Source organism: Miscanthus floridulus, chromosome 1 (genome assembly GCF_019320115.1).
Source record: "Miscanthus floridulus cultivar M001 chromosome 1, ASM1932011v1, whole genome shotgun sequence".
In the NCBI taxonomy this organism is placed as follows: Eukaryota; Viridiplantae; Streptophyta; class Magnoliopsida; order Poales; family Poaceae; genus Miscanthus; species Miscanthus floridulus.
In genome coordinates, this window is record NC_089580.1 from 125947079 (window position 1) to 126019167 (window position 72089).

At 44.2% G+C, this 72089-nt stretch overlaps 3 protein-coding genes, 1 long non-coding RNA gene and 1 other non-coding gene across 9 annotated transcripts; 4 read left to right on the forward strand and 1 right to left on the reverse strand.

Moving 5' to 3' along the window:
• The first annotated feature begins 12723 nt into the window (after positions 1 to 12723).
• Positions 12724 to 12830, forward strand: LOC136511570 (small nucleolar RNA R71). Its single transcript, XR_010772762.1, has one exon. It is a non-coding gene; the product is annotated as a small nucleolar RNA R71 (small nucleolar RNA).
• Positions 12831 to 29000: 16170 nt separating this feature from the next.
• LOC136540445 (expansin-B3-like) lies at positions 29001 to 30700 on the forward strand. The gene is made up of 4 exons (XM_066532456.1): positions 29001 to 29238; positions 29379 to 29488; positions 29596 to 29780; positions 30112 to 30700. Exons 1-4 carry the CDS (start codon positions 29061 to 29063, stop codon positions 30431 to 30433), a joined length of 795 nt encoding a protein of 264 aa, XP_066388553.1. The 5' UTR covers positions 29001 to 29060; the 3' UTR covers positions 30434 to 30700.
• Positions 30701 to 33668: 2968 nt separating this feature from the next.
• Positions 33669 to 37427, reverse strand: LOC136540478 (uncharacterized). Of its 4 annotated transcripts, none has more exons than XR_010779964.1 (5): positions 37289 to 37427; positions 37068 to 37196; positions 36046 to 36171; positions 34547 to 35968; positions 33669 to 34372 (listed from the first exon to the last, which is right to left on the reverse strand). It is a non-coding gene; the product is annotated as an uncharacterized lncRNA (long non-coding RNA). The 4 variants fall into 4 exon arrangements; XR_010779966.1 differs by having other exon boundaries at positions 37274 to 37399; XR_010779963.1 differs by lacking the exon at positions 37289 to 37427 and having other exon boundaries at positions 34547 to 34664; positions 35817 to 35968; positions 37068 to 37195.
• LOC136540456 (uncharacterized) lies at positions 37425 to 39131 on the forward strand. 2 transcript variants are annotated; one of them, XR_010779957.1, is made up of 3 exons: positions 37425 to 38252; positions 38350 to 38914; positions 39031 to 39131. XR_010779957.1 is itself a non-coding variant. In XM_066532469.1 (2 exons), exons 1-2 carry the CDS (start codon positions 37425 to 37427, stop codon positions 38210 to 38212), a joined length of 708 nt encoding a protein of 235 aa, XP_066388566.1. The 2 variants fall into 2 exon arrangements, 1 of the variants encoding a protein (XP_066388566.1); XM_066532469.1 differs by lacking the exons at positions 38350 to 38914; positions 39031 to 39131 and having other exon boundaries at positions 37425 to 37804; positions 37885 to 38212.
• Positions 38734 to 39146, forward strand: LOC136462802 (expansin-B3-like). The gene is made up of 2 exons (XM_066461851.1): positions 38734 to 38914; positions 39031 to 39146. Exons 1-2 carry the CDS (start codon positions 38734 to 38736, stop codon positions 39144 to 39146), a joined length of 297 nt encoding a protein of 98 aa, XP_066317948.1.
• Positions 39147 to 72089: the final 32943 nt, after the last annotated feature.

Here is a 72089-nt window from a genome sequence, read left to right on the forward strand (position 1 = left end):
TTCTCATCTTCCTCAAAGAAACAAGTTCACTTCCAAGAAGGGGAGCATTGTTGGTGGCTACCTATGTCTGCTAGACCATCTATTTCTGCATTGTCTTTGGTTAGTTCTAATCTTTTGCATGATAGTGTTGACATATATCGTGTGCATTCGGATCATGGAGTTTACATGCTTGCTGAAATTTCTTGGAAACATGGTCACGTTCCTTCTCACACTTATTTCAGTTCCCTTTGTCTTCGCAACCCCGTTCTCCTTTATGTTGTGCAGGATCAGTTTCAAGCACAATCGACGTCGATGATAGCTTTTTGTCAAGAAGGGGAGGATGATGAGGACATGACACCCATGCATATGACCATATGTGGCATATGGTATGGAGGGGTAGGAGGCCAACAAGGGTGTCCAAGTCAATAAGGAGGCCCGAGGCTAATTCGGTTCGAGTCCCCGAGGTGGAGGCCCAAAGCAACTCAAGTTCGAGTCTGTCTTGGCCTCTAGGACCAGTCTGCCTTAAATAGGTCACCCAGGACGCATCCAGACTCTGTTTTCGACGATCCACATATGGTTGGAAACCTAATTTGATAAGGAAGCCAATACAAGTGCTCTCACAACAAAAGGTCATCAGAATCAACGGGAATCGTCGAAACAATTTAGCATTCAAAATCTGCCAAAGTGCCGCGACACCGTCTTTTGGTCCGTTGGACCGTGTATCATATTTGGGCCATTAGGGGGCGTGTCTAGGGTAGGCGATGACCCTAAGACCTTTATAATCATACACTACCTCCATCATTAGGTTTTGGGTTTTGCTTAGATTAATATGTCAAGAACAGTTTTGTCGTTCATCGGTTTGTGAGACTCCAACTTCATGAGATTAATCATTCATCTACAATTTGGTTGCTTTCTTTCTTGTTCTTGCTTGTGATCTTCATTGCGTAGGCAGGGATTAGCCTTCTTGGCGAGGTCAACTAGATCCATGTCTTGGTTGATAACCAGAGGAGTTGTGGTGCTAAGATTGCAGGGTTCGATCTTTCGATTTGAAGCTGGATCGGTGTGTCATTCTCCGCCACAACGATAGTTACCTCTACCTAATGGAAGTTCAGGATCCCTGTCCCTGTTATAGTGCTACCCTCCGACCTCGACCATGGCACCCCAAGAGTGAAGGCTTTCGACCGTGACCGAGCCATGAAGGCTTAGCAAGATGCAGTCGACCTGCTCGAAGAGGCCTACGAGACGACCATCATCTGTTTCGCTCGCTACCAACAAACCCTATGCAGGTGTAAGGAAAATGGACCCTTGGCCCATTTACTTTGGATTTTGGTGTTTGATGACCAACACAACCAAATTGGACTAATAAATTTGCAAGTGATTGTTTTGTAGTTCAATAGGATGCAAGACGTGACTTGGACAAAGACGATGTGATGATTCAATGATCAACAACATAAGCAAGACCCTAAGAGCACAAGGGAAGACCCAAGATATCAAGCAAAGTCCAAGCACGAAGATAGGAACCAAGCCGTACGCAAGATCACGAAGAAACGAGCTCACTAAGGTGACCGGACGCTGGATCAGACGCTAGAGGAAAGTGACTGGATGCTCTGATCAAGAGGCTCGACAACAGACATGACCGGATGCTGGTGGCTGATCGACCGAACATAGGATAGCAGAGTCCGGTCGAGTACAAAGAGGTTCTAGAGCGGCGAAAATGCGACCGGACGCGTCCGGTGGCATGTGACTGGATGCTGGTAGCGTTCAATCAGTGGATCGCGGCTCCAACGGTCAAGACGACTAGACACGTCTAGTCAGGACGTGATCAGCGTCCGGTCAGTAGTAGAAAAGTGGCCCCGCCCGGTTCTGATCCCTTGACTTCAGCGAGCGCAACAGGTACCTCAAGGGACCGCCTGGTTCCATCCCCTCGACTTCGGCGAGCGCAATGGGTACCTCAAGGGCATCGCACCCATAGATACTCAATAGAGCAACATGGAGCTCCTGACCTTCTCATGTAGTCGAGGCAGCTCCTAGGCAGGGATGCAACTACCAAGGTATGGCCACCATGGCTGGAAGAGATCTCATCAAACTTTATGAACTAGCCAACCTGAGCAGCTGTAGGAGCGAAACCCTCCACCGGCACACTCCTAAGCAACTTCCCCTCCAACAAGGCTAGCCCGGTGAAGATCCATCCCATAGAAGGCCTCGCAGACAAATCCAACACGCTACTCCCTTCGGTGGAAGTCATCCCTTCTCAGGCAAAGATGGCCAGCACTACCCCAAGCAGCCTCCAGCTCAACATCATGCTCCGGATTCATGAAAGGATCAGTAAGTCCTCCCCTCGCTCAACCCCTCTCTCACTTAAGAACCACCGCGACATACAGACACTCTTAGTGAAGAGGAAGAAGGAGGAGAGACAATAGTTGAAGAACAGGCAAAGGACTGCGATGGAGAGGCCTCTCCCTCCCCCAATTTAAAGAAGAAATGCCACAACCAAAGAGGGGCAAAAGATCAGAGTGAAAAACTCTCTCCCTTCCCTCATTCAATGTGGAAGGGAAATAATGGGACACACCCTGACCGATGGGACGCACGCTAACCGATAGAATAACGCCTGGTCAGACGGAACGCTGCCTGGTGAGACGAGACGTGGCCTGGGTATGGACCACCACTAAAACACGACTGGGCATGAAAACCAAAGCATCACCACATGTAGGCAGCTCTCCGCTTCCCTAGGCAGGACTTGAAAAAAAACCTAAACAAAGGGATCTCCACTAGGAGAGACCATTGGGCTTCCTAAGTTGATCAAACGGCTCAGAAAGACACACCGAGGGATAGGTAAGGAGCAAAGGGACACCCCATGTAGGCCATGATGACTCTATCATGAATGACGAGCATGGGTCCTGGTCGGACATTTCTAACTAGAGCTCTTCAAATCCCATCACTCGAGTCATCAAGGTAACACTATCGAGCCCCTCTATTTTTTTATAAATCATTTCATACATCCATACGTGCATTCATTCCATACGCCCGTGCCCCTAGGATGATTCAGGCCCTGAACCGCCCGGGGGCTTGGGAACTAAGCATCCACATACAGCGAAATGCATCACAATGCTCCATGTTGCATCACAAAGCGGTAGTTGCCTCATTCAACATGAGCAACGATAGAGCCAAGGGAGAAAAATGCAGATGAGCCCCATGCGGCCCTCGCCCAGTCTGGCAGACAGGGTCATCTCAACCTTCTCGTTCAATCCTAAGCCTCTTCCAAGCCCACAGAATCTCTATCGAGGGGAGGCCATTAGGCCACCCAGGTCGGTCTCCGGAATGACCCAGGCATCTACCAGGTTGTAGGTAAAGGAGCAGTGGAATGTCACAAGAGGGCTATGTCAACTCCATCATGAACGACGGACCCAGATTCTACTTGATCATACCTATTAGTGAACTCACCGAGAGCGTCACTCGAGCCCAAGCGATCGGGACAAGCGACAAAACTTAACCCCTCTGGTTGTGAGGAACCAAGGATGGGGTAACGCACATGACTCACACTGACCCCTACTAAAGCCCAACGGGGCTCTGGGGCTCAAGACATAAAATGCTTGGGTCTGTGACCCCAAACTCGCTCCATCCGACTACGCTTTGATTGCACTCCAAACACCTGGGTCTGCGACCCTGAACTCGCCCCATCCGGCTATGCTTAGACTACACTCCAAACACCTGGGTCTACGACCCCAAACTCACCCCATCCAACTACACTCCGACTGCACTACAAACACCTGGGTCTGTGACCCCGAGCTCGCATCATCAGGATCGATGAGCTTTGGCTCGCCCGATCCCTAAACTAACTAAACTAACCACCTTAGCTGCATAGGCAGCACCAAGGATAGGATCCACGACTCTGACTCACTAAATCCCATGGTGCGCACCAACACTAGGACCTACGAGCCCCGTCTCATCCGATCCCTTGACTAAACTACCTCACCTGATCCCACGGCGCGCATCGACGCTAGGATCAGCAAGCTCCGTCTCACCCGATCCCTAAAAAAACTAGATGCCATGGCTAAAAAGCAGGCACACACACCCACTAACAAACACCCACTAACGATTCTGCCCAAATCGCCTGGGGGCTCAGGGGCTACACCCATGGGTGCGCTCGCGCGCACCCGCTGACAAAACAAAAACTTCCCCCGCTGACAAAACAAAAACCTCCCCCGCTGGCAAACATGAAAAACTCCCTAGACGGTTCTCCCTGAACCACCTAGGGGCTTAGGGGCTACACTCGCTGTCAAGGTAAAAATCTCCCAGACGATTCTGCCTAATCACCCAGAGGCTCGGGGGCTCCTGTCAGGTTCATAAACCTGGGGCACCTCATAGACTGACTTCCCCGCAAAGGCTTGGCCCAAGCAGATAGCGCGCAACTCATTGGCCAACCCAAGAGTCTAAACAATAGGCCAGAAGGGCGATCCAATCACCGACCGAAAGGTTTGGCCGAGGAGGAACGGCACCTGCTTTTCTAACTCCGACCACCTCTCCGACCAGAGCGCCCGTTTTGGTCTCCAGCCCACCTCTGGATGACCTCTCCAACCGGAAGGCCTAGCAAAGCACTACCTCTAACTCCGACCCTACATCTCTGACCAGGGTATGTAAAGACCCTACTCACTGCTCTTATCTGACTGTGCAACCAGAGCCAACTAGGATGAACTGACTGAGGATGCCCGCTCAAAAAAGACCAAGGAACGGACGAAGAAAGCAAGGCAAGGCGCACAAGTCAAACCATGACACCAGAGACCATACCCTGTACACCTGCAGGAACAGTACTCTATAACCTCCCTAACACAAATAGTGTTGTAGGCGCCGACATTTTTCTCTACAGTATTGTGGGCGCCACTAACTCCCATACGGTAAGGCCCCCACATGCCTCTAGGCATCGACAGTGTTGTGGGCGTCGGGATTTACTATACCAAGTGAACATGGTGAAACTCCTCACATGCCTCTAGGCATCAACAGTATATGCAGGTACCAACATCTGCCATACCCAAAGAAAGACGATGTAACCTCCCATGTGCATCTAACATCCAACAGTGCTATGGGCGCCTACCATCATCTTATACCCACCGGCATGGGCAACAAGACTTAGAAGCATACAAACTCTCTCCCTCTCACTTGTAAGGCCATTCCCTTCGTCTATAAAAGGGGATGTGCTCTCTCCCAACACTCAAGTGATTCCAGATTCATTAGATCGACCAAGTTCACTAGTTCACAACCATAGAATAGCCAGGTTTGGACCTCAAGCACACGCTTGACCACTTAGCTCATAGCGGAGCTCCTGTCGCTCTCGGCCCTTCCGACCAGACCTCTTGTACACCCCATCTTTCTCCTTGTCGTTTGTAACCCCACTATAAACTTTGAGCACCTAGGCTTAGGAATAAAGTTACCAACCAACTCAAACTAGACATAGGGCACGTTGCCTGAACCAGTATAAACCCTATGTCATTAAGTGCTAGGCCACCTTTGATCACAACGTACGGCAAAAATACAAATATTTACTTGTTGGTCACTTTCTGCACCGACACTTGGTCTAGTACAAAAGGCTCACGACCTTGGAAGGCAATAGCCAACCAAGGGAGGCCACAAGGGCCATTGCACTACACGGTCCAGCTTCCCATCCTGACTATTGTGAGGAATCTTCCTATCTGACAGATGCCCTAAACCTAACACACAGGCAAAGCCATAGGATGCCCGGCCCTACCATGGCTCCTCCTTCATGCCCTACAAGGTTGTGGTGGCCACTCCCAGCAAGGGGTCATGCCTAGGGCATGCATCCACATCCTTGGCGCAAGATGAATGCCAATAGGAAGAGAAATCTAATTAAGGCACAACAACAATGTCAAAGACTGGGATGCAAAACCCTAGGATCTCACCAAAACACCATATCTCCTTGTACTCCCCCTGTCCCTCTAGTATATAAGGCTGGGCAGGGGCTCCTGTAGAGGGGATCAAACCCTCGATTGAGCAACCGATCAATCAACTTGAGAAACCCTAGATCACTAGCTTAGCGCTCTCTTACCACATCTCTCTCTCTACCATTGTAAGAACTCAACTGAGCATTCTAACACGAAGAAACCAGTGCTGGACATAGAGTTTTGACACCTGAACCAAGATAGATCCTTTATGTCTTGAGTGCTAAACCACCAAAGTCACACGCATAGAGCTACCGTTCAGATCAATAATTACTACCGTAGAATCGAACCCACGATAGTTGGCCACACCATTCACACTACTAATAAGTAGTCGTGCACCATTTGGGTGGGGTGGTATGGGAAAAACCCGATCAGCTAGACCCTAACCTTGACTTAGGGTCTATTTGGTTCAACTGTGAGCTTGAGAAAAGCTGATATGAGCTATGTGTTATGAAAAAGTTATAAGTTATTTGGTTACAATAATTATGAAAACTTTCTCCTCTCTTTATCTCATTTGAAAGAGTTGTAAAACATCTCTCTATTCCTACCCAATTGAAAAGCAGAAAGCTAAAAGCCAAAAGTAGGGTTCAAGGTGCTACAAAAATTGTACTACACAAAATTAGTTGCTTCTGAAAAAAGCCACTTCTTGTTCTACCTGTTTGGTTGGTGTTTAGCTTTTTAGCGATAGAAGCACTTTCTAGAAGCTGAACCAACAATATCCTTAAGTGCCTTCGGATTTTTGGTGAAGTTCGTCGGCAAATCAAAACCAGTCTAACACTATCCTGTTTCCATCCATAACAGGAGAAAACAAGCAAAGTTATCATATTATGAGCAATGGCTACTACACATGCATATTATCATGAACATGTCCTTTTAGATTCTTTTAACCAGTGCCTTCCCTGGATTTGTGTTATAACCAGAAATGCTTGTTGGCGTTTCTTAGCATCACCACTAGGATTTGTGTTTCCCAGCAGTAGCACCAGAAATGCCATGACGATATTTCTGAACACATGCAGAACTATTCTACAAGCGCATGGATATATCGTTGTAGCATTTCACCCGAAAGTATTCAGGTATCGTTCATTTATATTTTCCCAAAGGAAGACATGGTGTAAAGGTATCTAGTAGGGACTTGGTCAAAATAACATGACTATGTAACAGACCAAAGTTCATAACAGGGGTAAACCAGGATAAATATTGAATAGTGTGACACACACACTCAAGCCAATCTCAAGGATAAAGATAAAAGAAAGAATAAAGAATAAAAGAATAAACCTAGACTGGAGCAGGCTTATCTTATATAGCTATGCTAAGCAGATAGTCATACAAATACATGAGTTTCTAAGGTTAGAGATTCTAAGTTAAGATAGCTTTGGTCACTATAAACTTACTTTGGGCATCGTCTTATACTTGGTCTACCAAGTACCTCTGGCTTCCAGCTCTACGTCTAACCCAAACGTGGGGGATTACAAGGGATGCACATGGCTGTCACCACGTGCCGCCTACCTCTCAACCGTGGGGAACGAGGCAAATGAAGGTAATATATAGCTTAGACACCATGTCTACGCTATCAGTTACTACTCTAGCTTGGCCTAGAACATCCGTCTTTATCAGGAGTTCTCTACTTGAGCATCCGCCACGGGGACAGACGACGAACCCGCAAGAATATAACGACAAAGACTAACTTAAAGAAGAACTCATCACCTAAATTTAGGTCTTGGTCTGAACATGTATGTTGTATCAAAGATTAAGCATAAAGTTTCATATGCTAAATGAATAACATAAGAACTTTGCTCTAATTCTATAACATAACTATATTTATAAGATAAGAACAAGAACAAGAACATAGAAGAACTCTTTATATTGATCATACCAAGATTCCTTCTAGATGTCCAAGCTATTCACAAGAGTCTTGCCTAGCTCCAAACACTACAAAAAATAGTAAAAAGATACAAGTGGAGGGAGAGAGGCTCTTGAGTTGTGGTGTGTCTCGAGAATGGGAGCCTTCCCCCTCCTTTTATAGCCTCAAGAGGCCAGTTTAGGGACTATATTTGGAAGGAACCCACATGCAACCACCATGGAGGGATCACCAGAGGATGACATGTGGTAGCTAGAGGCAAGAGGCGTGGAGGAGGGTGTGGTCATACCCTTGGTGCACCCGCACCCAAGTGGCACCTCCCCGCAACCGTCCTTTGCATGTCGGTTTGTTCTTGGGCTAGGGTCACATCTACGTCGGTGCTTGGCCTAGATTTGCAAGGTAGGTGGGCTTCTCTCCTTGTTTCTCTTCTACGCTTTGTCGGAAAGCGTATTTTTATCATTGTAGGGGACCATGACGCCTAAGAGGGGGGCGTGAATTAGGCAACTTAAAATTTCAATTCTAAACTATGGCCTCTTTTTCTATCCTTAGCAAAACCTATGCAAAAGATAAACTATCTAAATGTGCAACTATGGTTTTGCTAGTATGTTGCTATCTCTACCGCAAAAGGAGTAATGCAAACAACATAAATGCAAAAGCTAAAGAGTAAGGTAGAGATATGCAAACTCCCGTCGATGACTCCGGTATTTTTACCGAGGTATCGAGAAGAGCGCAAGCTTCCCCCTAGTCCTCGTTGGAGCCCCTCGCAAGGAATCCCTCGCAAGGGCCAAGCTCCCGGTCGGGTAACTCCATGGATAGCCCCGGGCCTTCCCCATGCGCAAGTGGGTCTCCGGTGTGCCTTCCGGCAAGCCTCTCCCGGACTGCTCCCCGCCGTCTTCACTATCAAGCTTCTAGGCGAAACGCGGCAGGCCTTGTTCCGTTCGGTACACGATGGCGGCCACACCACAAACGCGGTTGGTGTGATCTTGCAAGACTACAAGCCCCTACGATGTACAACAATGGTGCGTGCAAGCACCGAGTGATAAGAGGTATGCTAACCTCACTAAACACTAGGTCTAAACCTAGAGCAAGCGCATAAGTGGTGGTCTAATCAACCTAAGCACTTTGTAAAGCACCTACACTAATCACCTAATGAATCACTAAGCACTATGCAAGTGGAGATCACTAAAATGGTGTACTAGCACCCTTGGTATGTTTCCTCAGCTCCACTCTTCTCAAATGGCTAGTTCGACGGTCTATTTATAAGCCCCACTGAGAAAGTAGCCGTTGGGGACAAAATCTCGCTTTTCTGCTACTGACCGAACGCTGCTTTTGTCCTGACCGGACGTGTCTGGTCGTCCCGATCGTTAGAGCGTGCGATCAACTGATCGGACGGTGATGGCATCTGGTTACATGCCACCGGACGCATTCGGTCAAAACTTCGCTGCTCTAGAACCTCTGTACTCGATCGAACGCTGCAATTCCTGTGTCCGGTCGATTAGTCACCAGCGTCTGGTCAGTGATGAGTGCATTATTGGGATGATGAATAGTGCCATCGGTGCGTCCGATCACTTTCAGTCCTCAGCGGCCAGTCGCTGCTGCTGATGCCTGCTATTGCTGAGCCTCTTGATCAGAGCGTCAGGTCGCTATGCCACCAGCGTCCGGTCAGTGCTACGAAGCTCATTTCTTCGCGATCTTGCATCCAACTTGGTTCCTATCTTCGTGCTTGGAGTTCGCTTGATATCTTGGGTCTTCTCTTGTGCTTCTAGGGTCTTGCTTAAGGTGTTGATCGTGGGATCACCATGTCGCCTTCGTCCAAGTCACTTCTTGCACCCTATTGAACTACAAAACAATCACTTGCAAATTTATTAGTCCAATTTGGTTGTGTTGGTCATCAAACACCAAAATCCAAAGTAAATGGGCCTAGGGTCCATTTTCCTTACAGTCACCTTTTCCACCGTATTCGTGTATATGTCCTATAAAATAATAATCTTCCAATACAAGTGGAAATAGGTCAAAGTGATAACATATATGTGTAAGTCATGCTAGGTTTCCTCCTCTTTTGGATCTTAGTTGGTGGTAAAATGTTGTCGCTAAGGACTGCCAACAAAATCCCCAAGTTACCCCTTGCTCATCCCGATCAACAGCTAAGACATTGGTTGTTGATCAGGAGTTGCTTCAATGCCGATTACAATTCAAAAGTACCATGCTTATAACAAAGTATTCTTCCTTGATCTAAATAAGTTGGCATTTTATCCACCCTTTTTATCTTGATCCCTGTGGGGCTTATTGCTTTTCCAAGTCTTGGGTGGTTGCAAGATAGAACGGCTAGTCATTCATTCCTTGATTGACTTTCTTTTCAGGGGGTTTTAAGAGTTTTGTAAAATAAAAGTAAGTTCCTCGAATGATTCACTCGATCGCTCAAATGTGTATGTTCCTCACCAAAGGCTTGATATTGCCTTTCTATTCATCCTACCACTAAAGGATTTTTGGTGGAGTTTTAGGTAGGGATGAAAGAGAGGCATACTTGCATCACATAATATTGCTAAGTCAAAAACCGGACCTCAAGGAGATGCAAGTCATACACTTTGATCAAGAATGTGCAAGTGTGTGGTATTTTAGAAATCTTCCTAATTCTAAATATTTTTGTACTCCTTTGAACATGACTCTCTCTCTCTCTCTTTGATGGTTGCCTTTGAAAGCATGTGCTATCTTTCTCTTCTCTTTTCTTTTTCTTCATGCTTTTTAGCATGGGTTTTATTTTTTTTCTCATGCTCTTTGGCATGCATTTCTTTTTCTCACATGCTTTTTAGCATGGATACGTTCTTTCTTTTTTTAATATAGCCCATACTTTCTTTTGGCATATAAAATTTTTTTAGAGAGAGAGACTCATGACATGTGATTGGAGTATTTTATTTGGTGGACGAAAAAGCATGTTTTTGCATAATTCTTAGTGTAAGAGTTAGCATTTTATTTGTGGGTGTACGTGAATCTTGATCATGGGTGCATGACAAGAATCTCAACAAGGGTCACAACAATTTGACAATACTCAATGCAATAACAAGTAGCATATGACTAATATTTTGTATCTTTGAGTATTGTCGTATGGCCTTGGTAGGTATTCATAATCATTGAGGAACTTTTCATTTTAGCATTTTTAAATTGAAAACTCCGGAAGTCAAGTCTCTCTTAGAACAAAATCATAGCTAATTCCATTTATACCATATCATGTCTCACAACAACTTAGAAAAGGATCATGCATTTGCAACCCACAAGTTTCAAGTTTCAGGATGAGACATTTTTAGCCAACAAACTTAAATCTTGGGGAATTCTAAGTTATAAACTAGGCACATATGAATTATAAGACAGAATAACTATTCATAATTTCAACGAAGGAGAAACTAAACATTCTTACTACATATATGTGGAGTGGAATAAATATTATTTATTTATTTTATTTATTATTATTATTATTTTTAAGTAAAATAATGAAATTAATGTAAGATAAAAATGCGGAAAACAAGTTACCTCTATGGGGGTTCTCTCCCAAGCTAGCCCAAGGGCTATAGTCCTTCAGCTGCTTTTATTAAAAAGAGGTAAACTTGCGGGCAAATTTTATTTTAATATTATATATATATTATTTTATTTGTTCACCCAACTTTTTATAATTTTTTTTAGCAAAACTCAAACAAGGCTTAAAGGAAAAACTACAGTAAACTTCTAGCCTTGATTCATCTCCTTTGTAGATTGCTTCCATTGTTTATGAAAATAATTACCCATAGTTCATTAACCAATATTAAATACCATGTCTAATTTTGATTAAAGAAGGCCATTTTAACCTAAGCACCATGCTTAATTTAAAAAGCCTATGGATGTACCACATGTGCCCATGTGAATACACCCAAACCAGAGCAAAAGACATAAACGAGGTAAGCATGAATTTGTATATCTTCATGGAGACAAAAAATGAGTTAATGGAGTTGGTGAACAATTAACTTTCTCTTTTTTTCATATATGCCAGGTAACGAAAAGTGGTGAGAGTGCAAGATATACGTTACCTTATGGGGGCTCTCCCCCAAGCTAGCTCAAAGCCTATTTTTGGGGTTGCACCCCTATGCTTTTTGGCTTTTCCTGCATGGTTAGGACATGGCAGATCACGAGTAGACTTATCATCCCTCGCGATTACCGTATTGACATTTTCAAATGAAATCTCGGGTTGCCCCGAGATATTTTCAAAATGATATGCAGGAATTGTAGCAGTTATTTGAGCCAGTTGGATTTCAAACATTTTATTAAGGCTTAATTGATTTGTGAAAGAAGAGGTTAAGCTTTCTAAATTTGGATTAATGTTTTCCAAAATTTTATTGTTAGAGGCAAGATTTTTAATTAGCTTTTCATTTATTTGAGCTTTCCCTGACACAAGATCTATCAAGGAAGGTTGATTCGAAATATAATTGGAATTGAAGTTCAAATTACCTTGTTTGAATGGTGGACGTGATTGATTGTTCCACCTGTTATTAGCTCCTTGTGGACGAAACCCATTGTAGATGTAGGTGTCGTCCTCACGGGTTTCAGGGCAATCGTTCCCTGAATGTCCACTTTTACCACAAACTTCGCATGTCATATGCAAGTCCATGGCCTTGACAGTGCCGTATATTGCCTCCTTCTCATTGGCACACTCATCAAGCCTTTTTGTTAGGAGGTCCATTTTTGTGGCAAGCACATCCATCTACTTCACGGTATGCATGCCTTTTTGTTGTTCATCTTGGAGCCTCTCTTCACCCCACCATTGATTGGACACCATTTTCTCAATGAGAGTCATAGCTCCATTGATGGTGAGTGAGAGGAAGGCTTCTAGCTCTAGCAGCGGCATCAATGTGTCCTCTTGACATGGGGGTTAACCCATTGTAGAAGTTTTAGAGGACTAGCCAATTTTCCATCTCGTGGTGTGGGCAGGTAAGGATGTATTCTTGCAGCCTCTCCCATGCCTCGAGGATGGATTCCATAGTATTTTGCTGGAAACTTGAAATCCTCCTCCGCATGGCAATGGTTTTGCCCACGGGGAAGAATTTTGCGAGGAACGTTGTGGAACACTTGTTCCACATGCTAACAACTTCCTTGTCCTTGTAGAACCATTGTTTCACCTTCCCCACGAGGGAGAAAGGGAACAGACGGAGTCTGATGATGTCTGGTGCAACATCCTTGATGACAATGGTGTTGCACAACTCAATGAAGTGTTGAAGATGTGCATTTGCGTCTTCGCTAGGCAAACCACAGAAAGGGTTTGCCTGCACCATCGTGATCAACCTGGCCTTGAGTTCAAAGTCTTTGTTGCCCGTGTTGACAGCGGGCCCAATGGGCACGTTGGCAACCGCGGGGACGGAGTGCTCGCGGAGCGACTTTTGGGCCATAGCGGTAGTAGCGGATGGTGCGGGGGTAACTGGTTCATTTGTCGGTGGAGTGGCAGAGGAAGAAATGGTACGGGACTGCTTCTTCCTTAGGAGTGCCTATGGATTTTCGGTGAAGTTCGTCGGCAAATCGAAACCAGTCTAACACTATCCTGTTTTTATCCATAACAGGAGAAAACAAGCAAAGTTATCCTGTTATGAGCAATGGCTACTACACATGCATATTATCATGAACATGCCCTTTTAGATTCTTTTAACCAATGCCTTCACCGGCAATGGCGCCAGAAATGCTTGTTGACGTTTCTTAGCATCACCACAATGATTTGTGTTTCCCAGCAGTAGCACCAGAAACGCCGTGACGATATTTCTGAACACATACAGAACTATTCCGCAAGCGCACGGATATATCATTGTAGCATTTCACCCAGAAGTATTCGGGTATCGTTCATTTATATTTTCCCAAAGGAAGACATGGTGTAAAAGTATCTAGTAGGGACATGATCAAAATAACATGACTGTATAACAGACCAAAGTTCATAACAGAGGTAAGCAGATAGTCATACAAATACATGAGTTTCTAAGGTTAGAAATTTTAAGTTAAGATAGATTTGGTCACTATAAACTTACTTCGGACATCGGCTTATACTTGGTCTACCAAGTACCTCCGGCTTTCAGCTCTACGTCTAACCCGAGCGTGGGAGATTACAAGGGACGGACATGGCTGTCACCACGTGCCGCCTACCTCTCAACCGTAGGGAATGAGGCAAACAAAGGTAATATATAGCTTAGACACCATGTCTATGCTATCAGTTACTACTCTAGCTTGGCCAGGAACATCCGTCTTTATCAGGAGTCCTCTACTTGAGCATCTGCCATGGGGACGGACGACGAATCCGCAAGAATATAATGACCAAGACTAACTTAACGAAGAACTCATCACCTAAATTTAGGTCTTGGTCTGAACATGTATGTTGTATGAAAGATTAAGCATAAAGTTTCATATGCAAAATGAATAACATAAGAACTTTGCTCTAATTCTATAACATAACTATATTTATAAGATAAGAACAAGAACAAGAACAAGAACATAGAAGAACTCTTTATATTGATCATATCAAGATTCCTTCTAGATGTCCAAGCTATTCATAAGAGTCTTGCCTAGCTCCAAACACTACTAAAAATAGTAAAAAGATATAAGTGGAGGGAGAGAGGCTCTTGAGTTGTGGTGTGTCTTGAGAATGAGAGCCTTCCCCCTCCTTTTATAGCCAAGAGGTCGGTTTAGGGACTATATTTGGAAGGAACCCGCATGCAACCGCCATGGAGGGATCATCAGAGGATGACACGTGGCAACTTCTACGCTTTGTCGGAAAGCCTATTTTTGTCATATTTTCCACCGTATTCGTGTATGTCCTGTAAAATAATAATCTTCCAATACAAGTGGAAATAGGTTAAAGTGATAACATATATGTGTAAGTCATGCTTAGTTTCCTCCTGATCTTTTGGATCTTAGTTAGCGGTAAAATATTGTCGCTAAGGACCGCCAACATTTTAGAACGGAGGTAGTATTTAACAATCGTGCGGCTGTTTCAACGTAAAGGATGCTGATTCTATGACAAATACGATCGTTCATACTATATTTATGAGAGTCGGCCAGGTAGACCGTAGAAGCCCTAGTATGACTGAATCTCTTAAACTGACTTCTTCCCGTAATTACTGGCATAATATTCTCTCGAGCAGTTCAGTCACTTGCAATAACCGCACCAAATAAAGGAAAGCTAGTTGTGGGTAATTGACAAGATCTTTTTATCTGAATGGACATTTGAGGCATCAGCACGTAGGTTTGTTGATAAAAAAAAGAGGTCAAATAATTCTTCTCAAACTGCTAATCATCATTGCGCTTGGTGGACAACAATAACAGTGTGCTCTGTTCGTCCAGCAGTTCAGCTGTCCATAACATTTCTTTTCCGCTGCAAAAGGAGAAGCCAAGAGAAACGGATAGCCCCTCAGAAGTGAGAACTATACATTTCATTTTCGCCCGTCCAAGCAGTATCTCCGGACAGAGACGAAGTAACTGACGCATGATGAATCCCGGGCATGTGCGCGCGCGCGAGAAGGATAGGATGCCGACGGCTACGCAGCGCCCGCCACCCTGCATGTTAGCATGTGAGGTGCGGCCCACGGTGGTCCAAGGAAGCGGCGGGCAGGCACGCAAAATGCATCCAGCACGACTTGCATATGTCGACGTCGCACTAGCACCCGCCGTATTGGCCTGCGCGAATCATAACGACGACTTGCGTTGTTTGCGCGTTCTGAAAAACACTCGACTTGGTGTAGCACGAATGGTGCTGTTTTTCTGGCTTCTCTTGCCTGCTGCAGTGGACATACACGTACTCTAGGATAAATAAAAGCTAAAATGAGAGACCGCTCTAAGGTCCTATGAGCAATCAAGGCGGTTGAATTGGGTGTGTAATTTTAATCTTCAGTCATAATCACAAATCTATATCTACTCATGAGTGTTAATGCCACACAAATAAATCACATGCAAAAGCTATAAATACGATAAGTAAAGAGTTCAAATAAGAGAGGGCAAGATCTTAGAGACGCGATGATATGTCATGTAGTATTAGTTGCCAAGCCGCAACCCCTATCCATGTTGGAGCTATCGAAAGGTACGTTTCCATTCAATAATTTTCTGCTGGTCATGGTTGAAAGCATCAAAATGCCCAAGAGTGCGTCAAAAAGCCGAGCCGAGACGAGCCATGCATGATCCAGTTTGCGGACTCAAAGAAGCTGCAGCGGAGCTGCCTCTAGGTGTCCTCGTCTAATTTGTTTCTGGGACACGCGTTAATCATCCACGATATGTATGCATGCTAGTACGTGCTAATTAATGGAAACAGTTTCCATGCAATTTTCATCCGCAGGGTGGAGGAATGAAAAAAAAAAATTAGGTGAAGCCAGTATGCACTCGCGTCTTCGTGCATACAGGCTCTCGATTCGTGCCGCGTGGGCATCCAGAAAATCCCACGAACGCTGCTTGCTGGCTGCGAGCCTAGCAGTTGTGTGAGCCTGCGAGGAATCAGCCGAGCTAGCGCATCAGATTTGCAGGACCCACCCGCGCGTCCACCGTTCATGCTGCTTGCTGCGCACCGTGCGCCTGTGGAGCAAGCACTAGCAGACGATCGAGCCGTGGCCCAGCGGAGGATGTTTTCCATTGCGCACGCACAACTGCATGGGCAGAGTTTAAGCTGCGTAGGCTTCACGTTTACCTCAGCGTCTTCTGCAACATTATTACTCGCGATGTCTGGATGGAGGATGGATGGCAATTCGCAATGAGCAGAGTAATCCTGGCAAGGATGTGAAGCCGTATAAACATTCAAGCTTTCAAGTATATATATGCTGTAGTTGACTCACGCACATAGGGCCAACTGAAGGGTCAATTTGCTGCCTATTTTCCCGATGCCCGTTCTAAGATTCTTCATTCTTGCTAGTTTTGTTGTGTTTGGTGCTAAATAGAACTTCCGAACAACCTAAATGCGAAATGGGCCGTGCATGTGCCAACCTTTATTACTTCGAGAGCACCACTAGCCCAATGTCTACACAAAAATGCGGACACGCACACGAGGCGTATATACCAACAAAAAAAATGTGACAACATCACGTTCCGTCATATGACTGCACCAGATGCCAATTTGCACATGAGATTTGGGCGAGAAGATGCCAACCCGTACAAGGTAGCTGTTGAGTTTAATTGGATTTGACCTATTTTATATTCAATTAAATCAATATAAATCCTAATGTTTATAATAAATGTTATATGCTATAAATGTATAATTTTGTAGGGAAAAAATAATTGGAGGTCGACTCAACTTATATGAAATCTTGTGTTGCGCTAGTGCTATATCTATATTTATATCTCTATCTCTATCTCTATCTCTATATATCTATATCTGTATTTATATCTATATATCTCTATCTCTACCTCTATCTCTATCTCTATCTCTCTCTCTCTCTCTCTCTCTATATATATATATATATATATATATATATATATATATATATATGTATGTATGTATGTATGTATGTATGTATTTATATCTATATCTCTATCACTATCTCTATATATCTCTATCCTTGGGTGTAAGACCTCAAGTAAATTGTTGTAGCCACCAAGAAAAAAATATTCATTTCTCTTAACCACTAATATAATATAATGGACTCATTGTAGGCTAGTTAGTTAGACATTTCATTTTATAGCCACAGATGCTCCCTGTACATGTCTGTTGAATGAAATATAGTTTTTCTTGGTACATTAATCCAACAAAAGCTATAGGTTTGAGTTGTTATTAGAGAATGCATATTGGCACTTAGGTTGAGATGTCTAGTTAGTTTAAAGCTAACATGCAACATACTAATATCGGATGAAAAAAAGTTTATATCAAGGTCGTTGCAAAGCTGAATAGATCTACAACTTTGTAATTGATGATATTTTCATTTGAAATCATTTAGAGTCATCAGTACTATATATCCTTGGGGATCATCAGTGGCGGAGCTATGTGTGGAGGCCAAAGTGGGCCATGCCCCCCCCCCCTTGACAATTGCATTTTCTTGATGATGTCTATGTTTGTTTCTTAGAAAGCGATAAAGATTTAAATTGTTACACACTAAAGAAAACTTGACTACTATTGGCCCCTCCTTGAATCCTCTTCAAGCTCCGCCACTGGGGATCATCAACATATATCCTAGGTCCTTGGCGGTTATTGTAATTTACTTGGCGGTCATCAACACTCAAGAAAATATATATCCTTAGGGTTGTTATATTTCCTTGACACACTGGTAGAGAACCGAGCTTTACTCCCGGTGGGGAACCCCCTCTAGTCCTGGTTCCCCACCCGGGAGCAAGCATCCGGGACTAAAGAGGGGTCCTTTAGTCCCGGGTCAGGAACCGGGACTAAAGGAGGACCTTTAGTCCCGGTGGATAATACCAACCGGGACTAAAGGTGCCTCCTGACATGCCACGATGGCCGGCACCTTTAGTCCCGGTTGGTAATACGAACCGGGACTAAAGGTTTTTTTCTTTTTTCTTTTCTTTTCATTTTTTTGTTTTCTTTTCAAAATAGGTTTTTGAAGTCGTATTGTACGCTGCTAATTATACATTTATACGCACGTATAGTATGTTTCGGTTCAAGAACAATGAACGTATTAAATCACACAATTCAAGCATAGAAATATATATATGCATGCATGCATCATATATATATTTACATGCATGCATGCATATGTGTATTTTACATTATATTATTTCATGTGCATATATTACAAAAGATTGCATTACAGTTGTTGTGACATAACAAGTTTCCTCTCATCCTCTAGCTTGGCTTCAATGGCAGTGTTGGGTCGAAGTAGAACTCGCCCTTGGAATCGATGACATGCTCATTAAAAAATCCAGCTATAGACTCTTGAATTGCTTTGATTTGGTCTTGCTGTATGACCTTTTCCTCCAACCATCGAGTCTACAGGTTTGAATTAAAGGAAAATAAATTAATATATGTACATATATATATATATATATATAAAGACATAGTAACACAATCAATAATAATAATTAAATGGATATATAGTGTATTTTTAACGTACTTTGAGTCTCTCTGTAGGAGTTCTTTGGGAGAGCACCTTGATAAACTTGCAAACATAGTAACCACAGTAGTTGTTCCCCTGTTCCTGCCTCAGACACCACTTTACGAGAAAAAGATTTGTCATCCAATCTGGTGATCCGGTGAAAGCTATATGGTTAATTAATAAAGATGATGCGATTCAGGGGACTTACTTTCAAAGGGATTACATTCAGTGGTGCTTTGCATTTTTCCATGTGTTGCTTCTCAATAAAGGTTTTCCAAACACTGCCTAATAAAAAATTTGCCACGTCATCAGATATAATTAATCATCATGTTTGTGTGTATATATAGTTGCTAGAGATCCCGAAATTACCTCTGGATAATATCTATCATATCTTGGTAGTCTTGTTGTGATTTTCTCATCGAGTCATAGATTATCAAGTGACTTTCCACCAGATCGATGTCCATCAATATCCAGTGATTGCTGCATGTGTTTATAGGATATAACGCATAACACTCATTAATTAACTAGAATCAACATATGAGCCATTAAGGATGATCGACATGATTAACACTCACTTGAAGTTATAGGGAAAGAGTATATCCTTCTTGTGGCGTTGGTTCACTAAGAAGTTCATGAGGTTACTCTCTGACTCAGACTTCCAATTAGTCTTTGGAGTAATTGGGTCTTTGAATACTATATGAGGATCAACAAAACCAATTTCATTGCAGCCTTCCTTTCTGAGCTCTGTCATTGTAAATCTGCATATATATAGTACTTGTTAGGATAATTTATATGCATATACACACTTATGATGAGTTTAATAATAGATCGAAAGAATTATTACTTACAGGCAATAGCAGCTAATGATAACTTTGTCCAGAGAGGTCAGGTGGCATAGTTGATGAAATTCTGCAAAGTCAACATACATAACATCATCACCACAGAACCAATGTTCGTCTCTAATTCTGACACCAACGCAGAAGTCTCCACTGGTAGACGCCTGCATGTACCACTTGTTTAGCAGGTACATTTACGTCCCCAGATCAGATAAGGCTTGAGGGTTGTATAGACTCTGGCCTAGTACAAATTTTTTCTTCCAAATATCAACCTCCGCCGCACTCTCAATGTTTCCATCACCAAACATCTGGTAAAGGTCGAGACCAGTCTCATCAAGAAATTCACCAAGGTGATCCAAATCGACATCCGGAGGTATGTTTGCCTGATGCATTAATCCTAAATTCGAACCATATTCATTACCAACAACTAGCGGGGGGATTGATTGGTGCGCTTGTTGTTCGAGTTGGGCAACTCCTTTCCCTGCCCGCTTCTTTTTCTGTGCCGCCTCAATTGACTTGGTGAGAGTGCGGTCATAGTTCGATAACGTTGATTTGAACAGCTTACGAGATTCCCGCTGTTGTTGCTGGTAAGAAGTCACCTTTTTTCTTAGAATATCTGGAGCTACGAAGAAGTATGGTTTCTTCGGGTTTCTCCTTGCTTCTTGATTCATTTTAAGTTTGTCATAGAATCTAGACATGTCTTTTTTATATGCATCAGTTCCTTCCTCCTTCTCTTCAGATATTATTTTGGGAATAGCCCTTGGTTTCACGGTGGCTTTCTTTGCAGGCGGGGACTGGTTCTTCATTTGAGGGGCTGGCCTCTTGCTAGGCTTCTTGGTTGGCGGGGGCGGGGGAGGTGTTGGAGACCTCCTTGGAGGTGTTGGCAGCGGCGTTGGAGACCTCCTTGGAGGTGGCGGCTGTGGCATTGGAGACCTCCTTGGAGATGGTGTGGATGCAGCCTCGTCTTCCAACACAATGTCATCATACAGAGCACTATGATGATCTGGCGATTGAACAATTGGATTTAGGTTGGGGGAGGATCTGCTACAAAAAAAGGAATGACATATTATTATGAGCAGATTGTTAATTATTTAAGCCAATACAAATTAATGATGTAGTATTTTCATCTGCACGTACCTATGGTGAGGTAGTTCAGGAGGAGGTGGAGCCGACATCCCTGGAATGATGATGTAGCGCTTGCGCCATAGAATGAATGTCTTCTCCGCTTCTCCTAGAGTCTTCTCGCCATCACCTCCAGGAATGTCAAGAGGCAAATCACTAAAACCTTTTTCAGCTTTATCTACCGAGATGGTAGCATATCCTTCTTGAATTATATTCCCATGAATCCTTGGTGTCTTGGTTCGGTCGATAGGATTAACAAGACCGATAGCCACCTTGATTGTGGAATTCTCCTTCGGAATGTGTAGCTCACACGTTGTACAAGGTTCAGTGATGTCATCCACAGGGAAGCGCAGTCCTGTGTCCCCTTGATTTGGTATCTCTGTGGAAGCGCTGCTGCTTTTCAACTGAATAGATTGGCTAATGTTGATTCCTGGCTCTGATGCCTGCTTGCTTGCACTCACTGCTATTTGCACTTGCCTTCTGATTTCCTCCTGTATTCTCGCTTCAAGGTTTTTTTCCCGCTCCTGTGCTTCACGCACCGCTTCCTCCAACCTCTGGAGCCGATGTGCCTCTTCTTCCTTCTTTCTCTGGTGACTTCTGTAGGAAGGTCTGTCCTGAGGGAATCCATGCTCCCACAAGACACTTCCTTTGCCTCTAGTTCGGCCACCATGTTCAATAGTCCCGATGGCGTATGTCAGCTCATCCTTCTCTCTGTTGGGCCTGAACGCACCACTAGCAGTAGCTCTCTGAGCATAAAACAATCTTTCTGCTGCTTCTTGCAGTCTTGCGCCATAAATGCACTTCCCTGTCTCTTGGTCTAGTGTTCTCCCATGACCGAAAAACCAATTCTTTGCATGTTCTCCCCACTCGAGTGATTCTGGTCTAATACCCTTGGCAAGAAGGTCTGCTTCCATTTTGTTCCACTTCTTAATGGCAGTCGGGTAGCCACCTAATCCCAAGGTATAGTGGTATGTCTTCTGTTGGGCATTACGTTGGTTCTTTATCACCTGACTCACACCCTCTTCCGAAGTCTTGTACTGTACAAACTCATCCCAATAGGGCCTCTGCTTTGAGATTGGGCCTGGGACAGTAAAATGTGGTGCTATGTTCTTCTTGACATACGTCGTGTATAGGTGTTTCTTCCAAGTCTGAAACTGGGTGGCCATCTTCTTCATTGCCCAATCCCTAACTCGCTCCTTCAATTCATCATCATCTATTATATCATCATAACCATCTGTTTGGAGCGTGAAATGTACCAAGACATCTTTCCAAATTAACGCCTTGTCACAATCGGAGACAAAACTGATATGAGGAGCATTGGTCTTCTTCTTCCATTCACGGGTACTAATCGGGAGCCGGTCCCGTACAAGGTAACCATAGTGGTGCACAAATTTCATTTTATTCGCCCCCCCTGGTTCTCCTGTATCCACATTGAACTCTGAGATGATGAAGCGGCCCTCCAATGGCTTTTTGGGACCTCGAACATTTTTACTCTTCGTTGTAGTTGTTGATGTCGATCCAGAGGGCTACAAAACATAAACATTATTTTTAATGTCATGAGCACACATAAGACATATGATAATATATATAGCTAATAATAAAAAATATATACTTGGCCAATATGTTGTTGCTCATTTTGTTCAAGAGCTAAGTACTGACTCCCGTCATCTGCATCCTCTTGCACATTATTTTTAGCACCATCATCGCCGGCAACTTGAGTGCCAGTGTTGATCAAATTCATCATCAACTCCTCCTCATCCATGTTTCTCAGGTCGGACATCTAGCTTCAAAAAACAAAACCAATATATAGTACGTCAAATCTTTACTTACATGCGTAAAATCTACGAACAATATGCATTATTAAATCTTGCCCCTTGGCCACGGACGCAATTCGCCACACTAGGGCGAACTACGTTGGTACTAGGGTGAATTAGGGCTATACATAAACGACCGAGGGCAAATTGCGTTGGTGACTAGGGCGAACCACGTCGGTGACATCAATAGCGCGGTTCGCCCTGGTGTGATTGTTTAGCATTCACGATAACGATAATACGAATGTTGATCAACTAGGCCACGAGAAAGGGCGGTGTGACAAGAGTGGCGGTGCTCCACTCCACCGTATATATGTCTATACACATGGGTGAACGAGGGCGGCGGTGCTCCGCCGTATACATAGAAACGCATGGGCGAACGAGGGCGGCGGTGCTCCACGACGTATATATACATGCATATGAATACAAATGACGTATATATACGTGTCGGCGCGGTGGCCGGTGTGCTGACGACGACGACGTGAGGCGGGCCGGCGTGCTGACGACGACGACGACGTGAGGCGGGCCGGGGCGGTGTCGGTGCATGATGTTGTGATCCTATGTACCATGTGAACCATGTAGTCATTCATCATATGAGAAAATTCTATGTTGATAATGTAAGTATAAGTCATTATGAAATGTAAGTATATGTGTCTTATTGCTAATATAACCATTACTATTTCCGAAATGATAAGAATTTATTTTCTTCTTCTACAGGCGATCTCTGATGCTATGATATAAAGTTGAAAAAATATGTAATGCTCATATTACTTTAGCAACATTAATATATTATATCTGTATATTCAAAGTTCACAAATGAAGAAACATTGGAGTTTTCCTTCATTGTCTGTAGCCATGCATGCAAGTCCAACCAAAACTGCTTACATCATCACATGTGATATTTTTTATAAACTAAAAAACGCTTAGTTTACAAACTGGATATCCAAATTGAGTTCCTATTTGACCATTATATATCCTACAACAAATCCTTCAAAAAAAAGACCCTACATAAATATATTTGGATAAAATTTCGTTAACAAACATTGATCTATGAAGATAGAAAAAATTCTTCTATTGAGCAAAGGCAGTGGAGGGCCTCGTCTGAGAATGTACAAAGAGAATGTACAAAGAGATCGACGAACATATCACCTCGAGCTCGGTAGTGGAGGGCCTTGGGCGCGGTGGAGGGCCACGGGCGTGGTGGAGGGCCTTGGGCGCGGAGGAGGGCGCGGTGGAGGGCCACGGGCACGCGCGGAGGAGGGGCACAGGCGCGCGCGGTGGAGGCCGCACGAGGAAGAAGAGGGCGGCGGTGTCATGGAAGGCGAACAGACGGCGGCGCGAGGAAGAAGAGGGCGGCGGTGTTCGACGAGGAAGAAGACGAGCTGATCGATCTGCGCCAGGCGCTGGAGGTTATATATCAGAGAGAATTACTCCCGGTGCCAGCCACCAACCGGGAGTAAAAACCCTTTACTCCCGGTGCGTATTACCAACCAGGAGTAAAGGTCTCTTTACTCCCGGTGCGTGTTACCAACCGGGAGTAAAGGTATACCTTTACTCCCGGTTGGTAACACGCACCGGGAGTAAAGGGTTTTTTTGGTGGGCCACGAAACTGCAGTCCACCTTTACTCCCGGGTGGGCTTCCCACCCGGGAGTAAAGGTGGGGCTGCAGTTTCGTTTCCCGCCTGTTTTAAGCAATAGTCTTGTTAAATACAATAGAAATGCAATAGTTTTTGTTAAATACATAGTAAATAAAATAAACGGCATAAAATTATTTTGTTAAAAATATGGATTTTCTTTTTGTTTATTGCACATAGGAAAAATCTATAAATTAACTTTTTTTATTTTTTGTTAGAATTATAAAACATAATGTAACTAATATTTATTATTTCGTTAATGCAAAAATGTAGTGTTTAATTAAAATTATTAAAACTATTGGTTTTGGACAAGAAATTTATTTTCACATCATTTTAACGTTAATATTTTAATTTTTCATCACTTAGTATGCTAATTTACCTTTTTGAGAGAGAAATCCCACCAAATCAAACATTGATTTAATTTGAAACATGACATAATAAACATCTGAATTCACAATTATTACATAATATCTCAAACACACACTATATTAAATCACTATATCATCAAGTGGGCACAGCAGTGAACTTCTTCTTTACGTATGTCCCTTGGTTATGATCGTTTCGTAACCATGGAGTGTCCTCATCATTTACCAAGATGCTAGGGTCTTTGTTCACTTTGAAGGGCGGAATTCGGTCATCCTTTTCATAATCTTCTGACATGTCCGACTTGTCCTCAATTCCCACGATGACTCTTTTCCCTGAAAGAACTATGTGGCGCTTTGGCTCTTTGGTTGAGTCATTATTGTTTTTTCCTCTTTTTGGTTTGGTAGACATATCATTGACATAGAACACCTGATTTACATCCTTGGCAAGGATGAATGGTTCATCTTTGTACCCAATATTACTAAGGTCTACTGTTGTCATTCCATACTCGTTGTCTACTGTTACCCCGCCTCCGATCACCTTGACCCATTGGCACTTGAACAATGGGATCTTCAAAGTAGGTGCATATTCTAGTTCCCATATTTCATCTATGCGTCCATAATATGTCTGCTTATTCCCATTCGGGTCTGTGGCATCTATGCGGACACCACTGTTTTGGTTGATACTCCTTTTATCTTGGGCTACTATGTAGAATATATTCCCATTTATCTCGTACCCTTTGTATGTGACGATATGCCATGATGGTTGCATAGCCAATAAATACAGTTGCTCATGGATGCTCTCATCACCTTGACATTTTTTCGCAACCAACCGTCGAAAGTTTCCATGTGCTTACGCGTAATCCAAGCTTCAGTCTTCCCTGGAAACTCAGATTGTAAGAGATCCTTGTGTGTCTCAATATACGGATCTACCAAAGAGGAGTTCTGTAGAACTGTGTAGTGCGCTTTATTGAAATAATCATCATCCGTACCAATATATGTTATCCTCCCTAGTATCCCCTTTTCGCTTAGTCTCCCCTCATGTCTCGATTCAGGAACACCAATCGAGTCAAGGTCGGGAATAAAGTCAACACAGAACTCAATGACCTCTTCTATTCCATAGCCCTTGGCGATGCTTTCTTCTGGGCGAGCACGGTTGTGAACATATTTCTTCAGGACTCCTATGAATCTCTCTAAGGGAAACATGTTGTGTAGGAACACAGGACCGAGAGTGAAAATCTCCTTGACTAGGTGAACTAGGAGGTGTGTCATAATATCAAAGAAGGAAGGAGGGAACACCAACTCAAAGCTGACGAGACATTGAACCACATCATTCTGTAGTTTAGCTAGATCAGTTGGATCAATTGCCTTCTGAGAAATTGCATTGAGGAATGCATATAGCTTCACGGTGGCTAGACATTCATTTGGAGGTAGAATTTCTCTTAATGCAACTGGAAGTAATTGCGTCATGAGAACGTGACAGTCATGGGACTTTAAGTTACAGAATTTCTTCTCTGGCACATTTATAATACCCTTTATATTCGAGGAGAATCCAGATGGTACCTTGATGTTGTTTAAGCATTCAAACATGATTTCCTTCTCCTCTTTGCTTAGAGTGTAGCTAGCAGGACGTAAGTAATGGCGTCCATCATCTGTCTTCTCTAGATGCAGGTTGTCTCTTTCTCTTAAACAACGCAGTTCCTGTCGTGCTTCAAATGTGTCCTTAGGCTTTCCATACACACCCATAAAGCCTAGCAGGTTCACACAAAGATTCTTCGTCAGGTGCATCACGTCGATCGAGCTACGGACCTCTAGGACTTGCCAATAGGGTAGGTCCCAAAATATAGACTTCTTCTTCCACATGGGTGCGTGACCGTTAGCGTCTTTCGGAACAGGTTGGCTTCCATGTCCTTTTCCAAAGACGACTTTCACATCATTGACCATATCGAGTACATCCTCACCGGTTCGGTTGCGAGGCTTGGTCAGGTGGTCTGCCTTCCCTTTAAAATGCTTGCCTTTCTTACGGGGTGATTTGCAGGAAGAAATCGACGATGGCCAAGGTACACGACCTTTCGACATTTTTTCAAGAATGTACCTCTAATATCACCGAAGCAGTGTGTGCATGCATTATATCCCTTGTTTGATTGTCCTGAAAGATTACTTAGAGCAGGCCAATCATTGATTGTTACGAACAACAATGCTCGCAGATCAAAGTGTTCCTGTTTGTACTTATCCCACACACGTACACCTTTTTTATTCCACAAAATGAGAAGTTCGTCAATAAGTGGTCTCAGGTACACATCGATGTCATTGCTAGGTTGCTTCGGGCCTTGGATGAGCACATGCATCATAATGAACTTCCGCTTCATGCATAACCAAGGAGGAATGTTGTAGATACTTAGAGTAACAGGCCAAGTGTTATGACTACTGTTCTGCTCTCCAAAAGGATTGATACCATCTGTACTTAAAGCAAACCTTAAGTTTCTTGCGTCATTTGCAAACTCCGGGAATTCTCTGTCGATTGCTCTCCACTGGGACCCATCAGCAGGGTGTCTCAACATATTGTCTACCTTACGGTCTTCTTTGTGCCATCGTAACAATTTTGCATGTTCTTTGTTTCTGAATAGACGTTTCAAGCGTGGTATTATAGGAGCATACCATATAACCTTGGCAGGGATTTTCTTACGCGGACGTTCGCCCTCAATATCACCAGGGTCATCTCGCCTGATCATCTCGTACGTAGTTCAACTAGTATGGATTTTCTATAATTTTCTAACTATTTTCTAAGTTTATATTTATATATACTACGTTTAGGTATGGTGATTGACAGACTACTGCGACGATATCGGGACATGTGAATAAATAACCATCCGTACTAGTTGACCTTGCTTACGTGATCATCTTGACGAGCATTTCTCCACCGGACGGCACCGTACTTGGTCAAGGAAGAGCTCCGATTCTACGAGGAAGGGAACACGGTCTTCCACGACCGTTGTCGCTCTCCCTCGTAGAATCAAAGCTCCTCCTTGACATCCGTTACCGCTCGGCAGAGAACATGCTCGCCGAGCTGAACACGGTCCGCAAGTTCAACTAGTACGGATTTGCTATAATTTTCTAACTATTTTCTAAGTTTATATTTATATATACTTTAACCTTCTTTCATGTAAATATGCAAGCTTGAAGTGATTTTGAGCTCAAATTGCTTACAAATGAAAAAAACCACAATAAAGAACCATATATATATAGTGAACAAAATGGCATAAGACAATGGTGAAAAATGAGAGTATGAGATTGGTAACCTTTACAACTGAAGAATCGACGGAGGAATCGAAGAAATCGACGGAGGAATCGAAGAATGGATGGAGGAACAATGGAGGGAGGGAGGAAGCAAGAACACTAGTGCAGTGAGTTTCAAAATGTGCTGAGCTCGGGCTCGGGGAGGAAGAAGGAGACGGCCGATATATAAAGGGAGAACATTTAGTCCCGGTTGGTGGCTCCAACCGGGACTAAAGGTAACTTTTCAACCCCGGACGTAGCCACGGCCCGGGAGTAGACCTTTACTCCCGGTTGAATCCACCAACCGGGAGTAAAAGTATACCTTTAGTCCTGGTTGGTGGCTCCAACCGGGACTAAAGGTCCCTGCCACCTCTGTCTGGCGCAGTAGCCGTTGGGCAGGGACCTTTAATCCCGGTTGGAGCCACCAACCGGGACTAAAGGTATTTCTAGTCCCGGGGAAAAAAAATTCTGGGACTAGAGCCCATTTTAGCCGAGGATCAAAGGTCTGTTCTCTACTAGTGACAATATGAAAATTTTGACCCTGTCTTTGTTTTATTGATGGCTAAACCCCAAGGTAATTGAATTTCCCTTGCTCTCTATTCTTGGTGGTCCTTCCTTGAGGATCGGCCGCCTCAAATGATTTTGCTGATGGTTTTCAAGGTTTCCTTAAGGGTGTTTGGCCCTCAAAGATATTCAGTTTTCTATTAGAGTAAAATTTATTCACAATTCATGTAGCAACGCGTAGGGTATGTTCCTCGTGTCTTCTGTTCCTAACGTGCATCGTCGCACTCACACAGCAGTACAGCACTGCTAATTTCTGAATATGAGAGTATTTTTAAAATCTCAAAAGAATTAACGGCATACCGGTACGTGGGTATTTTTTTATACTACATGAGTAATGTTAGTATATGCGATAGCTGCCAAGAAGCCGTTACTTTCTAAAATAGCGCACGCATGACCTGATGACCCGAAGGCCGAAGCCATCTCTATTCCTCCCATGATTTGCTCCAGAGCCATGTGACCCCTACCAAAGCAAGTCAGGTGCAACGGCCGTTGATGGCGATCGCGCGCGGCCCACTATGCGTTCCTCCGATGCATTTCCTGCCTATAAATACCACTGCAAGGTTGCTCTTCCTCGACCATCGAGACACACAGAACTTCTCCTGTTTGCCTGCTAATAGCTCTAATAGCTGCCCTCTCAACAAGTACTATGATGGCCACCTTGCCCTCTACAGTAGTTGCACTTCTCTTCTTGCTCCTTGCAACGTGTGGCTCATGCGCGAGACCGGTGAGCTTTAACGCCTCCGACTTCACCGCCGATCCCAACTGGGACGCTGCCAGGGCCACCTGGTACGGTGCGCCCACCGGCGCCGGCCCTGATGACGACGGTACGTATACACGAACGCCGGTGCGCGCATGCATGGTCTCATTGTGCATGCAGTGCATAGCTAGGGTTGTTTTGAACCGAGTCTGAACTACAGTGCGCCGCCGTGTGCCATGCATCAATTATTTGTTCTGCTGCATGCAGGTGGCGCCTGTGGATTCAAGAACGTGAACCTGCCGCCGTTCTCGGCAATGACATCGTGCGGCAACGAGCCCCTGTTCAAGGACGGCAAGGGCTGCGGCTCCTGCTACCAGGTAATTGGTCAGACGAAGATCCTTTGGTGCCTGCCTTAATGGAAACGGAAAGCTGGAGCATAGTTTTGATTTTTGAGTAACTAACTCCGTTTTACTTTCTTTTCCAGATACGATGCACAAACAACGATGCCTGCTCGGGCAACCCAGAGACGGTGATCATCACTGACATGAACTACTACCCCGTGGCCAAGTACCACTTCGACCTCAGCGGCACGGCGTTCGGCGCCATGGCCAAGCCCGGCCGCAACGACGAGCTCCGCCACGCCGGCATCATCGACATCCAGTTCAAGAGGTGGGTAACACGCACCGCTCGTTGCACAGAACCACCACGCACAGACGACCGGCCGGCTGATCATCAGCTGGAGGCCCTACGCCAACAGAATCATATCTCGAGACCGTCTAGCTACTTAATTTTGCCGTCGTGGAGCCCTTGCACTTTTGCTCAACCAACTCTAACGAGAACGACCGGTTTAACTGGGCCCCATGCAGATTCAATTCGCACAATATTAGTAGTACTTCCGCTTTACAATTTGGCGTTTGCGTGCATGCAGACCAGTGGACAAAGCAGTGTTCTGAAACTTGCCTAATCCAAGCATATCACATGGCTTGTTCCTCCTGTGTAGGGTGCCCTGCAACTACCCCGGGCAGAAGGTGACTTTCCACGTCGAGGAGGGCTCCAACCCCGTCTACTTCGCGGTGCTTGTCGAGTTCGAAGACGGCGACGGCGACGTGGTGCAGGTGGACCTCATGGAGGCCAACTCCGGGTCGTGGACGCCGATGCGCGAGTCCTGGGGATCCATCTGGAGGCTGGACTCCGGCCACCGCCTCACCGCGCCGTTCTCGCTGCGCATCACCAACGAGTCCGGCAAGACGCTGGTGGCCAACCAAGTCATCCCGGCCAACTGGGTGCCCAACACCTACTACCGTTCCATCGTCCAGTATTAGCAATCTGCTGCTGCGCAGCACAATAATTCGGTGTCATTGTGGTTGATTAGTTTGGTTCTAGTATTGTGTTGCTCCATGGGACTGATGAGCCACTGAGGTGCCTCAGTCAGTTACTAGTAGGGTGTTGGTGCGCGTGGCTTCATTAATTCAGGGATTTGAAGACTGGGAAATGGAGGAAGGAAAGTTAATTTGCATACGCTTTCCCGCCCATTGTCAATGCATCATGTACCCTAAGATTATAAATTATTAACGGTATTTTGTGTGCCATATTGTGTCTCTGCTTCGTTCGATATCTCTTTTGTTTCAATCATGTTTTTTTTTCTTTTGCGATCATTGTTTCAGGCGGCATGGTTATGCAGCCGACTTAAATCAACATTTCCGAAAGTATCATATATATATATGAGGGCCATTATAAATACATAGTTCCTGACAAAACCAAAACCCATCACGCGAAGTCCATACATACGTTACCTTTGATTATTTATTTTATTCATTTTCTGACTCGTATACCTCCCATTATTTATTCTTATTCCTTATTTGTCGCTTATGGTGTGGGAGTGTTTATCAGCCAGAGGCTGGAGCCTGAACTGGCATTGAAAATTTGTTGTGCCTGCAAACCTCTTGCAGAGGCCAAAGTAGAGAAAAGTTTCCTTTATTACCTAAAAAACTGCTGCTACTATTATTCAGTCTGCATTTGCCAAGGACACTACACGAACCTGATCCTGGCTTGCTAACAAGGGTACGAATCGGGAAAATACAATGTCTCGTGTGACTTCAGAATAAAATGATTGAGATTTGGAGGACAAAAGAAGGGTGCTGTTTTAGTACAAATCACGGGTTACAGGGCTGACTTATTAGCACAACCTTTTTCTGAATTCTGTTGTAAAAAAAAAACTTTTTCTGAATTGTAAACTGATTGCAGCGACAATGGGAGCACTAGCTATCACTGCACAGCGAAGTTTGTTTTTCTTTCACGCTGCCTTTTCTTCTGATGGCACTCCACTCCCGTGGATTTTGGCAATCCTGAAAAGGAACATCATCATAATTCCCTGCAACGGACAAAATCTCACCAGTGCTTAATTACAATCAGTGTGGTCCGTTGGTTCAACGGAAAGGATATGCTAATCCTCAAGTCCCTTTCCGTCCAAAGCACTTTAATTTCCCTCGTAACAAAGGTTATCTATATAGGATCGGAGTATAATTAACCGTGTGACATAATGATTTCGGCTACTGTGAGAGCCAGGCGGCAAAGTCAGATAACTTAAAGTGGCAAGAACTGGATTCTTGCCGTAATTACTGGCGTCAAACCCCGGCCAGTCACTTCCAATGACCGCACCAAATTACGGGAAGCTGCAGGTGTAGCCCTTGAACTAGCTAGCAGCGGGTGTTGGACAAGATCTGTACACCAGTTTTTGCACGGCACCTTGTTCCAGCTCCTGCCGCGATGCCATGCTAAACGCAGAGGCGAAGGTATATATAAAAGTAAAAAAAAAACAATGAGAAAAGGCAAATTTTCATCATATTTATACCTTCGTATCAAAAAAACCTCACACTCATAGAGCAAACGTACTCTTCATGGATTTATTCTAGCTATGTCCCTGAGCAAATAAACGGTGCATGCCAACAAATGGCTCCCCGCGACTACCGAGGAGACGAAGTCTGTGATTTCTCTTGACTCCTCAGAAACTTGGCGTAAATTATAACAAAATTATCAATGAAGCCTTTTTGTCAAACGATTTTTAAAATGGCTCCAGCTCCACTAAATAAGGTACTGCCAAACTGGCTAGATGCATCATGCAGGCTGATACTTGTGCAACAAAAGCGATGTGCAGCGAGGTGTTGGGTAGCAGTTTAGGTGCTGATAAGCTTTCCTTCTTAGTACTATCTCTGCCTCGTAAATTGTGACATTTTAGTTTTGTTTTAGGTTAAATTTGATCACATTTAAAGGAAAAAAAATAAACATACATGACACCAAATATGTATGCTGTGAAAATATATTCTATGATAAATTAAATGATATATTTTTAATATCATTAATATTAGTATTTTTATATAAATTTAGTAGGATTTGAGATAGTTTGACTTAATACAAGCTAAAATGTCACTTTTGAGCTAGGGACGGAGATAATAAACTATAATTACATATGTGGTATATATAGTAGTAGTACATAATAAGAGAGACAAGATGCATGAGAAAACGAGAGCCCTGCCCTGGTCTCTCAATTATCGATTTCTTTTTGTTTATCTCCGGATCCGGAACGAGACGACGTAACTGACGCTCAGATAGCTGCAGGCGCATGTGCGCGAGAACGGAGCCGGACGGCGACGGCGACGGCTCGGCATGTGAGGGGCGGGCCACCGCGAGGGAGAAGGCAACCGCCGCCGGGCCCGGGCTGTCGAGCGAACCAGTGGTGGGAAGGTCACGTCGGCCGAGGGCCCGAGGCCTCGCACCGGATTCCCGGGGCCCGCGAGATCGTCGGCCCTCGCGCTCGCACATGCCCGGCACCCGTGGCACTGCCCTTGTTGGGCCGAGATAGCTTCCAGCGCCTCTGTTGTCTAGCGGTCGCGAGCTTGTGGAAGCGAGGCCTTGTGTCATTGCGTGCTGCACAGGCCGTCCTCCCTCCCTGCTTGCCGTGCCACGCGACGCTACACGTGAGCAACGCCGGGCCTTCGGACAACACCGGCCACCGCAACAATCTGGCCGCACGTTCTGGGTCAAACTCACGTTTCCCGGGTGCTGCATGCTTCGTGCTAGTACTGCGCCTTGCAAGTGCCAGTCGATCTGATCCAGCAGTACCGTACCACCAGCACGACGATCAGATGAGCTGAGAAGCAAATCACGCATGAAGAAAAAAGGAGGCAACTTCACGTTCTCCCATGCTTGCAGTCGCAGGCTTCCCGTTCCAGCACCTTGTCAATTTGCAAATGGCATGGAGAAGGACGACTACAAGATCGAAGATCACGTGCAATCGGTGGGAGACTAGCTGCACAGTACAGGCACAGCACGGTATGTGAGACAACGCCCCATTCTGCTGGCTTCCGAACTTATACGCCACGCACCGTCGATAGACTCCACACGGATAGCGAAAATAATAGCGCCGGCTGCCATCTCCTTTAATTTGCACTAGGTTCGTTTCGTGCCCGTGCGTTGCTACGGGTTTCAAAATCCAAACGTCCCTATGTATTTTTCAGCTAACACATATGAAAGAAATATCTTGTGTGTACCATGGTTTCAATTGAGTACACAGACATGGGTAACCTAAACACTTTGTGCGGTCAAACGTCTTGCAACCACAGCTTGTAATTCTATTTATTACTATGCACCTCCTTAGAAGCCAATGATTAAAAGTCTACCATCTACACCTAAATTGTTTACTTTTTAGATCCACCATCAAAATAATACAATATATGGGTAAGATGCACTCCCATAAACATACATGGACCATGGTCAAGTAAGTCTAGTCTGTAAGCTGGGATCTTTTACCTGGGCCAAGATCAATATACTAAAAATTATTAACTTATTCAATATATAATGGTCTGGTAAATTCAATAGGAACCCATGCAAGGGCAAAACCTTTTCTTGATTGTAGCAATTTACAGCTTGGAACATGCTCGTTCAGCCTATCTTCTTATTTCCATCAGATATTGCATACACTGCAAATTTGAGAGGGCATCAGTCAAAGCCATCCTACAAGGAAGAAACACTTCATGAGACACAGAGCATAGGAAAGGGCTTGAAAAAAGTACAAGATTATTTCTAGTTCAAAGCTCATGGTCCCAACCTAGAACATGCTTCCTGTCAAGTGTAGCATTCCGCTGACCATATTCTTTTAAGCTAGCAAATTAAAAGAACATGCTTCCCGTCAAGTGTAACATTCCGCCCACCATGTACTCGACTACAGGCGGCTCAAGTACTAAGATGAATATCACAAGCATCTTCTGAATAGGTATTGACAAGCAAACAAGTAGTAAGAATTCCTAGTCCTGCTGCTACCTTACCATTCTAAACAATCTACTTATAGGTATGTGATATTCGCAATCCATAAATAAAATTGTGTGATCTCAAATAAGCAACAAGCATTTAGAAATCAGTTACTTGAAGAAGGGATGAACCTGAGGCAGCGAGGCACTGATGGGTGATCACATCAATTACACGACGGGTTGTAGGTCCATAGAACGACCGCCAATGACTCGAGGTGAATGGTGATGGCAAAGGAAAAAAAGTCAGAACCTGTATTTGCCAAAGGAATGGTGAATGGTGATGTCATCATCAAAGGAAAAAGAATGCAGAAATGTGCAAGTATGAAAGACAATAGTAGAAAGTTCCTCGCTGTGCATGCTCATTCATAGTAACAAATGGATGCAAGAAAATGGATGTTCAACCAAAGATCAACATGCTCCAAAGAAATGTCTAGAATTGTTAGTTCAACCATTTTCAAGGTCAAAGCAGCAATGAGATCTACATTGGTGACACTCAAACACTCAGTCATGCAGTTTTGTATTAAATCTAAATCCAGAATCTTTCTGCATATATGGGTCCTTGGAGTTAGTTGCATAAACTATATTGCCATACATACAAATATCCCCTCAGGCACTGTAAAATCCTTTATGAAACACTTATGAAATTCCGTCTATTAACTGGGATTGAAGGAATTCTTCATTGAGCAACCGAAAGACTTGTGTTGATGATATGAAATTTGGAACAATGTAAACATATGAGATAGATTAATAGTATATAGCTCAAACAACACACAAGAAATTCCCAGCTAAATCCTCCCAGAAGCAAACAGCCCACGAGGTCATCATATAGCTCACTTGGAGTGACAGCTAAACTCCTGGAAGTGCAGTAAGAACAAATTTTTTTTCTTCCAAATTTAGAAGATTTTACATCCATCAATAAACCAATACATTCTCGGGATTCAAGAAAAAGAGGATTTTTCATTCAGAAATCAGTAGAAATTTTGGAAAATAAAATGATTGATTGATCAGTGTAATTTGTGAAAACCAATATATGCAGCAGTGGCTATGGATGACTCTGAAAGGCAGGCTGTCCTGCTATCATATTAAGAACTACCAATATTGTAACAATGTATCTCTAGTGCTGAACATAGGACATCACTTCAAATGGAGTGTATCATGCGGTTTTTTATTTGTCCCATTCGAGCATTCGGTATTGCACAGGATTCATCAACTTTTGTTTTTTTCTTAAGTTAATGAACTGAAAGGATGAAGTTTCAGAATAGAGTATCGATAAAATTCTGAATAAAAAACAACTCATGAAATTAATCTCAGATATGATCGGAATTGGAGTGGCAAGCAGTGACTATCATTAAATTAATCTAAGATCGGATGAGTGGCAAGCAAGAGAGAGAGATTGACTAACAAATGAGATGCTGGCGACGCAATTGCAAGTGTGTTTGACGTCCGTGGGCGACGCTGTGCGACGACGCAATTGCATGTGAGGGCTTGATCCCACGCAAAAGAATGCCTGGACACAGTTGAAGTCGATGGACACACAGGCCGCCGCTCCTTCCACTGCAGTGGAAGGACGTGAGTTGCTGCATCAGAATTTGACGAAGGCAAATGCAAACAAGGTATGGCAATGTCAAAACCTGTTAGATGAGCTGAGGGAGCCCTGAAAGTGAATCAATCCATGCGATGCTGGGCCCGTGTCGACTGATGCCCAGGTCTTGAAGTCCCGTCAGATAAGAGGTATCATCGATCAACAACCTGTTGCCCTGGAGAAAATTCAGGAAAAATAAAACAGATGCACTCATGTATGGAATATGGATAGTGAAAATTTAAATTATACTGAAATAAGGACCACATTCTAATGAAAATTATAAGAAATTGCGATCAACTGTACGTGCAGGCACACCCTCAAGTCCAGTAATCACCTTCCATGTACTACCAAAAAATTAAACTGAAATAAAGGCCACATTCTAATGAAAACTGTAAATAGTGGTAAAAAGAAGCACGAAGTATTGCAGACAGATACTATGATAATTCACTCAGCCTCTAACCACCACAGATTGTGAAGCATAAGAATTAAGACAATGAACAAACACTTATCTATATCTCAGCTATCAAATACATAAGAGTAGGACCAAATAACAAACTCTATGAAACTGAATAATCTCATGCGAATAGTTGTATTGTACGAAGATACTGAATAATCTCATGTGAATAGTTGTATTGTACGAAGATGATGGAATTAGCAGGCCCCTTTTGCAGATGTATCAACAATTATTAGTCCCCTGAACTGTATCATTCTTTTGGCTATAATAATATTTAGGAACTGCTAATAGAATGGATGCTAATATTACAAGATCTGGTCAATGTACTGATCATTTATATAGGGATGTGGCAATGCAGTCCACAGGTTATTTCTACAAGAAATTTATTTTGGCAGATATGCAAAAGTTGTAGTTCCTCTGTTCTTAGGTCTGGCATTCAGTGTTCCTGTTTCTAATTGTGTTTCGATTGTATCTCAGAGCTTTGCTGCAGTGCACTAAAAATTCTAATAAGCAAACATACTGATATTCGTTCAGATAGATTTGCACAAAAAATCTAAATCAAACTGGATTTTGATTTAGACTAAGAAGAATGCAAAGAGGACTCCTGAAATTTGCACCTGAAAGAGTGATCAGATGCCCTCACAGCAGCGCCTGGATTAGTTTGTTATGCATTTCCTGCATCCTGGTGAGTGAGTGATGACCTAGAGTGGGCGTACGTGATGCATAGAGTCACCGATGTCATCTCCCTGTGCATGGAAATTCATCAAACAGTAACAGGTTGGATTGTAGTTGGAGTTCTTCAGTTGAGAAGGCAACGACGCACTAGTGCTGGATCGACCTGCAACTTGTCGTGGTAAGCACATTCAAGGCCGCCGGTTTCTCTTGTCACCGGGGCGTGGTTGGACACACAGGGAGACAATGCACGGAGGCCGTGAGAAGCCTAGGCCCGCGCGCACCGCCGAGAGAGTGAGGGCATGGGCAAACTGACACGACGAGCGCGACGATGGTGGAGGGCGACGACGGTGAGCGCGATTCCACAGTCGTCGTGCCGCATCCTCTGCCATAGGGCGAGATCCGGCGTCCCCGCGTCCTCGGCCGGCCGTCAGCTCCTCGACCTGCGCCACCTCCTTGGTCTGTCACCTCCTCCTCAGCTGGTGCGCGGGCAGATCCGGCATCGCCGCGTGCTCGACCCCCGCCGCCAGCTCCTCAACCCAATCCGCCTCCTTGGCCCGCCGCCTCTTCGTCAGCCGGTGCGAGTGCGAGGGCAAGATCAGACGCCGCCGACTCCTCGACCAGCGCCGCCGCATCGTCAGCCCGCTGCCACCTCCTTGGCCCGCCGCCTCTTCCTCAGCCGGTGCGCAAGATCCACAGCCCAAAATAACATCTTTTTACTCGTTCCTCCCCCACCCCAGCAGCCCATATTCTCACCCGCAGGCCCAACAACGCCAGCTCCCAACGGTCACGGGAGTCGGGAGGGAAGACCGCCCGCAACTCCGCGTTTTCTCTCAAACCGGCGTCCGGCGAACCCTTGCCTAACTTCGAGTGGCGGCGGCGCGGCGCCTTGGTGGCCGGCGGGCGGCGGCGGCGGCGGCACGGGGGCACTGCGCCATCGCGCACGGACGGCGGACTCCAGTCTCCTCCAGGGCAGGGGCAGGTCGGCAGCAGCATGCAGCAGCCGACGCCCGGCAGGCGGAAGCACGCACCGGGGCTGCGCGGCACCGGCCCGCGGCAGCAGCACCAGCACGCAGACACAGCAGGCTAGCAGCGACCGCCGACCAGCGAGGCAGCGAGGACATGTTCGTGTAAGTTGAGATTCAGGTTTCGAATTTCCTATTCAATTTGTTAGGAATAGCAATTTGTCCCTAAATTACTTAGCCTAGTCTCTTGATTTTATTTTAGGTCAGTATGAAGAGAGAAAATAGTGGTACTATAGATTTGAGAACTTTCTTGCAAAGGGAAGAAACAGTCACAAGATGAGGTTGAGCAAAGGGGAGTTATATGCTCAATTTATGCCAAAATTCTTGAATATATGAAATCATACTCAATTATGTGTTATATATTTCCTATATATACTATGCGGCATTATACATGTCAAATATTAGGCTGTTGGTCTGATTGTGATTGTTTTTTACCCCTATACATTTTGAATACCCAGCTCCAAAATACTAAGCCCGCCACTGATAAATACCACTGCAAGGTTGCTCTTCCTCGACCATCGAGACACACAGAACTTCTCCTGTCTGCCTACTAATAGCTCTAATAACTGCCCTCTCAAGTACTATGATGGCCACCTTGTCCTCCACAGTAGTTGCACTTGGTGCACTTCTCTTGCTCCTTGCAACGTGTGGCTCATTTGCGATACCGGTGAGCTTTAACGCCTCCGACTTCACCGCCGATACCAACTGGGAGGCTGCTAGGGCCACCTGGTACGGTGCGCCCACCGGCTCCGGCCCTGATGACGACGGTACGTATACATGGACGCCGGTGCATGCATGGTCTCATTGTGCATATGCAGTGCGTAGCGTTGTTTTGAACCGAGTCGCCGTGTGCCATCAATTGTATTATTTGTTCTACATGCAGGTGGTGCCTGTGGATTCAAGAACGTGAACCTGCCGCCGTTTTCGGCAATGACATCGTGCGGTAACAAGCCCCTGTTCAGGGACGGCAAGGGCTGCGGCTCCTGTTCAAGAACGTGAACCTGCAGCTGTTTTTTTTTTTTTTCGATGATTGTTTTAGTCATGCTTATGCAGCCGACTTAGAATCAACTTTTCCGAGAGTGGTTATGTTCGCTTGTCTTATAATCCATACATTTCAGCTTGTTTCTTTAGTCAGAACAATATTTTTCTCTCACAACAAATCAGCCAGAACAGTGTTTCGGTTTGTTTTTTTAGCGAAGCGAACGAGCCAGTATATATGAGGGCTATTCTAAATACGTGAATTATCTCAGTTCCTGACAAAACCAAAACCCATCACGCCAAGTCCATACATACGTTACCTTTGATTCCTAGACCTTTGATTATTTATTTTATTCATTTTCTGATTCTTATACCTCCCATTATTATTTATTCTTATTCCTTTGTAGCTTATGGTGAGAGTGTTTATCAGCCAGAGCCTGGAGCCTAAACTACAATGAAAATAAAATTGGTTGTGCGTGCAAACCTCTTGCAGAGGCCAAAGTAGAAAAGTTTCCTTTACCTTAAAAAAAACTCCTATTATTCAGTCTGCATTTGCCAAGGATGCACTACACGAACCTGATCCTGACTTGCCAACAACGGCACGAATCGAGAAAATTAAATGTCTCGTGTGACTTCAGAATAAAATGATTAAATGTCTCGTGTGACTTCAGAATGAAATGATTTGAGATTTGGAGGACAAAAGGAGGACAGTGTTTTAGTGCAAATCGCTGGTTCTGGGGCTGACTTATTAGCATAGACAACCATTTTCTGAAGTATAAACTGATTGCAGCGGCAATGCGAGCACTATAAATTCATTTGTTACTTACATCATTACATGGGATGTTCCCTTTCCCCCCACCCCACCCCCCCCCCCCCAGCGCTCCCTTGGGCGACTCGGGGGCGACCTCGTCAGCGCCCCTCAGGCTTCCACCTCCCTCCTCCCCTCCGGCCGCCGTCGCCGTCCTCCGATGTGCGGCGGTGGCGGCCAGCAGCAACCCGAAAAAAGGTGTCCGTTGCGGTCCCTTTCCTTCCCCTCCTCCACCACCATGCCTCTTCTCAGGGTTTCTCCGACGAGTTCACGGTCGGCGGTCTGGATCCAGGCCCCTTGGGGTCGGATCTGGCCTCTCCCTTGCCGGATCTGCGGCGTCGCCGGCAGGGCCGCTCCTGGAGCGGGTGCTGGCGCTTCGTTACCGCGGTGGCTTTGGCTTCGCGTTGTGGCGTTCGGTGCTCCGGTCCTCCCCTCACAGCGTCCTAGGGAGGCCTCGTTCCAGGCGACTGCCGCTGGCCGTGGGAGGTGAAGGGCGCCAGCCGTTCCTCCGGATCTGTGGCCTCGACGTCCGTGCCGAGCGGACGCTGCGGGCTTGCGGCCGGATCTGGTCGGTCGGTGGCCTGGGGAGGCTGCCAGGCCCTCCTAGGCGCCTGGGGCTGGGGCGGCAGCGACTAGTGCCCAGATCTGGCCGGCCCTCAGCCTAGGGCCCGGCTCCCACCGTCTGCTCAGATGTGTAGGCCGGTGACCCGCTCCGCAGCGGGCGGGTCCTTGGCATGTGCTGGCCACGGCCAGGCTAGCGGCGCGGCTTGGTCGCTCCGGCTTCGATGTACGCTGTTCTATGGTCGTCGTTTTGCGCGGGGCGTGGTGTGGTGCTTGCCGGCCTGGCTGCTTTGCTGCCGGACTCCTCCCAGACCCACGGTGTTGCATTGCTTGGGTGTCTACCCTGCCCATCTTCTTGCTCGGACCGGCGGTGGTGGCGCAGTCTGCGTCATGTTTCTTCCTGAAGGCATCGTCGAAGCTTGTCTTCATCGTGCGTGTCGCCGGGGTGGGTTCTAGGATGAAAAGTCCAGTGTGCTTTTGTCAACGAAGATGGCGTCTGCGGATGGCAGTTCCCTTCATGAAGGCTTCGTTGGAGCGCTCTTGCGGCTGTGCCTCGGCTCCTTCCGCTTCTCTGCCTGGAGTTGCTCCATACTGTGCTGTACCTGTTTGTGCTTCATGCCTTTCTTCGCATCAGTCTGCCCTGCCTCAGTTGATGCTACCGCTGCAGTCGCTTGGCTGTTCATAGCGGCTACGACCTGGTCATTGTGGATGTTGCCGCCGCAGTCACGCGGTTCACAGCGGCTACCTAGTCGCTGTTGATGTTGCCGTTGCAGTTGATCGGTTCACAGCGGCTACTTGGTCGCTGTTGATGTTGCCGATGCAGTCGCTCGCTTGTTCACAGCGGCTACCTGGTCGCTATTGCTCTCTTGGCGGATGCTTTGCCGCCGTTTCTTATTATCGGTGGATACTTTGTCACCGTGGCTTTGTTTCTGAGTTGGCAGCCTTTGTGTTGAATTGATTTTTTTCTGCAAGTCTAGTTGGTTAGGGCTGTGGTGGAGAGTCATCTCCCTTCCGCCTTTCTTGCTTGTTTTTTTTGTTTCCTTGTATCGGGTGCTCGGGGGTCTTGGTAATCTTGGGATTACCGGGATGCCTATTGTTATAACTGTTTAACTACTTCTACTTTCTCTTAGGCTCCGTTCGCGTGCCCTTAAATCTGACTTGATCCGCTTCTTTTTTTATCTGAAATAGTGTTTTTTCTCATAAATTCCTCCATATTCCTCTGGAATTTCTCCAAACTGAACGGAGCCTTAATGAAAAACGGGCTGCCGATCGCGAAAAAAAAATGCGAGCACTACCAATGCACAACGAGGTTTGTTTTTTCTTTCGCGCTGCCTTTTCTTCCGACGATGGCACTCCATTCCCGAGGATTTGGCAATCCTGAAAAAGGAACATCATCATAATTCCTGCAACGGACAAAATCTCACCAGTGCTTAATTACAATCAGTGTGATCCGTTGGTTCAAAGGAAAGGATCTGCTAATCCTCCAACACAACGAGTCCCTTTCCGTCCAAAGCACTTTAATTTCCCTCGTAACTAAGGTTATCTATATATATATAGGATCGGAGTATAACTAACCCTGCGACACAATGATTTTCGGCTACTGTGAGAGTCAGGCGGCAAAGTCACCACTTTATATATTACTCCCCCGTTCTAAATTATAAGTCGCTTTGATTTTTTTTATAAAATTGCTATGTATCTAGACTTATATATTGTATCTAGATGCATAATTAAATTGATGTAAAAAAAATTCAAATTGACTTATAATTTGGAATGGAGGGGATAAATAACTTAATTAAAGTGGCAAGAACTGGATTCTTGCCGTAATTACTGGCGTCAAACCCCAGTCACTTCCAATGACCGCACCAAATTACGGGAAGCTGCAGGTGTAGGCGTGTAGCCCTTGAACTAGCTACCAGCGGATGTTCGACAAGATATGTACACCCATTTGCATGGCACCTATTCCAGCTCCGTCCGCGAAGCCATGCCAAACGCAGAAGCGAAGGTATATATACTACTGTCACGTAAAAGTGAAAAAAATGATAAAAGTCAAATTTTCATCATATTTATACTGTCATATCACAAATCCTTACACTCATAGAGCAAACACACTCTTCACGGATTTATTGTATCTACGTCCCTGAGCAAACGGTGCGTGCCAACAAATGGCTCCCCATGAAAAATGGCAGAAAAACCGAAGCCATTTTTCTACTGAGGAGCCCAAAGTCTGTGATTTCTCTTGACTTCTCATAAACTTTGTCAAATGTTCTTTGAAATGGCTTCAGATCCACTAAATAAGGTACTCCACAAGAGAAGGCAGAGGCAAAGCCCTGCCAAACTGGCTAGATGCAACATGCAGGCTGGTACTTGTGCAACAAAAGCGATGCGTTGCGAGGTGTTGGGTAGTAGTTCGGGTGCTGATAAGTTTTCTTTTGTAGTACTATCTCTAAATTGTGACATTATATTTTAGTTTTGTTTTAGGTTAAATTTGATCATATTTATCAGAAAAATATAAACATTCGTGACACCAAATATGTATCATGTGAAAATATAGTTAATTAATATAGTTAATATTAATATTTTTATATAAATTTAGTTAGGTTTGAGATAGTTTGACTTAATACAAGCTAAAATGTAACTTTTGAGATAGGGACGGAGATAATAATAGACTAATATAATAGTATATATGTGGTATATATAGTAGAGTACATAATAAGAGAGACAAGATGCATGAGAAAACGAGAGCCCTGCCCTGGTCTCAATTATCGGGTTTTTTTTTTTTTTGCTCTCCTGGAACAGTTGTTTATCTCCGAATTCCGGAATGAGACGACATAACTGACGCCCCGATAGCTGCAGGCGCATGTGCGCGAGAGCGGAGCCGGCCGGCGACGGCTCTGCATGTGAGGGGCGGGCCACCGCGAGGGAGAAGGCAACCGCCGCCGGGCCCGGGTTGTCGAGCGAACCGGTGGTGGGAAGTCACGTCGGCCGAGGGCCCGAGGCCTCGCACCGGACTCCCTGGGCCCGCGAGATCGTCGGCACTAGTTGCATTGCCCTTGTTGGGCCGAGATGAGGCTTCCAGCTCACGGTAGCTTGTGGAAGCGAGGCCTTGTGTTGCTCCAAAAAAAACAAAAAAAAGCCGGCCCTCCGTCCCTGCTTGCCGTGGCACGCGACGCTAACCGCTGCCCACGCTACACGTCCGTGAGCAACGCCGGGCCTGCGGACAACAGCGGCCTCCGGGACAATCTGGCTGCACGTTCTGGGTCAAACTCGACTTTTGCTGCACGTTTCCCGGGTGCTGCTTCGTGCTAGTCGCTGCTTCCGTTTGGCGGTGGACGAGTGAACCATCAACTGGACCGTGCAAGTGCCAGTCTGATCCAGCAGTACCGTACCACCAGCAGTCCAGCACGATGATCAGATGAGCTGAGATGCAAAGCCGCAAAGGACGACAGACGCCAGGCAGACTCAAGTACACACGCATGAAGAAAAAAGAGGCAACATCACGTTCTCCCATGCTTGCAGTTGCAGCCTTCCAGTTCCAGCACCTTGTCAATTTTGCAAATGGCATGGGGAAGGACGGCTACTACAACTACAAGATCGAAAATCACGTGCAATCAGTGGTAGACTGCTGCACAACACAGGCACGGTACGTGAGACAACGCCCCGTTCTGCTGGCTTCCGAACTTGTACGCTACGCATCGTCGATAGACTCCACACGGATAGCGAAAATAATGGCGCAAGATCACGGTCGTCGTCGTCTCCATGGCCAAAGCTTGAGTGCAAATCCTTGCCACTGCAACGGGGATCTTTAATGACTTCAATAAAGAAGTAAAATTATTCTGGTTCCTTATCATCAACCAAGGGATACACATAGCCTTTAAATGCTACAAATTTATTCATCAAGCACGCACACAGACATAGGCCCCGTTCGCTGGTTTGAAACTTGGCTAAAACTAGCTGGTTGTTGTGAGAGAGAAATACTGTAGCGGCTGAAACTGGCTGGTTGTTATGAGGAAGAGCTAGGGATGAAAACGGATTGGATACGGACGGATATCACTGATATTATATTTATTTTCATATTTTTGTCCGGATTCGGATTCGAATACGGATAGTGTCAACTATGTCGGATAGGATACGATTGGATATCGACATCATAAATATGCGATTTGAGTATTCGGATACGGATATGGTATCGGATGTTGGATATCCGGACTCGGATACGGACAGATCTCACCCCCTCTAAACGGATTCGGTTTCGAATACGGTCGGAAAATATCCGTACCGTTTTCATCCCTAGGACGAGCAGCCGGCTGGTCAGCCGGACCATACCAACGAACGCGCCCATAGTGGTAGATTTATTTGGACTAAACCTAAACAAATAAATCTTTCACTTAACTATAAACAATTAAAGAGTGGGTCTCCTCTCCTCCTTGCCAATGGTGGCCTTGTAGGAGATGAAGAAAGAGGGGGCTAGGCTGTGACTGCAAGAGTGCAAAGAGGGGTGACTTATTGCTGATTTTCAGCACTCACCCGAATCTCTAGTGCCCCTCTAGGGAGGTCACTAGAGTTTAGGCCTGTCGGCTTAACCCCTGTTCTAACCGTTGGTTGTTCTAACAGTTGGCTCGGCTCTACGGGAGCATTGGATTTGTCATGTGATATCAAGACTGGAACACTAGATAATAGGTTCCGCAGGGGTTCACGTGGCGGCGATCCAAACAACACGCGACAAATTCAAAATTGATAGCTTACTCTGATGGGGACCACCGTACCTATATGGAGGTGCCCTAGAGCTCTCAGGTGGCTAAATAGAATGTTTTTTTTTTGTCACTGGAATGTTTCAGTGATGGGCACCTGAGAGGCACGGAAGTAAGGGCCTTTTGACCATTGGCTTCCAGCGGCCATTTGCACAAGGTGCTTACCTTTGGGGACCGAAAATCTTCGGTGGTTACTCCACCAAGGGCATCAAAGAAAGCATCCGGACAATGACTAGATTAGTTTAATCTCAATCGTTGGATCTCACTCACCGTTTCTTCTATGGTGCTTGTTCAGTGCCCACGGGAGTATTCCAGTGGGTAAGCAGACAACCTAGCAAGAGTGCATAATGGCTAGTTTTCTTTGGAGGCTTATAAATAGGGGTGTGTCGGCCGTTTGGGCTCTCTTGTCCATTCTAATTGATACACACACCCTAGAGGAGCTCAGAACACTTCCCACTCGCTTGCTAGAGATTTGATCTAGAGTTAGATTTGGAGTGATCTAGTGCATTTTGAGAGTTTGTATCTAGTGGCACTAGTTCATCGTTGAGCTGTGGATTTCTTGTTACTCTTGGTAGCTGCCGCCACCTCGATGTCTTGGAGATGCGGTGGATCGTTGAGGACCTTGTGGTGATTGTTTGGTGGCTTCGATCGAGATTCATTGTGAGGGGTTTCGTACTCACCCCACGGGAGATCGCGAAGCGCCTAGATCAGTTGGCTTCATGTGAGCGCACACATCAGGGCCAAGCTTGAGGGCTTGTTGAGCTTGCGAAGCAACTGTCAAAGGACCCACCTCAATAGGGACATAGGTTGTTGGCAAGCAACCAAATCTTGGGTGAAAAATTCTTGTGTCTCTTGCCCCTTGTTGTTTGCCCTCTCTACACTCGCTTTACATTCATATACTTGCATGCTTGTGTAGTTGTAGCCCTAGTTATTGAGTAGAGTAGTTTGTGTAGTTGTTTTAGCTCAACTAGTGTGTTAGTTTGCCTCAGTAGCTTGTGTGTGATCTAGTTTAGTCAAAAACCTGGCTACTAGATTTGTTTAGGAGGCTTGCTTGTGTTGTAGGCTAGGCAAAGTAGTGGCTATTAGGATTGTGTTTTGTACTAATTGCCTTTGCCAAGTGTCTTTGTCTTTGTAGGAAAATTTTTATAGGCTATTCACCCTCCCCTCTAGTCGTTTAGATCCTTTCACATACCCAACAAGTCAAACCCCTCTTGCGCCTTTCGGTGACCATTAACAACTTAGAGTAGTTCAATTACTTAGCTAGGACCAGAGCCATAAAGTCCAGTCATTATGGAGAGTAACTAGAGCACTAAAATGCCAAATGTTCTAGCCCCTTTGTCCATGTTGCTAAAAACAAACATTTTAACATAAGTTGCATAATCGATTCACTACTACATTTGCACCTTTCACAGCCACGTCGTAACCCCCATCGCATTCCAATTTTGGCCTCGGCAGTAAGCTATCGGCAGTGATAGTCGTAGTCATCACCGTCCCTATCTGAGACCATCTATGATGTACACTCACACCGCCATATTGGCTTATGATCTGTTTGTTATAACGTCCTTACTTTCGTCGCATTGGAGCACGCCCCGGTTGTGTTGGTATACACTAACACCGCCATGTTGGCTTATGATCCCTCCATGATCAGGTCGTTGTTTTCGTTGCATTGGAGCACGACCCGCCTGTATTGCTGTACACTAACACCGCCGTGTTGGCTTATGATCCATCCGTGATTAGGTCGTTGTTTTCGTCATGTTGTACCACGACCCGCCTGTGTGGGTGTACACTAACACCGCCGTTTTGACCAATGATCAGGATCACAGTCGCCTTGCACAACAACCCAATTGTGTGCAGTGCGTGTTCACCATCGCTTTGGCGCTCGATGTGTCTGTGTCGAGGTGGACATCACCATCACTTCAGCGTATAAACCGTCTGGTCATCGGTAATTGTCACCGTCGCATTGCAGTACGATTCGGCGGTGATACACTATTGACCCCTGATGCATGAGATGAATAGCGGCGGTGTTAGCCGTCTGCTTCACCAACGACGAGTGTTACGGCAGTGATGACCAAATAGACAACAACCCTTACATCCGACAGTGACAGAATTGCATCCAGTTTTCATAATTTATTTACTAATTCAGATGGGCCTTAATAACTTACTGAACACACACTATACAGATATAATCATTACACATCATTCATCATGTCCACAACGAAGAGTACTTTTTATAATAAGAAGCGACACTAACATAACAACTATGTCAACTCAAGAATTAACACAAGCGATACATAGATAGGAGAATAAAGGTTCTGCTCTCTACAGACTTACATAACAGAAATGAGGTATATGTGCTCCGCACCTTTAGATTGGCACTCCTGCTTGCATGGCAAAGCTTTCTTCAGCTTGGTAGCCAGTGCACCATGGAACCCCTCTTCTGCCTCTCTTAGCCATTGCTGGAAAATCGTTCAAAAGCACTCAGACTCCACAACCTGCACAAAGCAACAACATTAATAATATTCAACATACAATTGTTTTAGTTACCAAGGCAAAATTGGACTGTATAGAGAATCAAAACAACTCCCTACCTGAAGAAAGAACAGCATATGCAACTTTACTGCTCTCCTACTGACTCCATGAACAAGGGAACATAAGGAAGATAGTGAGATCCCTCTGGACGTAGCCTCTAGGTAGGTCTACGATACCGCACGACCTGGTCTAGGAGGACAAGAACTTTTCTGAGGTTCATGTCATATGCGATCAGTTTTTTGTCCACGCCAACAAGGAAAATCAAATTCCATTCTAGGTGAACTGCAATCACTCTATAGTTCACATCGCAAACATCATAACCAAATTGAATATTGTCCCGTCCAAATATCTCCAGCATGGTCACCGTATGCTTCAGTGTCCAGTTATTAGTACCATAGTCTTCTAGGATCCAGAATGAAAGCTGATACTTCTTAAACATACTAGCAGTACATAAATATAACTGACCCTGAGCTTCATGGATGGAGATTGCTTTACCACGTGGCCTACGAATTTTCCTCCATGTCTTTCCTTGCATATCAACAACAACTATCTGGGACAATTCTAGCCAGTGCATAGAACCATTAAGGAACACACTTGTCGAATATGTGCATACAACACCCTCGCATCATTCAGATTCCTTAAACATCCATGTTGCACTCTTAGATGAGTAGATGCTCACACCTATGGACTCTCCCGCCCTCTTCTTCCCATATTCAATCACATGGAAGTGCGAGGAGATTATCGGATGGAACCCCAAGCGAGCTGAACCAAAAGAACAATTGTTATCCGGTAGTAACTACCATTTGTTAGTTACCGTATTGCAGACAACGTAGCAAAACCCAATGCACCAGCATAGGATGAGCCCGCGGCAGCAATCTGAGATCACAACATCCTCAATGGGGAAGGGCAAGAAGGTCAAGGAGGGGTATTCATCGTTGATGCTGATGAACTTGCATTTGCCTTTCTAGCAACGATAGAAGAATCTGGTGATAATCTAGGGTAGCTCCTTATGGTACTCGGATTCGTAGATGAGGCAGTTCTAGGAGCGGCAGACACACTTGCAGCTACACAAGGTGTAGGTGATGAGGCATTGGAGGATGAGGACAAAGACATGGTGTATGAGGATGACCACTTTGTTCCTCTTGTTGGGGGCCTCCTCCTCCATCTTTAGTTCTTGACTAGGATTTGGTGGAGCGGGGTCGACAATGGAAGCGGTTGCGCTATCGCCTAAATTAGAGAAAGAGCGCCTACGGGGATTGGGTCGTGAGCTCCTTAGTAAACAAATGGAAGCTTGTTTCATACTCAGATGAGTGAAGAGGGGAATAAAAATCCAAGAAAGATTGAGGGAAGTGCAAAAGAATTACCATTGCCTTTGGATCTTGTGGGATTGGTGGCCATGGCAGTGATGAGTAGCAGCCTGGTCATCTGTGGATTTATGCGGGCCCTGTTAGTGAGGCATACTGCCGTGGGGTACTAGCTTGTTGGCGGTGATGGCGGCTTATACCCCGCTGAGTAGGGGTGGTCATGCAGTTCAGTACTGTGGAGCAAGGAGCAGCGATGAGGAACAAAAGCTATGGGTGAGGAGAAAGACATAGGGTGGGGAGCGTGCTTTGTAAGCAACCCTTTCAGACATGGGAATGGAAATTGTGCACAACTTTGTAAAAAATGCGTGGGCTTGGAAATTGATGAAAGTATTACCAACCAGACCGTATGTAGGCAGCAGTGAAAGCTACTGACAGTGGTGAATGGGTCCTACGAAGATGTTCTAGGAGCCACCATGCCACTCTCGCCGTGGACGGTGGCGACTGCTGCCTGGTTGATGGCATCACTCATTCTACCTGATTGTAAACCATCACTCGTTCTACCCGACTATAACTAGAAAAATGTTAGATTAAGGGCCTGTTTGGTTTCCTCCTACTAAAGTTTAGAATGAAACTCTCCATTGAGAAGGGGTGTTTCATCCATATTTCATTTATTCTACATGACGTGGCCGTATTGGAAACAACGTAATGAAACTCTCCACTGAGATTGGCCTAAGTACGAACTGAACTAGAACTGAGTCCAGCATTCAACAATAAATCTTCCATTAATATCTTATAGCCTACATACAATCTATGGGTCCAGGAATTGAAATATGACATTCCAACGATCCTCATAACTTGCTATGCTTTGGATAAGGGTCATTTGCATCTATCTCCTTAATACGTTCAATCAATGATGGAGCTAGGTGCAACAACATTCTTTCATTTGCAAAGACCTTACAAGTATGGGGGTAACCCATACCCGACTAAATAGGAGAATGGAGATAGGGAACAACCTCATGAAACTTCCTCTAACATCCCCATGGGAGCAGTGGGAGGAAGAGGCAAAGCAGAGCAACGAGGATATATATTCCCACATCTAGATTGCATTCGTGAGACAAAACTATTCTAGCTCACGAAACCCATCCAGGGCCCTTGCTCTAGTGAAAGCTCCGGAAGATCCACCGGTGCTAGGGCCCTTACTCCAATGAAAGCTCTCCATGGTTTCAATTCTGTATGCTCTAACCACAGATGGCGATTAGTAGCAGGACCGTACCATGGAGGCGTTCCTCCCTACCTTCACGAAACATCCTCTGACACCCTCGATGAGCGGACATAGCCGTGCCCAAGTGATGGTGAAAGCTGATCTTGAAGGCCTTCTACCAACGGTGCCAGAAGTTGATGGAGGTCTAGGGTAGTCATGGCGATGGCAGACTAGGAGCAACTAATGGGTTTCTCTAGTTTGTCCATTGGTAAGGGAGGAAGAAGTTTGGGATTGAAGTGCACTTAAGAGGCTCGCCTTACCTTTGCTTAAATAGCCCCACCTCAAGACACGAGCGGGGAAGGAACAATCAAGATCCATGACTTGTGCGATCACCCATGTGGGTCACGAGCGACGATGCGGCGAAGATGACAGGAAGTGGAAAACAAGGCAGTTTACATTCACTTGCACATTTCAAACTATCTAAAGGACAGTCTTAGTGGGACATTCATTTTCATTAAATAGGCTGTGTCCCCCATGCGATCTTAGTGGAGCATGCTTCTCCCACACGATCTTAGTGGAGCACTCTTGTCCCACATGATCTTAGTGGAGCACGCTTTAGGTCGCCTGCTCCGCTACTTCCTCATTCTCATTCTTGCGCGCTCGCAGCCTCTTCTCCGCCCACCGAGATGGATCGTGGCAAGCATCCTCAAGAGGAGTCACCGGAGATCGAAGGGCCACCACCATGTCTCTAAGCCTATGTGCACAGGCAAGGGTAAGTTTTTGAGCAATGTTTTGAGATTATGATTGACCTATGCTGATTGGTGATGTTTCCAGGGCCGTTTCCCACGCCGCATCTAGAGGGGCCACCAACGTCCCCCATGCCGTGACCCCACTGACTGTAGGGTCAAGTTCATCCTCCTCATTATCGTCTTCCTTAGATGACTGGCGGGAGTTCTCTAAGCTCATCTATGTGGTGGACGGGGCCCACCAACGCTACTCTGATGCCACCCACGAGGTGGGTCGGCTGGAGCACTGCCTCGATGCTGTTGGGGTGGCGCTCACTAGCCTCGGAGAGGGAGATTGCCACCATGCAGGAGGTGACTGTAACACCCTAGGTGTTTGTCACCAGTTAAGCAGTGGGTTTGTGCTCCAACATGGCAAGTTTAGTGGTAATCAAGAGCTCTAGTTCAAACTTGTAAGTGGTGACAAAGGTGTTGGGATCAACTCTCTAAGAATGAGCCCCAACTTAAACTTGGACAACACACCTTGCTTCTATGTTGACCCTTTTCAGAGGTATGCTTGAGTAATGTGGAAGGTGCCCCTTTTCATGTGCCTCACATCTATTTCCATCTACATTGACTATTGGAAAAGTTTCATGAAGTTTGGAGTCAAGAAGTCACATGAAATGATAAGTTATAACCTTACTTGAATTGCTGTATTAAGTGAATGGAAACATGGGATGTCGACCAAACCTTGGTACCTTGCCCAAATGACTCTAATTGAACTCTACCACAAAAATCATGAAGGGTCCATGTTGAGCAAATGCTAAGAAAATGCCTCAATCGGTCTAAAACTCCAATTTAAGGTTTATTGTGATGCTGCTTTGACCAAGGTCAAATAATAGTGTGGAAACAAGTTATAAAGTTTGACCTTAAATAAAAGTTAAAGTTTTAGTGGAGTACAACAAACTTTATTTTTGGACCTAGCCCTGATTCAACTCCTAAATTGCTCAAACAGTGGCCTCAAGTTCGAATGTAGTACTATTTTGGCTCCTCTGAATCTTTTCTAAGTCCCTGATTGACAACAATGAGTTGACATGTTGTGACATTTTTATCTTCCTAATTCATATGGTAACTCAACTAGATTCCTTAATATGAGTTGAAGTACACTTTGCTGATCTTAAACGTATCACATCATCAATGTCCTGGCCCTATTCAGATTCCTGATAGATCCATGCTACAGTTTTAGACGAGTAGATCTCCACACCTAGGTACTCCACGTCCTCCTCCTCCACAAATTCAATCACATGGAAGTGCGAGGAGGCTGTTGGATCAAACCCCAATCGAGCCTAACCAACAGCATGGATGCTAGGCGGCAGTACCCGCAAATTCTTGGTTGCTAGATTATAGACGACATAGTAGGATCTAGCAGCCTCAATGCACAAGCATAGGACAAGGCCATTATGGCAATCTAAGACAGTTACTTTGTCAATGGGGAAGGGCAAGAAGGACAAGTCGGGGTGTTCATCGGTGATGCTGGTGAAGTTTCGCTCGCCTTTCTCGTTGTCATAGAAGAAGTCAGCCACAGTCTAGGGCAGCACCTTACAGTTGTTGGAGATGAGGTGGTTCTAGGAGCGACATACACATTTGCAGCATAACAAGGAGTAGGCAAGGAGGCAGGGGAGGATCTCCAGAACAATATCTTCTGTGAGGCTGGTCAGTGCATTTCTGTTGTTGGGGGCCGTCTCCATTTCAAAGAGCCTGCGATCGTCATTGTGCAGTAGGATGAGAGCTTCCTTAGTAATGAGATCACTAAAGAGGAAAATAATCTGACAAAGATCCATCAATATAGTATGAAAGCATTACCATTGCCTTTGGATTTGGCGGCAGCACCGCGCGAGGCGTGCAATGGTTCACACAAATTGTGAGAGGAGGTGGCGACAGCATGGCACGAGGCGTGCAATGGAGAGGAGGAATAATGCACCAACCTTGAAGATGGAGAAGTGGAATGGTGATGCAACTGTGTTGTGGGTAGTTGGGAAATGGAGAAATAACTCACGTTGAATTTATTACCACCGATAGACCAAACGGTCGTGTAGGGTCGGCGGCCAGAACGCCTATCCAGTCAGCTCGGCTTTCCATGTGACAGAGAAAATACCATTGCCGCATGTACTGTTAATCCATCAGTGGTAGAAGTCTCAACTACCGGTTTCCTTTGGCAGGAGGCCTCGCTATCGGTCCAACTAGCGGTGGAAGTAAAACACAGTCGCTTTTATTGCTATGGCAGTGAAAGTGGCGATAGTGATAAGTCAATCTGTAGTAGTGATTCATCAAAATTAATCATCATCATAGTTGGTGTTTTCAAAAGCCCTATGAACATATCAGCCCATCTTATCAGCCATGGTACAGTGTTTTTCTCTCACAATAAAACAACATCAGCCAACTTTATCAACTGTAAAAACCATCAGCCGAACATCTTATAAGCCACACTCCCTGTAACACCCTCGATGTTACACCATAAATCATTTACTAAAACATGTCATAAGCATCATGTTTATGTGTTAATAAATGTGATAAAGTGTGTAGATCAATTTCTGTAACTCAAAACGATCAACTAAAATGCAAAAGGAAAGTTGTTTTGATAGTCATGTCATATCACTTAGGGTTTAAAACCAATTTTTATTAAGCAATAATGCTATGGAACATGTATGTGATACTTAAATAAAGTTTGAAGTACAAACATTATATATGACAGTGAAATACTTGCGGTTGAAAAATAATATTACTAGCTAATATCTCCACTAGCTTAGAAATCACAAATGGAAATCAAACTCAGCTCAAAAACTCAGAAATTTTCAAGTCTGTCAACAGTTAGACACGGCTATGTTTAGCAAATTATTGTGAGAGATTGAGTTAAGGAGTGGTGTAGTGTTATAGCTCGATTTGGTAGTCTCATGTGCCATCTTGACCATGGTGAAGATGGTTTAGGTTTAGGAGCAACCATTTGGTAGTGTTGAGTGCTTTAAATTCATGTGTGTCATGGTTTTGGGCTGGTTGGCCTCGTGGCCGTGATCACCATGCTCGGGTGCTCGGCATCGCCGTGTTGGTTGTGAGTGTGCGTGCATGTGCTACCGTGCATGGATGCCTGTGGCCGCCTCTGGCCTGGCCAGGTCTTGGCTGCCGCTGCTGCCAACTGCCTCGCACACGCCATGATAGAGCCGCTGCCGGCACCATCAACTCACCGTCGCGTCCACAATTCCGACCTGCCTCGCATCACGATGCTACTGCTACCGACAGCACTGCGACACTGTGCTGCTGCTGCTTGCCTTGTCCTAGTTTGCACATGGGCTGCCCCACGCCGTAGTCTCACCTTAATGGCGTTGCGGCCGCACCTACTGTGCCCCCACCCGCCTCCGCATGCGTGCATGTTTTTTGGCCACATTGTCATGTAGCGGGTGCATAGACACCGCCTTAAGTCCGGTCATCCACGTCCTACCAAGGCGTGGATGAGCTGAACCCACTGTCGTGCCCCATTTCTCTCTCCCTCTATTTTCCACCATCGTCGGGTCGCGTCACGGTGAGCCAGAGAGCGAGCACCTCTCATCAATTTCTCATGCTCGCGTCTCTGCCCTCTCATCTCCTCTCTAGCTGACCCCACCTTGCCTTGACTCGCATCATGCTGAGCTCCAATTTTGGAGCTTTGCCGCCACTGTGCTGTTAAGGCCCGTCGTCGCCCGCGTTGTGGCTAGTCTCCACCACTTCACCCCGCGCCAATTCCTCTGCACCACTAGCTTGCCTTGGCTCCCTCTTTGTTGTGCACATGCTTGTTGCAGCTATAGTGCCACCTCCTCACCGCTGATGCGGCCGTGCCTTTGCGGTCCGCTGTTCACCTCGTAGTGCGCACGTGGCTAGCCTTGCTCGGGTAAGGTCACTGGTGAGTTGTTGTTGCTCACCCGCTACCCCTACCACCTTGTTGTTGTTGTAGCTCAATGGAACGCCGTCGCCATTGCCGTAGGGTGCCCGCCATCGTGGAAAGGTCCTTCTATGGCGTCCCGGCTCGTGCAACCATCTCCCATCGTCTCGCGTTGAACCCTAGGTGAGCGTTGGCCTCGTAGATAGGTTAGCGTGGGTCTCGTGTGGCCAGCGTAAGCGCTAGTGCCACCGCTCGCCATGCCAGTGCGCGCGGGGTTTGCCGAGGGCCTTGCCGTTGTAAAGAGGAGAAAGATCCGAGGGTTTCGTTGCAAAGTCGCTGTCTGTAGAAATAGTAACGTGGACTACGGGTTGTTTTGCTCATAGTCCAGGAGCATTTTCTACAAGAGTGCCAGCGCGCGCAGGCTTCCTCACCGCGGGCCGCACCTCGCCTCTGGGCCGCCACGCGCTCGTACGTGCATGCGTTGCGCCACGTGGGCCGTGTTGGGCCAAATTCAATTTAGCTTTTTTGTGAAGAATAGAAATAGCTTTTCATTTTAATTCTGAGCTGAACTTTGGTAATTAATATAAAATAATGTAGGTACCAAAAATTGTATATTTTTGTTAAGTTCCTAAAATTGTGCTCTATCTGTTAGTGTATTTAGTTCATATATACTTCTTGATACCAGGAGCTATTAAATCATTTGAGAGTACTTAATATTATTAAGTTAATTATTGTAGGAATTTTTGTGGTAGATTGGTGATAGCAAAAACCTTAAAATTTTTATAGTAGGTTTATTGTATTATTATGAGATCACGGTAATTTTTGTAGCTTTAGAATAGACTTAACATAAGGGAGTTAAATGCTCTTTGTTTAAAATATACATTAAATCATTAGTAGAAATAAAGATATATCCTTCATTTGTAAAGCAAGGTGTTTGCTAGTTGAACCCAACACTTTACTTGATGAAGATGATAGTTAGCTTAGCATATTAGTCATTAGAGCTAGCTTAGTAGCTTACCATGTGTATTCTTATTTTAAGATTTGCTATTGCCGAAATGTTAAGTGTTGCATCATCATTGCATACATGTAGAGAACGAGTTGGCGGAGATCATGACCGTCGAAGATCATGAGTTTGAGGAGGTGATCAAGGAGTATGAGGAGGAGATCCTAGTGTAGGAGGAGGTCCTAGAGCCGCCACTGATTGACTGAGCTGACACTGCGCCTGCCCAAGGCAAGCCCTGGTGCATAACCCTTATTTTGAATGATCACTAGATATATATATGTGATGTGCATTTATGTTATAGGATTTATATTGAAACTACATGCATAGATAACCTACCTATGAGTCCTACTAGCATAGGTCGAGTAGCTGCTATGCTTAGGCTATCGATAGCATGAGTAACCTGCCGTTACTCACAATAGGTGATTATTATTATCACCCTCATGATAAAATGGTGAAAAGAAATGGAGACGGGGTAGGGATATGGTATGGGTATTGGTGGGTGTAAGAGGTTGTGTCATGTGGCCAACGGGGCATAGCTGGGTTACACTGTTTTCCCTATCCATGTTGGTTAAGGACCGGCCGTTGCATTGCATTCTAGTCTGGTCACAGACTTATTGTCCTGAGCACATACTTGTTTATGGGAGCAAGGAAGGCTCGTTGCTCTCTTGTTATGGGTTCTGACTCTTTCTAGATCGACTGATTGGAGGTGGGGATGGTGGAGGTCTAAGCACCACACTAAGTCCAAGACTCAGGAGTGGGGGCTTGGAGTCCAAGTTTGGACGGGGACCTGGACCCCTTGATAGGAGAGTGGTGGGTTGGTCCTACTTATGCCTAGGGTACAAGCATAGCGTGTGTTTTGGGGTACCCAGCTGGGCTACATTGATTCACAAATTGCTGTGTAATACGGTATGACTTGTCTATGATCTAGCACCGTAGTAAGAACTGGAAGATAAAAGATGGTGAAATAGACCTGATTGCTCAACTCTTGCTTGAAAGTAGAATATGTGCTTACGTAGAATGGTTAGCTAATGATCTAATCATAACTGCTAATAAAACACATACATAAGGATTCACTACTAGTAATGCTTTTTCACAAAAAGGAAACCCAGCAAACCATAAAGCCTATCATATCCTTTGGAGTCGGGAAATTATTCCCACTGGTCGGGTAAGTCTTGTGAGTACATTATGTACTCAGGGTTTGTTCTACCCTATTGTAGGTGCAGCTTGAGAAGTAGTTGTTGTGTGGAGGATTCTTCTGATGGGCATAGACGGATCCTTATATCTTATCGTTAGATGTTTATTGTAATTTCGTAGTTTAAATTCCGCACTCTGAACTTGATATTGTAATAATGTATTTCTAAGAACCCTTTGTGTATGAAATGGACTAAGAATTGTAAACTTGTTCTCATTATTGGATCTTGGTGGAAAAATGTGGATTGTTCGAGTTTTCCCTTGGGGTGTGCTCAACGGAACCGTCCGCTATAGCTTTCTTTCGGAGTGCTTAGTGTCTGGTGGAAGATGAGCGCCTCCGAAGGAGTGTTATTTTGGGCGGTTCTACCACAGGTGGTATTAGAGCCAATAATAAGTCTATGAGTTTCATAACTCTTTTCAAAACCTAAAATTTGACCTACAAAAGTTTTGCGAAAAGTAGGATGCGATAAAATTATGTAAATAAGTATAAGCCCTAGCAATATAGTCTATCTAGGATAGCGGCACTGGTTTTATCTAATCAATTTTCTACAGGTACACTAACTCATGCTACATAAGAATCGTTTAGCAAGCGAAAAGTGAATGTGCGATGTGCCAAATTTTTTTGCGAATGCTGCTATATTACGGCTTGAGTAAACGAGGTAGGCCGATGCATGCATCATGAAAAGAGAATCTTGCTTACACTAAACTTTAACCCCACATGTATAATTTTGGTTAGTGAATTAATCTAATCACTAAAAAGAATGCTTCATCTAATAGCCTTATCATTTCTCTAATCTCTTATTCCTGATCTGGAGGGTTGTCCCTAATGGTTGGTTCTTATCTATTTATAGATGAACCTAAGGTTAGGTCGTGGGAGTACCAGTGCTAGGATGGGTAGTGGCCTTGGTGAAGGCCAAGGTGAAAGTGGTCGTGGCCAATGAGAACGGCAATGGGGATAGCCACTGAGGCCCCACTTCTGGCTCCTCCTCTACCACCACCACCTCCGATGACTCATGCGGAAGATGATGGCATAAATGCTAGCTGCTCGGCGTGAGTCAGCCCGTGACTTGGAGATGCTAGCCCAGGCGATTGGTGGCTTCACCCGTGGGGGCCATGGAGGCAATGGCAGGAACGGGGGGTGGTGCCTGTGGTCCTGAGGGGCCCTATTCTTACCAAGATTTCCTGAAAGATGCACCTACCCATGTTCATGCCAATGGCTGAGCCTCTAGATGTGGAGCATTGGCTTCGTATTCTAGAGTAGAAGTTTTAGCTACTCACTGTGATTGAAGAACAGAAGGTGCGCTTTGTAGCGCAGCAACTGTTGGGTTCTACTAGTGCATGGTGGGACACGTTCAATGCCATGCAGCCGGTGGATCATCATGTGACTTGGTAGGAGTTTACCGCTGCTTTCAGAGAGTACTACATTCCTACTGGTGTGCTGAATACGAAGTTGACGTCACAGTATTCTAGGACCCACGTCGATACTGATGAGAAGAAGAGGGACCATTTCTATCGTGGCCTCTCTTGTAGTCTGCAGAAGGAGTTGTACATAGGGAACTACTATACTTTTGGTGCTATGATGAATGCTGCTATTGCCATGGAGGGACTTCAGCGTGACTCTTAGGCTAAGTGGAAGCGCAAACGGGTGATTACAAGGTCTTCTAGTCACCCCTAGGCTCAGAAGGTACACGTGTCAGTGAGTGCCCTATCAGTCTTCGGGGGGGGGTAGTCATTCTGTCAGCCTCAATAGACCTACCAGACACCTCCTACTTAGTACCATGCACCTACTCAGTAGGTGCAACCATAGCCTTAGGGATAGCAGGTTTCGCCTTATCAGGGACAGGGGAACAAGCCGGGTGCTTGTTTCAAGTGTCCACAAAACTAGCATGCGCAGTCTTCCTAGCCTTTAGCCAACTCCCACCTGGTCAAAAGGACGATTATCAAGAAGAAGGTGCCCATAAGCCGCTCTAGACAAGTTAACTTCACAGAGGCTGAGGAGATCTTGCAGAATGAACCTATGATGGCTAGGTATGTTTACCATTGATTCCCATCTAGCATATGTGTTGTTTGATTCTTGTGCATCACATTCATTCATGAGCATGGGGTTTGCACAGAGGCACAATATATCTCTTATGGCTATTCCTATTGCCTATAGAATCAGTACTCCAGGTGCACAGTTGTGCGTTAATACTCAGGATGGATACAGTTGGATTAGTGCTAGCCACTCACACTTACCGCCTCCAGTTCATGGTGCTACCTGGGCAAGGCATAGATATAATTCTGGGCATGAACTGGTTGCGAGTTTATGGGGTAGTGTTGAACCTCAAATAGAGAGTTGTTGAGTAATGGCTTCCTTCTTCCAAGGATATGATGTCTCTTCTTATGCCCTCAGATCCAGCCTTACCAGTTGTTGCTCATGTTGAAGCTTCTCCTGATCTTGCCTCTATTCCTGTAGTCTGTGAGTTCCCGAATGTCTTTCCTAAAGATCTACCTAGGTTGCCACCAGATAGAGATGTGGAGTTTTCCATTGAGTTAGAACCTAGCACTACTCCTATTTCACAACGTCCCTAACGCATGGCTCCTAAAGAACTAGCTGAAATGAAGAAGTAGTTAGAGGAATTATTGGAGAAGGGCTTTATCCATCCTAGTTCTTCACCATGGGGTTGTCCATCTATTTTGTGAAGAAGAAGGATGGTACTCTGTGGAATGTGTGTGGATTATTGCCATCTTAATACGGTAACCATAAAGAACAAGTATCCTTTACCTCATATTGATACTTTGTTCGATCAGTTGGCTGGTGCAAAGGTGTTTTCAAAGATTGATCTTCATTCTGGGTATCATCAAATTAAGATCCAGCCACAAGATATACCAAAGACAACTTTCTCTACTAGGTATGGGTTGTATGAATACCTAGTCATGTCTTTTGGTCTCACCAATGCTCCTACATTCTTCATGTATCTCATGAATTCAGTCTTTATGCCAGAGTTAGATAAGTTTGTAGTGGTGTTCATTGATGACATTTTGATATACTCCAAGAACAATGAAGAGCATGCATAGCATCTTCGGATAGTGCTGACTTGATTAAGGGAACACAAGCTGTATGCCAAATTCAGTAAGTGTGAGTTTTGGTTGGATCGAGTGCAGTTTTTAGGACATGTTCTGACACCTGAAGGTATCTCTGTAGACCCAAGCAAGGTGCAAGATGTGTTAAATTGGAAGTCTCCAAAGTCAGTGCATCAGATCCGTCAGTTCCTTGGTCTTGGTCTTGTTGGTTATTATCGGTGCTTCATTCCTGACTTCTCCAAAATAGCTCAACCAATGACCAAGTTTCTCTAGAAAGATGTGAAGTTTGTATGGAGTCCAGCTTATGAAGAAGCTTTCCAAGCCCTGAAGGAATTTCTTACCACTGCTCCTGTTCTTTCCCAACTAGATATTGTCATGCCATTTGATGTGTATTGTGATGCCTCAAGGACTGGACTTGGATGCATGCTTATGTAGGATGGGCATGTGATAGCTTATGCTTCATGCCAACTGAAAAAGCATGAGGTGAATTATCCCACCCATGATTTAGAGCTAGCTGCTGTGGTGCATGCTCTAAAAATTTGGAGGCATTAATTGTTGAGAAATAAAGTGCATATTTATATGGATCACAAGAGCCTCAAATATATTTTCACTTAGTCTGAGCTGAACATGAGGCAACGGAGATGGTTAGAGCTAATCAAGGATTATAATTTGGAGGTTCATTACCATCCTAGAAAAGCTAATGTGGTAGCTGATGCTTTGAGCTAGAAGTCATATCTAGTTGAAGAAGCACCTTTGTCTCTCAACCATGCTGAGGTGTTAGCCCATATTGCTCTAGTCTCGGATTTACTTGAGCAAATTATTATAGAGCAAATGCAAGATGTTTCAGAAATCCTGAATATCAAGAAGTTAATTGGCGAAGGGCAGTGGTCCACATTTTAGTATTGGTGATCAAGGTGTAGTGAGGTTCAAGAACAGATTGGTTGTTCCATCAAGTGAGGAGCTTAGAAGAATAAATTTGGATGAAGCTCACAACTCTAAGTTGTCCATCCATCCAGGAAGTAACAAGATGTATCATGATTTGCACCACTTGTATTGGTGGTCAAATATGAAGTAGGATATTACCAATTACATTACGGAATGCGACACTTGTGGAAGAGTTAAGGCAGACCATATGCATACACTAGGATTTTTGTAGCCCTTGTCTATCCCTGTTTGGAAATGAGAGGATATTTTCATGGACTTTATGTGGGTTTACCCCGCACATCCAAGGGGTATGAGTCTATTTGGGTCATTGTGGACCGTCTCACTAAGTCTGCTCATTTTCTCCTGGTAGATACCAGATACTCAGCCAAGAAGTATGCCAAGTTGTATTTTGACCGGATTGTGATCCTGCATGGAGTTCCTCTTACTATCGTCTCTGATAGAGGGTAAATCTTTGTCTCTCATTTTTGGGAGCAACTCTAGGAATGTCTTGGTCCTAGCCTCCTTAGAAGTTTAGCTTATCATCCACAAACTGATGGCCAAATAGAAAGGGTAAACCAGGTACTTGAGGATATGTTGAGAGCTTGCGCCATTTATTTTCCTAAAAAAGTGGGACAAATGCTTGGCTCTAGCTGAGTTTTCTTATAACAATAGCTATCAAGAAAGCATTCGTATGGCACCTTTTGAGGCCCTGTATGGCAAGAAATGTAGAACACCTCTTAACTAGGTTGAGGTGGGTGATCATGGATATTTTGGGCTTGATTTTATCAAAGAAGCTCGAGAGCAAGTCAGTATTATTTAGAGCTATTTGAAGGCAGGTCAAAGCCGTCAGAAAACTTATGCAGACAAGCGAAGAAGGCCCTTGCAATTTGAAGTTGGTGATCATGTGTATCTCAAAGTGTCACCCATGAGAGCGGTGCATCGCTTTGGTGTTTGGGGAAAGCTAGCCCCTCGCTATGTTGGACCTTACAAGATTTTGGCCCGGTGTGGTTCTGCTGCCTACTGTATCTAGCTCCTGGATATTTTGTCAGCAATGCATAATATCTTCCATGTTTCCTAGTGAAAGAAATGTTTGTGGGTTCCTGATGAAGCTTTGGAAATTTTAAAGGGCTTCCCCTCTAGCTCGACTTATCTTATATTGAGCATCCTGTCAAGATCTTAGATAAAAAAGAAAGAGTGACTAGAAACAATGTGGTAAAGTTTTATAAAGTTCAGTGGCAAAATCACTCGGAGGACAAAACAACGTGGGACCAAGAATGATATATCTTGAAGCATTATCCCCACCTTCTTTCTAGTTCATCGAGGTAATTCTTTAAATCAGAAATTATTTCTTATCTCTTTTCCCACACTAGGCACATGAAATCTTGGGACGAGATTTTGTTTAAGGGGGGTAGATTTGTAACACCCTTGGTGTTACATCATAAATCATTTACTAAAACATGTTATGAGCATCATATTTATGTGTTAATGAATGTGATAAAGTGTGTAGATCAATTTCTGTAACTCGAAATGATAAACTAAAATACGAAATGAAAGTTGATTCAATAGTCATGTTATACCACTTAGGGTTTAAAACCAATTTTTATTAAGCAAAAATACTATGGAACATGTATGTGATACTTAAATAAAGTTTGAAGTACAAACTTTGTAGATGATAGTGAAATACTTGCGGTCAAAAAATAATATTACTAGCTAATATCTCCACTAGCTTAGAAATCGCAAATAGAAATCAAATTCAGCTCAAAAACTTAGAAATTTTTAAGTCTACCAATAGTTAGACACTGCTATGTTTAGCAATTTATTGTGAGAGATTGGGTTAAGGAGTGGTGTAGTGTTATAGCTCAGTTTGGTAGTCTCATGTGCTATCTTGGGCATGGTGAAGATGGTTTAGGTTTAGGAGCAACCGTCTGTGTTTTGTGCTTTAAAATTTGTGCGTGTCACGGTTTCGGGCTAGTTGGCCGCGTGGCCACGGTCACCACGCTCGGGCGCTTGGTGTCGCCACATTGGTCGCGAGTGTGCGTGTGCGTGTTGCCGCGCGCGGACGACCATGGCCGCCTCTGGCCTGGCTAGGTCTCGGCTGACGCTGACGCTACCGACGCCACTGTGACACTGTGCTCCTACCACTTGCCTTGTCCTAGTACGCACATGGGCTGCCCTACACCGTCGTCTCACCTTAATGGTGCTGCGGTCGCGCCTGCCGTGCCTCCCACCTGCTTCCGTGCGCGCCTAGGTGAGCGTCGGCCTCACAGATAGGTTAGCGTGGGTCCCGTGTGGCCAGCGTAAGTGCTAGTGCCACCGCTCGTCATGCCGACGCGTGTGGGGATGGCCGAGGGCCTTGCCATTGTAAAGAGGAGAAAGATCTAAGGATTTCGTTGCAAAGTCGCTGTTTGTAGAAATAGTAATGTGGACTGTGGGTTGTTTTGCTTGTAGTCGAGGGGTGTTTCTACAAGAGTGCCAGCGCGCGCAGGCTTCCTCGCCGCGGGCGGCCTCCGTGTATGGGCCGTACCTCGCCTGTGGGCTGCCGCATGCTCACGCGCGCGTTGCACCGCGTGGGCTACGTTGGGCCGAATTTAGTTTAGTTTTTTCGTGGAGAATAGAAATAGCTTTTCATTTTAATTTTGAGCTAAACTTTGGTAATTAATATAAAATAATGTAGGTATCAAAAAATTATGAAACCAATTTTTGTTAAGTTCCTAAAATTATGTTCTATCTGTTAGTGTATTTAGTTCATATATATACTTGTTGATACTAGGAGTTATTAAATCATTTAAGAGTGCTTAATATTATTAAATTAATTATTGTAGGAATTTTTGTGGTATATTGGTGATAGAAAAAACCCTCAAATTTTTACAGTAGGTTCATTGTATTATTATGAGCTCGCTGTAATTTTGTAGCTTTAGAATAGACTTAACATAAGGGTAGTTAGATGCTCTTTGTTTCAAATATACATTAAATCATTAGTATAAATAAAGATGTATCCTTCATTTGTAAAGCTAGGTGTTTGTTAGTTGAACCCAACACTTTACTTGATGAAGATGATAGTTAGCTTAGCATATTAGTTATTAGAGCTAGCTTAGTAGCTTACCATGTGTATTCTTATTTTAAGATTTGCTGTTGCCGAAATGCTAAGTGTTGCATCATCATTGCATACATGTAGAGAACGAGTTAGCGGAGATCGTGACCGGCGGAGATCGTGACTGCCCAAGGCAAGCCTCGGTGCATAACCCTTATTTTGAATGATTACTAGATATATATATGTGATGTGCATTTACGTTCTAGGATTTATATTGAAACTACATGCATAGATAACCTACCTATGAGTCCTACTAGCATAGGTCGAGTAGCTGCTATGCTTAGGCTATCGGTAGCGTGAGTAACCTACTATTACTCACAATAGGTGATTATTATTATCACCCTCATGATAAAATGGTGAAAAGAAATAGAGACCGGGCAGCGATATGGTATCGGTATTGGTGGGTGTAAGAGGTTGTGTCCCGTGGCCAATAGGGCATAGCTTGGTTACACTATTTTCCCTATCCGTGTTGGTTAAGGACCAGCCATTGCATTGGATTCTAGTCAGGTCACAGACTTATTATCCTGAGCACATACTTGTTTATGGGAGTAGGGAAGGCTCATTGCTCTCTTGTTGTGGGTTTCGGTTCTTTCTAGACTAACTGATTGGAGGCGGGGATAGTGGAGGTCTAAGCACCACACTGAGTCTGGGACTCAGGAGTGGGGGCTTGGAGTCCAAGTTTGGATGGGGACCTGGACCCCTTGATAGGAGAGTGGTGGGTTGGTCCTGCTTGTGCATGGGGTACAAGTGTGGCGTGTGTTTTGGGGTACCCAGCTTGGCTATATTGATTCACGAATCACCATGTAATATGGTACGACTTGTCTACGATCTAGCACCGTAGTAAGAACTGGAAGATGAAAGATGGTGAAATAGATCTAATTGCTCAACTCTTGCTTGAAAGTAGAACAGGTGCTTACATAGAATGGTTAGCTAATGATCTAATCATGACTGCTAATAAAACACATACATAAGGATTCACCACTAGTAATGCTTTTCGCAAAAAGAAAACCCAGCAAACCATAAAGCCTATCATATCCTTTGGAGTGAGGAAATTATTCTCACTAGTCGGGTAAGTCTTGCGAGTACATTGTGTACTTAGGGTTTGTTCTACCCTGTTGCAGGTGTAGCTTGAGGAGTAGCTGTTGTGTAGAGGATTCTTCTGGTGGGCATAGACGGATCCTTATATCTTATCGTTAGATGTTTATTGTAATTCCACTGTTTAAATTCCGCACTCTGAACTTGGTATTGTAATAATGTATTTCTAAGAACTCTTGTTGTATGAAATGGACTAAGAATTGTAAACTCGTTCTCATTATTAGGATCTTGGAGGAAAAACATGGATTGTTCGAGTTCTCCCTTGGGGTGTGTTCGACGAAACCGTCCGCTATAGCTTGCTTTCGAGGTGCTTAGTGTTTGGTGGAAGACGAGCGCCTCCGAAGGAGTGTTATTTCGGGCGGTTCTACCACACTCCCCATATGTAAAACCAAGAGGTAACCAAGGTACATGGTACAACATCTAAGTAAAATCCTTAAGGTATGTCAATCTAGACACATGCACATGGAAAGATGATGATTACAAAGTTATTAGGTAACAAGGAGTTCTCATGTTATACTTTCCTTATTTTTAATCTTTCTTTTCACCCTATGTGCAACTGAAACAACTAAGAACAATGCATGAGTCAAAAGAAAAACCTTTAGAAACAATGTTCTAAAGGATATGGCTCAATACTACAGTTGCGAGAGCACGAGAAACGCCAAAAATGGAACAAACATTAAAAAGATATGACTATCGAAAGATTTACTTAGCGGAAAGGAAAGAGAACCTACATGCTTCATTTATTTTAATTAAATAAAAACATGTAAAGGATATTTGGATAAATACCCAAAATTTGAGTTAAGTCTAGTTATATTTGAATTTATAAAATTGAGGTCATACTTAGTCATATAAATATTTATATATTATTTAAGATAGTTAAACTTTAACTTGCAAAAAGAAAGTAACTTGTGAGAGCACCAAAATCAAAACTATGTGATTCATATTTAAACCAAGCAAATTATATTTGGAAACGCATTATATTGATATTAATCCAATTAATATTTATTTATGAAACACCAATGTAAAACCTAAATTGATTTTAATTGGAAAACTAGTGCATAAACATTAATCAAATTAATATTTCAATTTATAAAATACATAAACATGTTGAAATGACTGGGATGTCGCCTAGAGTGTAGGTGAATAGGTGCATCTAGAAATTTACAGCTTAAAAATATGGAAGGTATTAGCATGGGATATTTCCGATTCCTCAGAAAATACAAACAAGAGAACTAGGACCCCTCTTGAGAGAATACACAGAGTATATAAGCCACCACAAAGGTATAGGAGCCAACACCTTGCAACACAAATCAATTAAACACAAGATTGTGAAACTTGCAGCAAAGGCCTGTTCACATTTGACCGGTTCGATATTAACTAGATAGGAAGTCCTCGAGATGAACTTGCTCCTTTTGTCTTGATCTTTAATCCTTAGATGTAGTATGCTTGTAGAAGATGGATATATGAACTTTTCCTGCACACCAAAGATCACAACCCGAGTAGATCTAAAGAAAGACAAATATAGCAATTCAAAATGCAAAGAGACATGAGGTTTGTTTCACCGAAGTTTGAGCTCCCACTTGAGCCCTACTTTCCATTGAGGAAGTTGTGAGTGACCACTCTGGGGTACACTCTAGTCGGGTCTGTTTCAACCACTCTCCTCAATCCACTTGGTGTTCTTATATCTCTTGTGGGTGGGAGGGCAAAATTGAAGTCCTCACAAACTTGGAAGCTCAATGGATGACTCCTAGGTGTCTAGGACACTTTGATGAAAATGCAGATACCTCAGAATCAGATAGCACGGATGGAAGTGATGACCTGAAGCATAGTGCTGAAGACGGATTGAATTATACTGCTAAAAATGATGATTCTAACCCTACTGTGGCAGGGAGGTTCAAACAAAGCAAGAGAAAGCGGACGCTTCCAAAAAATTTAAGTCTCCACTGAAGTTTAAAAAAATAGGTAAAACAATTGCCAAAACATATGTTAAAGAATCAAGTTTAAAAAAGAAAGGTATGTTTTATGTACAATATGTTTTCCATTAATAGGTGTGCCAATCTGGCGATATCCTATTGTATATAAAATTTGAGGGTTTGTCTTGCTAATTTATTTCTAGGACAAAAATCTGTTCCTAAAGAAGCTTTCACCCTGCAGGAAAATGCAGCCATAGAATATGTAAATTTCCTTTGGGCATCCCAAGAGGATCAATATGCCTTCAAGAACAGTAAAGATGTAATTCTGGCAAAAGACATGGCAGCCCCTTACACATCCTGGTATTGGAGACACTGAGAAGTATTTGTGTATCGAGGTTGTACTATTTTTTGCTGCGTAGTATTGCAATATGATGTTTCAAACATGTTACTAATATACATTGTATTGAACTTGTGCAAATTATTGATGCTTACACGGCATACATACTGCAACCTCGTGTGCAAGACAGTTGGCTTATACGCCCAGGGCATTATAGTTGGATGTTTTCTCGTGCCTTGCCATCGGACAATGACACCCTAGTATATCAGAAACCTATATCAAGCACACGGCAAGGGAGATTTTTAACTATGAAACGGTAAAAAAATTATAGTATGGTTATAGTATGACATATATTGTATATGTTATTGAAATAATAATCCAAGTTTTATTTCGTTACAAAGGTCTTTTTCCCTGTTCATACCAAGTGAGGTCTCCTACGACATTGGGTTGTACTAGTTATGAGAGCTGAGAAGCAGGAATTTCAGATTCTGGACTCAATACTATGGAAGCCTACCATGTATCAAGGTCATATACAAAATGTGGTACGACAACTAAGTCTACTATGTACTTATTCCCTGAATTGTCAGTTTGTGAGTGCTTACACATATTTCTTTCACTTTGCCTTTCTAGATAAATGGGATCGCTTTTGTAGCAATGAGTATTCCCGAATTACACGACAATGTTTCCTCCTGGCAAGTCAAACAACAGAAAACACATATTCCCACGCAAACTGATGGGTATGTAAACTTAAATATTGATTTTTTTTACTGTCTGTGCATTACTGTTGTCTCATTGTACTCAATTACTCAATGTGCAGGTACTCATGTGGAGTATTTGCTATTAAATACATGGAACTTTGGAATGGTACAAGACTCCAAAGAAAATTTACACAGGTTCATTTTCCCTTTTATTGTGGACACCTTATTGATTTCACGGTGTGATCTAACTCGATGATTTTGTCTTGTCAATTGCAGAAAGATATACCAAAGTTCAGGAGACAGATGGCTGCTGAACTTATATTTTTAGAGGCCAATGAAGCTAAGGCGAAGGAGGGAGCTGAAAAGATCATGAATTCGATGGATGTTGAGGAATAGTTGGTTCTATTTAGTAGTCTTAAGTATTTTGCGACCGATGTTGAGGAATAAATAGTTGGTTTTAGTAATCCTAGTGTATTTAAGTGCTTTGGACATGTCGATGAAGATTTAGATTCACATGGGTCGTTTTGGTTTCTTAGGTTGTTTAATTTTATACTCAAATGGTTTCCAACATTTTCGGTTGGTGCTTATGGTAAACATGATTTGCAACATTCAGCTCCTTATAATTGATGGCTGCTCTGCAAGTACGAGTTTAATATGGCTGATTTGTGGCTATTGAATGACAAATGCATATGTGTGGCTGCTACTACTTTTCAAAAAGCCTGTAACTATGAAGTAAGGTGCTCCGTGTTTACAGATCTTTATAATTGATGGCTGCTCTGCAAGTACAACTTTGATAGGGTTGATTTGTGGTTATTGAATTACAAATGCATGTGTGCGGGTGCTGCACACACTTCTACTTGTGAGGAATTGCACATTTTGAGGGAAAGAGAATATTTAGAGTATCACAGGAGTGCTCAAGTTTTGGCTTGCTCTCTAATTCAAACCTCACTCAACCCAGCACTTGGATCTTTCACTAATTTCTTAATCTCACAAAGAGAGGTGTGGGGAGTGTCTCACAAGGCTCTAAAATATCTCTAGGAAGCACTGAAGTCAGCAGCCCCAAATGAGAGGGCTTGGGGGTATAAATACCCCTCACTCAAAAACTAGCCATTAAATATCCGTTGGACCATGTTAATGCACACTGGACCATTCGGTATGCACAGTCAATAGTGCCCATGGTGCATACTAAACCGTCAGGTATGCTCATACTGGATCGTCCGGTATGTGCCGAGTCAACATACTCAAGTTAGTAAACTTGGCAACTTTTTCTCAATCCATGCATGGGTTTACTTGAGAACTGGAGACTTGCCAATAACCATCATGTTGCACCCCTCTTGATAGTATAACATTCCTATCAACTCAAGTCCAAATGAAAAACTTGAATTAAACCACTTGAGGTCCAATTCATTCCAAATGTCATTTCTTGCAATCTTCCACTTTTGAGGGTAGCAACCAATTTATCTCATCCATTTGAGCAAGAACATCTTGAGCATGTGACTTAGAACCATTCCAACAAATCCAAATTCATGTCATTGCACCAAGTCAATTTATCATATAATCCAATAATGATTTGACCCTCCTCAACACTTGACTCCCCATAGCTCAATTTGTGCAAGACTTAATGAAAGTACTCTCTTCTTCACCATAGCCTTGGTCCTTTGGCGCCCAAGCCGTTGCTTGCCCTGCACCCTTGCTTGGTCCTTCAAAGCTCTTTCCTTGCTATCTTCACTCTCTCAAGCCCATCTTCATCGTCATTGATTTCTCGAGCAAGCTCTCCAAGTGAGACAATTTCATATGCAAAAACTCATGTCTCATTTAACCTTCACAAATGTGCTTGCTTTCACATGATGCATTGATATCCCATAACATATGAGCCATTTCATCAATTCTATTTGCATTGTTGTCTTCTTCTTGGACTAGATTGTTTCCGCAATAATATATCATATTTAGCTTTTCATTTCAACACAATGTGGAATACCATTAAGTTTGCTTTCCTTGGTGAACCTCTGATACACTTCAAAATCATACAACAATTCATATCTCTAGTGTATGCAATATAAGCAAATCAATGTTCAACACTTAGCAAACTTGTTAGACCTTTAATTGTGTTGTCATTCAATTCACCAAAACCCACTAAAGGGCTAGATGTACTTTCAATCTCTCCCTTTTTGGTGATTGATGACAACTCTGATTAAAGCTTACAAATGATATATAAAAGTTAAGATTTTGATACAATGATATAAGCAAGCCCCCCCTCAATATGTGCTATGAGTGAACTTCATGAAAAAATGGCCTCGAATGTTGGATGATGAGCCAAACTAGCGGTGATGTCAACTTCATCACCACCGGATCATACACCGGACTGGTGGTGACAGAGAGGACATCGAATTATATGCTGGGTTTTGAAAAAAAACTAGCGGTGAAGGGGGTTACAAATGATGGTTATGAAGTTTCCGTACGAGGTTCTTTGCGTTTGAATTTTAAAATCTTAGAACTTTAAATTTATATTTGGTCCCCTAAACAATTTCAAATGGAAAAGTAGTCAACTACAAGGTTTTAGATCTTGAGCTCTACAACTTTGATATAAATTATGCTTTTATTCAACTTTATATGAAAAATTTATGAGTTTTTTTTGTAGTGCGTTTTTTGAGAGATGGGTCATATTACCAACCACAACTGAAAATTGATTTTAGTAGCTAATCGTGTTTCCAATAGCCTCTAGAAATGACTATTTCTATGATAATACCAAACATCTGGTAAGGCCATGAAAAGCTTCAAAATTGATGCTATGATTCATGGCTTCCTAATATAAATTTTGTTGGGTTCAGCATTCATATACTATTTTAAATGTATCTAGTTTCCAATGCAACAAATAATATATGCATCTTTTGGACTTCCGAGCTAGGAGTTATGACAATTTTTGTGGAGGCTGTTGGTGACTGCGTGAGAATGGAAGAGACTCCTCAAATGCGCCACTAAGATGGTATTCCTTCTACTTTCACTTAATTATATTATATTCACATCCAACTAGGAGAGGGATCCTAGTATAACTAATTAAACCATATAATCCAGCATTTGAGAGGGAGTTGAGATTTGAAATTTGTAAGAATCAAGAAATGACTCTTCGTTGAGAAACCCATAGAGTAACCCCGATGCTAGTTGATCTTGTCGAGTGATCTTTGAGTTATCCTAGTCCAGAAACCCGTAGAGTAACCTCTCGTGCTAGTTGATCTCGTTGAGTGATCTCCAAGTGATTCTTGTTTTATCCAACCCACCCACCGTCACAATCATCCTTCCGTGAGTCGATCCTTATCAACATCTCTAGAAGTTGATTTCTAGGACATCCCATCTTTGAAATCATCTTTAGAGACACCTCCAACCGGGCGTCTACAATAACAAGACGGCTATAAAAAATCGTTTTTTTTGTAGTGATGCACCAACCTGCTGTCGTCACCGGTTGGATCAAAAGCTCAGATAGCATCAAAGCCAGATCAACCGGGAGGGGCCAAATCTAGCGAGGTGCACCGTCGAGAGGAAGTGGAGAGGGTATTGTGTGGGAGAAGATGGAGAAGAGCATCCTGCTGCACCACTGTGCATGTGCTTGCGTCCGTACTGATGTCCGGCTGCACAGGCCCAAGTTTCCTGCCCGGGCCGTTGTGGCAGCGACACGATCGACATTTTCCCCGTGTCACAAAATATAATTGAATGCTCTGTTAGATAATAAACAATCCTGATCAAGTACAGATCGAAGTTGACAAGATGCAAGTCTCTGATCTGACGCTAATGTAATCCACCAAATCATAGAATACATGGTGGCCGATAAACTGAACATGCTCAATAATCGAGGTCGAGGGTAAGATGTTTAA

What these genes read in the sequence shown, in the direction of transcription:
- LOC136462802 (XM_066461851.1), top strand. Translation starts at nt 38,734, where the DNA reads ATGGCCACCTTGTCCTCCACAGTAGTTGCACTTGGTGCACTTCTCTTG. An exon ending in CTCCGGCCCTGATGACGACG is followed by an intron (nt 38,915 to 39,030) that starts GTACGTATACAT and finishes TTCTACATGCAG; the next exon opens with GTGGTGCCTGTGGATTCAAG.
- LOC136540456 (XM_066532469.1), top strand. Translation starts at nt 37,425, where the DNA reads ATGGGCAAACTGACACGACGAGCGCGACGATGGTGGAGGGCGACGACG. An exon ending in CGCCGCCTCTTCCTCAGCCG is followed by an intron (nt 37,805 to 37,884) that starts GTGCGCAAGATC and finishes TCTCACCCGCAG; the next exon opens with GCCCAACAACGCCAGCTCCC.
- LOC136540445 (XM_066532456.1), top strand. Translation starts at nt 29,061, where the DNA reads ATGATGGCCACCTTGCCCTCTACAGTAGTTGCACTTCTCTTCTTGCTC. An exon ending in CGCCGGCCCTGATGACGACG is followed by an intron (nt 29,239 to 29,378) that starts GTACGTATACAC and finishes TGCTGCATGCAG; the next exon opens with GTGGCGCCTGTGGATTCAAG. An exon ending in GCTGCGGCTCCTGCTACCAG is followed by an intron (nt 29,489 to 29,595) that starts GTAATTGGTCAG and finishes TTTCTTTTCCAG; the next exon opens with ATACGATGCACAAACAACGA.